Source organism: Parambassis ranga, chromosome 14 (genome assembly GCF_900634625.1).
Source record: "Parambassis ranga chromosome 14, fParRan2.1, whole genome shotgun sequence".
Classification (NCBI taxonomy): domain Eukaryota; kingdom Metazoa; phylum Chordata; class Actinopteri; family Ambassidae; genus Parambassis; species Parambassis ranga.
The window spans coordinates 7,121,032-7,193,120 of NC_041034.1; the positions used below are offsets into that span (position 1 = coordinate 7,121,032).

Here is a 72,089-nt window from a genome sequence, read left to right on the forward strand (position 1 = left end):
ATTGCAGTTAAAAAACGTGATAATGGATTCTAAAACTACATTTCCAGAAGGCTGGAATTTGTTTTTATTAAAAGGTCATTTGTTCACTTATATTTTATAGCAGCACCACATTTCCCTGAAAAGAGTGCATGTGGGTGTGTGCCCTTATTTGAGTCACAGCCTTGGGCAACCATTACATTACATTACATACACTATCACATCATCAAAATAAGAAATACATATACATACAGTGAATATACTGTACTTCCTTGTTCCCCTGCTGCTTCTCTAATGACTAATGTATATAGATAAAGTCAGAATGTATAGTGGTGCAGCCAGAGTAAATGGACTAAATGGCTCTTCCTCTTGTCTGGTGCTTTGGATGTCATTAAAACAGAGAAGGAGCTGATGGCTGATGTGATGGTGAAGTGATCCCTGGGGTCTGTCCATTTACTAACAACAAGTGTCTATCCTCTTTCCAACACATGCATCAGGCTGCATTAGAGCTTTTTTCTATTATCTGTAATCAAAGTGAATATGTTATATTATACCTATTATAATATACTGGTAAGAAAATATGGGTGTTCTGACTATGTTTGAAAATGATACATGGGAGATGAAAGAGTAAAGCCCTGGCATGACTTCACTACAAAATTAGCAAATGGAAACATGGAGGCCAACACCAGTGAAGGTGAAAACACCAGCAACACTTGAAATAATGCAGAGAACGTCTTTACTGGAAACACTGTGTTGTGCTTAAAGGCCACAGGCAGAAAGGCATCTGTTTTTTTCTACTATGAGGAGGTTTTATACCACAATAAAAGTCTGGCATGGCATTAGCATACTGCCAAGGGGGACAGCTAATCTTGATAGTGACTCTTGCGTAATAATAGAGAGATTTCCTTTTGATAGAAAAATGCATCACACTGTAAGTACATCCTAACGCAGATAAATATTTTGGCATCAGCACCCTGGTATATGTGTGTGGAGCATTTCTGTGTTGCAGCTTTCTCCACACAAAGTAGATTTATAGACACATTCCCATGGGTTTGACACAGAAATGTTGTGAAATAACTCCACATTTCAACTGTCCTTCTGTTTCCTTAGTGTTCTGCCATCAACTTGTGCCCCCCCTCGTGTATAAACTGTAGTATCTGCATCAGTGACATTGGGCTCAATTGTGGTTTGTGCTTGATAAAGCTGTGACCCTAAAGAGAACATAAAAGCCTCTGAAATAATACCAGAGCTGAAAGCAGAAACTCCCTGTGATCTACCTTTGGGATTGGAGATTATACCTGCTTAACGTCAAGCAGACCAAATACCATATAAAGAGGCTATAAAATCAGCCAGCTAAATTTCCACTCTAATCACAGTGGAGAGGTTAGATGCTGGCAGGCGCATCACAAACCACAGTTCGGGAGCTTGTGCAAGCCTCGCAGAAAGCTGATGACTGAGCTTGAATGTTAAACTGGCAAACTGATTTTGTAAATAATCCTCGTTCTTTGTTGAATCCGTCAACAATGGATGGTTTATAGAGTCAGAACAATTTAGACAGCAGCGGATAAGTTATGCGTTTGAACTTTTTTCACCTCCATGAAAAATGTTTGAAAGCCTAAAGAATACTGTTTGTATTTTGTTTTTACTTTCATCCATCCATCCATCCATCTTCTACCGCTTATCCGGGGCCGGGTCGCGGGGGCAGCAGTCTAAGCAGGGACACCCAAACTTCCCTCTCACCAGACACTTCCTCCAGCTCCTCTGGGGGAATCCCGAGGCGTTCCCAGGCCAGCCGAGAGACATAGTCTCTCCACCGCGTCCTGGGTCTTCCCCGGGGCCTCCTCCCAGTGGGACATGCCCGGAACACCTCCCCAGGGAGGCGTCCAGGAGGCATCCGAACCAGATGCCCGAGCCACCTCAGCTGGCTCCTCTCGATGTGGAGGAGCAGCGGCTCTACTCCGAGCTCCTCTCGGGTGACTGAGCTTCTCACCCTATCTCTAAGGGAGCGCCCAGCCACCCTTCGAAGGAAACTCATTTCGGCCGCCTGTATTCGCGATCTCATTCTTTCGGTCACTACCCAAAGCTCATGACCATAGGTGAGGGTAGGAACGTAGATTGACCGGTAAATCGAGAGCCTCGCCTTCCGGCTCAGCTCCTTCTTCACCACAACAGACCGGTACAGCGACCGCATTACTGCGGAAGCTGCACCGATCCGTCTGTCAATCTCCCGCTCCATTTTCCCCTCACTCGTGAACGAGACCCCGAGATACACAAACTCCTCCACTTGGGGCAGGAGCTCTCCTCCGACCCAGAGAGGACAGACTACCTTTTTCCGGTCGAGAACCATGGCCTCAGACTTGGAGGTGCTGATTCTCATCCCAGCCGCTTCACACTCGGCTGCAAACCGTCCCAGTGCACACTGGAGGTCCCGGCTCGATGAAGCCAACAGGACAACATCATCTGCAAAAAGCAGAGATGAAATCCTATGGTTCCCGAACCAGATCCCCTCCGGTCCCTCACTGCGCCTAGAAATTCTGTCCATAAAAATTATGAACAGAACCGGTGACAAAGGGCAGCCCTGCCGGAGTCCAACATGCACTGGGAACAGGTCTGACTTACTGCCGGCAATACGAACCAAACTCCTGCTCCGGCCATACAGGGACCTAACGGCCCTCAACAGAGGGCCACGGACCCCATACTCCCAGAGCACCTCCCACAAGATGCCGCGAGGGACACGGTCGAACGCCTTCTCCAAGTCCACAAAACACATGTGGACTGGTTGGGCGAACTCCCATGAACCCTCCAGCACCCTGCGGAGGGTATAGAGCTGGTCCAGTGTTCCGCGGCCAGGACGAAAACCACATTGCTCCTCCTTAATCCGAGGTTCGACTATAGGCCTAATTCTCCTCTCCAGTACCCTGGCGTAGACTTTCCCAGGGAGGCTGAGGAGTGTGATCCCCCTGTAGTTGGAGCACACCCTCCGGTCCCCCTTTTTAAAAAGAGGGACCACCACCCCGGTCTGCCAGTCCAGCGGCACTGCCCCCGATTGCCACGCGATGTTGCAGAGGCGTGTCAACCAAGACAGCCCCACAACATCCAGAGACTTAAGGTACCCTTTCAATGGTTTGATTTTTCATTTTTATGTCAACACCACTGGGTGAAAAGCAAACAAAAAAGTTCTATCACTACTTCAATTTTGATATCGTACTGCATTGGGAGCCAAATATTGGGCTTCTTTCTCATGATTGCTGCTCACAAATCATCCAGTTCTGTATTATGAGTAGTAGGTTTTCTCCATTGTGTATAATTATTCTGTTGTTTACCTGGAGTTAAACATGCAACATGGGGTGTATAATACCATTTTACAGTAGGACATGAGCTTAGAAGTCACCCTCTTGCCAGCCATCTGACTACACCACCTATTTCACTAGGTGACACCGGACCTCTGATATCAGAGGTAAAACAGATTACATCTGTCACTTGCTAAGGGCAATCTTATCATTAGCTATGGCTTTCTTGTAACAAAAGTAGACTTTTTTTTTCTATGTGATACATCTTTTTTCCCTTCAATTCTAATTTTGAGTATACAGTCTCTAGATTTCAGTTGCAGAATTTAAACAATGTGCTACTTTGAATTAACCATCCCGCCTAACTGCATATTAGTATAAATTATCTTTCAAGACCAGTACTTATTTAAGATTGACCCACTATCAAAAACAGAATCCACATCATTTACCACGTTAAACGCAAACAGCACGAGAGCAAAAGCTCACTTAGTCGTGCTCTCATACCTGAGTGGTGATTGATTTGTCGGTTTCCGACCCCTTGCGGGCTGACAGATCTGAGCGCCCACACCCTTCGCAGCTGTCTTATCACACTGCAAGGTTCTAGGACATCTGACGTCATTCAGCTGCAAACACTGAAAAACAAATGACATCAGATGCAGTAGGTTACTACTTGTTATTATATTTACACTATTATTGGCAGTGTCACATCTGATGACATCCAGTATAGAAAGGTAAATAATGTTTCTACTGATTAGAAAATCTGTTTCAGTGTGGTTGTTCCTGTATTGTGTTCACATGATGTATAAAGTATGGCAGAACCATTATCAGCATGAAAGGTAAAATCAAATCAAGAGATGCTACTCTTAATGGGGGTCCTCATTAAATCAGCAGAGTGCAGCAGATGACACAGTGTGACATGTTGTTAAATAAAGGAACAATGTCTAATTGAAGTTTAATAAAGGCACATTTTAAAGAAAAGTAGAGTGAAAAAAATAAAAGGCTGGCCTGAATATAAGTTTAAAGACATCACAGCCTTCCAGTGTTTCAGACGCTGAGTATAAATTTTACAAGTGTTAGACGACAGAGAGTGCTTTCTCATGTTCATGTCTGAAAAATCTCAGTAAGGACAGCTGTGTTTGCACATTAGCCAAGTTTAATAAAAAAAATGGCTACATTCCTTATTCTGGATGTGTTCTTTTCATTTTATTTATTTGTGTCATGGCTGCGGCAGAAACTTTTTAAAAACATTTTTGTGTATGTTCTGCTCTTACTGTTTTTAAAATGTTTTTGCTTCTGATGTTACATCACTTTGGTGTGAATGCCAGACTGTTTCTCATATCCAATAGTGCTTACAGTAGATCATTCTGCTCCCACAGCTTGATGCTAACTGTGTGGGGCTGTGACAGCATATGTGTGGGTTGTAAAACTGGAATGATAGTGGAACTGGGCATCTGTGCGTTCACTGTTGCCATTATAGATGACTATACCTCCCCCAGCTCTTATCTAAAGATGACACAACATATTATCACAGCCAGACTCACACATGTCACTCTGTCTGGAGAGACAATAGCTGCCATTAAAGATGATATCATTATTGAATATTTTTTTAAAGCACACATGTCACTAAACTAAACCACATGACACTGCTGTCACTGCCCATAATGTACCCTATCTATTCGACTACTGAACAGCAACACTTGCTTCTGATATTTGCTTTATATTGCACTGTCACAGAAAGTAAATATAAATCGTACTACTACAGTCAGTTTGTTTTTGTGCTTGTTTTTCGTCTAGGGCCCTTTGAGAATCATAAATCAGTGTCAGCAAAGGTAATGACCTGTGTGCATATTCATAGTGGCATAAACACAGATGGATAGGTTTCTGGAGGTAGGTCAAAGCAGGAGAGCTCAGGTGCACCCATGACAGGAGAATGTGCCAATTTGGCTCAAATTTCTACTGTGACTACTGAACCAAGTGGATCTAACCTGACATCCCTGTCTGTGTCAGAGAGAGTATGAAAAAGAGAAACTGTGATATTAAACTGGCAGTCATATTGACAAATGAAGGTTCAGCTGATGGAAAATAAACATATAACTGCGGCTAGTAAAACACTTTATCTACCCACCTGTGAGTTAATTAAACGCTAAATTTTAGTGGCCATTAAGTATATTAGCATTTAGCTAAATTACCTCTTCCATCTTAGCTGGATCAATACATCCTAGTCCTAACCGAAAACCTCTGACGTTTATGCTGCAAAGTCAACAGACTGTGACGGCTGACTTGACATAGCTACAGGGCAGGGAGACCATTACCTCTCCTTGTGTGTAACTGTGTTTAAGCCATTTGGTACATAAAAACTGTATATTTATATAGCACCAACTCAAAGATACTCAAAGATTTGACAGATTTTAACCATGACTGCATGTTGGGCAAACCTGCAACAGTCTGCACTAGTTGGTGACAGTCAGCATGGGGAGTGGGCACAAAAATCTGTTAGTGTGTGAGGGAGTAAGGACAAGACTCTGCAAGTGTGTGAGAGGAACAAACCTGACATGACCTCATTCGCAGTCATATCTATAGTGTCTTTGCCATGTTGTAGTGCTGTCCAAATGTGTAGTGAGAATTTTAAGACCCTATATAGCATCCTCAATGTATCGCACAATGCATCATGAAAACTAGTGTGTTACCAATGTAGCAATATATATCGTCATCCATTGTGGATGGGAGTATTGTGTGTCTTGCTGATATATGATATATAATCTGTTTAACTAATGTAACATGATGTGTTTGTTGTTTGTTGCTAAATATAAAGATATTAATTTAAAAATTATGCTATACTGACCAAAATAAAATTATGATCGTTTCATTTATCCAACAGCAGTGACGTAATTTACAATGTCATCATGTAGTTTGTGATACCTCATCAGGTGCAGTTGTTTAGTGTGTAATCCCCATTCTTTCAGTTGTTGTACAGAAATCTGCTGAAGCAAGTCCATTAGTGCGTCTTTTCAAAATCTATAAAGACTGTGAAGGTTGTGCAGTGTGCCTTCAGCTTTAGGTTTAAGTGTCTTGCCCAGGGACACAACGGCATGCAGTCAGGGCAGGGGTTCAAACCACCGACAATATGGACACAACCAATCCAAGAGATTTTGTCTCTACAATCTATTCAAGGCTTGTGCTGGTTTTTACTCTGCTTTGAGAAGTGCTGCATGGTTAATGAAGCATCTGTCAATTTCCTTAAGATGATTAACCTACGCGGTGCCTCACTTGCCACACATGATGCTGTTTTCTAATCAGACGCACCTCATCTTCCATGCATGCCACGCTTAGTTGGCATCAGCTGCAATCAGTACTGATTGCCACAGCCAAATTTTAATAACTAATGTTTAAAAACTGGAACCAGACAATGGATGGTTATCATACTGAGAAAATGAGTTCATAAGCAATAAACATGTCACACACAAAAAAATCCAGTATCACAGTTTAGCATGGCTATAGCCTCATGGGACTGTAAAAGTGATAGTGCAGCACGTTCATAGCCTGTACACCAGTGAAATAAATGTTCAGAGGGGACTTTGGACTAATGCAGCATGACAAGTGCAAGCACCTGCTTGTTTCAGCTGCACCTGCCACTCTCCTGGTGCTTAATTTGTTTTTCTGCTTTCATGCTAGAGGACTTTTTATTTTACATTTAATCAATTAAGAATAAGATAAAACTGTTTAAAAGTACTATAGAGGAACTGAAGAAAACATAATTTTGTCGTAGCAATATCATGTATCATGCATTCATCTTTTAATGAACACAATAACATACAGTACAGTAAGCAAACTGCAGTTTGGGTGAAGGACATCTAAATTATTTCACAAAAGAAAATAAGAAATTGGCATATGAAAGCGTTAAATCGAAGGCAAAACAACACTGTGATGAGAACACGTGACCTAGTTTGCTGACGTCATGTGCGTCACTGTGATTTATTTATTTGTATTCATGCTTCACTGAACATTAAAAACAATGAAATGTGTGTGTGTGTGTGTGTGTGTCTGTGTGTGGGAGAGAGATAGATAGTCTAACAGCATTATAAAACCTCATTCATGAGGGAGTTTGGGGCAGGCTCCAATTTCATATTTTGGATTATGAACACATATTTTTCCCCTCAAACTTCTTTTCAAGGACTCCTTGAAAAGAAGATACACCCCACAGAAGCAGAGCGATTACCATACTTACATAAGGAAATTGAAATAGACACAAAAGCACCTGACAAATGGCATTGAAAATAAACCTCGGGATACTTCCACAACTCAATGTGTCACAAAAAAAAAATCACATACATCAGCATAACTTTGTGTTGCATAAAAATACATATCCTCATCCTCAGTCTGCATTAATGCACGGATAATGTACCATGATACTAATGAAGTCATCTGATTTCTGGGATTTATTTTGATCATTGTTTACACTGTCAGCTAAATAAACAGGATCATAGGGAGCCAGTGTTCCTCTGGGTTAAACAGCAACAAGCTGCCTGGAGCTGTCCTTGGTGCTGATTGGTGGTTACAGTATTGATGAAACTAATGAAACTGTCCAAGGTGCTGAACCGTTAGCAGACACGTATGTCTCATGTAACAGTGGATTTGCAGACACGTACACACACCGACACCTATAATAATAATAATAATAATAATTAAACTGTCCAGCTATATGGAAATCTTTAAAGAAAAACAGAGGCTTGCTGCTTCCGTTTGGTGAAACCACGCATGTGTTGATCCGTGCTGCAGCAACGTGCATCAGTTCCTCTCTGACCCCAGAGTTAATCTGCGTTCAGACCGAGGCTCCGCTGCTTTCCTCGGCTGCTCGATATCGGAGCAGCTTATTAGGGCTTCGCGGTTTGTGGCAGTTTTTGTAGGCCCCTGCTAGGCTGTCGAATCGGCAGGAGACACGCATAGAGAGAAAAAAAAAACGAAAAAAAAAAACCGACGAGTGATACGAAACCCAGGCTTTCGGCTCGCATCGATTGCCTGATTTCAATCCACCGCGCGTCCGCCTCGGGTCTAGATTTGCTGAACCGCTACTGCTAACGTGCGTAATGTATCGTAGAGAGGAAACACAGTAAATAGACGGACACGTCCATCTGCAAGAAAGAGGAAACGAAGATGGTGATGATGGCTTCGCCAAAATCAGCCTTCAGTTGCTCGATAGCAATGGCGAAGCCTTCCCATCCTCTGAAGCTGTTATTCTGGGTGTTTATTGTCATAAATCTCTCCTCAAGGTAAGATATTAATGCGCATTTTCTGAAAAAAATATTGATTGTGTGTCGGCTCCTTTCAGCAGCATATTTCTGATTTTGATAACATATTATTGCGGTGCCTCCCATCTAAAAGCCTGCCAGCTATCAGAACGATCCGGCGCGGTTTGGAAGCTGTGAGGATGTAGTTTTATCTATTTAATTCATATATTTGCGGCTCGAGATGAAAGGGAGATCATTTTTAGACGTTAAATGGACGATTTCGTGTGTCAACATTATTTTCTATTTACATACAAACACATTTCTACACATAACTACTCTGTGAGCGTTAAATGATCAAATACGATGTATGTTTTGCACATAAACATTCATTCGCCGAGACGATTTGCCCAGTTTCTCTGTCCATCTGTCCCGTGTTAGAAATAGCATAGTGGCAGGCTAAGTTGAGTGAAGCTAAGGCTACATATAGTCTCTGCTAAGCTGTCTTCAAGGATCAAGACTGTTCTAAGCGTCAAAGCCTCATTAATGGACGCATGTGTTAGATATGAGGCCGAACAACAGACTATGAGAAAACAGGCGTTATAAAATAAAGATAACTTGAGTGTGAATGAGGGAACCTTTCATCTCAGTATTTGAAAATACAAAAAAAAGAAGGAAAAAAAGCCTTTCAAAATGGCAGACAATCACATAGAAAAATACAAGTAAAGGCACAATAAGGACACAGGCAGCACATATGAGCCCTCTTTGCTATCATGGAAACACACACAGACACACTCAGGTATATATTTCAGTGAGGTGCAGATTTGAGTAAGAAGCTGTTTGGTTGCTCCTGTGTGAGGACTTCATTCCCATATATAGAGAGATAAGAACAGTGGAGAGGAAGCGGATGGTTAGGCTCCTTCCTTTTGTGCTGCTGGAGGGTGAAAAATGGAGGCAGATAAATCAGCAGACGTTCAATCACCGTCATGCTGATCACAACCTCAGGGCTTCTTGCCCAGCCCTATGTTGTTAGGCCTGTGTATTTTTAATTGTATGCACAAGCGTTCACCGTATGCTTGAGTACACGCTACACCTTCGTCCCACAGAAAAGTTGTGCATGAGTGATGTAATCATAATAAACAAAGCACAGTTCATCTTCATATGGCCATAAACAGGGATATACAGGTTCAGTCTGTGGTATTTTATGATCATATGCAGCTGTTACACTGGAAGTCATTTATGATTTATGTCTGCAGATCTTTATCCAAGACATGTCTCAAGGTTTCTGCATGTTGTCAGTAATGCCTGCTGTTTTTCTGACTCACTGACATTTACTATGTGTTGATGTGTGATGCCAGGTTGGATTACATTACATTAACCCTGGTACACATTCTATTACTGTTACAGATCAAAGGTGCCACAACATCAACACCCTTAAGAACATTGGTGGAAAATACTCGAGCATTATGTGCAGTAATTAGGCCTGCTAAAGGATTTGAAGTCATGGATTATAGGAACAGGGCCCTGACAGGAGGAAGTGGTGTCAGTCAGTTCTTTGATGGATTGTAGTTGTTTGATGACCATATCACAGCATATATAATAATATCAAAAGTGGCTGACATGTCTTTGTGTAGCTAAATGAGTAAGTGCATGTATAATCTGCTGGTCTAATTATAATGGTAGCTAAGACAATGGCAGAAAACTTGTTTTAGGTAGAAGGGATTTGACTTGAAATGTTCGCCTAATGTCACAAAAGGGTCAATTTTACCCTAATTGTTATGGTTTCTTAACCAATCAAACAGCTGAAAACAGTATGATGAGACTGAATAATGTTGACACAGGACATCAGACTCCTTGTTAAATGTCTGGACCAATCACTCCACCTCCTATGTCTGGATTTTGTTAGTCTTAGACTAAGTCACAAAAAATGACCAGACATGGTCTTTGTCATGTATTTTGTTGTTTTATTTTGTTGTGCCAGAAACACTGAATTGTAAATACAATTTTAATGTTGCATGTTGATGAAGGTCATCAACTGTAGAGAAGATTGAAGCAAGAAAGCAAGAAAAAACAATTTTATTGTTGATTCTAAAAAGCTAATGCTAAGCTAGTGTTGTAGTAACAGAATTGACAAAATGCTGCATGTACCTGTGGCTACATTTGTTTGCTAAATGAGTAACAAACAAATACTGCACATGTTAGACTGTCCATTCCAGTATGTTGTCAGTGGTTTAAACTACTGGGGTTCCTTTTGAGGCTAAAAAAATCACATTACATTACATTGGGCTCAATCCAGCTGTCACTATCTGCACTATTTGTCAATTGGAAAGGGTTGGCTCTTCTGACAAACTGTCATGTATCCTGTAATGAGTATCATGTGTATTTGTAATTTAGAAGTCCTAAAATGCAATTGGTAGTGTGCAGATGTCAGCCTTCTTTTGCCTGTGGTGAAGACAGTTTGACAGGAGCCTAGAAGATGACAAAGCTCAAAGCTCCCTCTTGCTTACAAGTGAGAGATTCTGTCATATTCATCACCCAGGAGGTATTAAGACTAGAACAATTTGAATTAAGAACAGCAATGAGTATTTTCATTTCATCCACAAAGTAACTGTCATGATACACCTACAGTAATAAGGAATATAAGTACACAATGAGCCTTTTTATTTCTAGGCAGAGTGCTATATTATTTTATTATGACAATCCCTGCTGTCTAAGCCTTAGTAGTTCTGTCTGTATGTAAAGCTATGTTCAGACTGCTAAGCAGATGAGAAATGAATCAGATTTTTTTAAAATTTGTTTTTTAGGTCCCCATTGACACATAAATCTAAACATCAAACCTGATTTTTGAATCAGACATGAGTCACTGAAATCAGATCCAATTTGTGACCCTGTGATATGAATGTCAACTCTTAAAGTGAACATGTGAAGTCAGAACTGAACAATGTGGCTGGCAATGTTAACATAGCCTAAGAGATCCTGAACTGGTCTACACTATAATTAACCTGTTACATAGACTGGTTTTTATGCCCCTGTAGCCAACTAACAGACCCATGATAATTGCTGGTTGACACTCCTATATGTCAGTACCTATGTTGCATGTTTACTTCAGCATATGTCTAAGTGACTGATTAATCGCTTTCCTTCATACAATTATGTTTTGTTAAGTAGGAAAAAAAAGAAAAACAAAGGAGGAGAGGTCATGTGTCCCTTTAGGAAATGCAGAGACTACGAAAGGACTGCTCAAAGAAACTCAATACAGTGGACTCATGACTAATGTTTCCATAGCTTATTAGCTGCCATTAGACCTTCTTCTGAATATGTGAATCTGCAGCAGCCAGGGCACTTCTACATGCCGCGCAAAATGAGATTCTAATTGAGATCTGACTCCACTACTCTGATTATAATTATCACATGGACTTGTCTATAAACACAAACACGCAAATGCAGAGCACACGTGCACACACTTGCACACTTGCCTCTCCATGGACCTTCAGGTGCTGAATTAGTAGGCAAACCCTTAGATCTGCCTGCAGTGGAGAACACATGGTTTTTCCTTTGATCTGTTCATCTTTGGAACATTTCCATATACACAGAGATTCTCTGCAAGATGAATACAGATGATAAAACTGCAGCAACCTGAAAAAAAATGCAGATTTCAGTCTTTTATCTATCTATCTATCTGTATGTCTGCCTATAATGGCCAGTGAAGTATATCTGAAAGAGTTCACATGAAAATTAAGATTTAATGTTTTTTGCACTTGTATTAGAGTTAAGGTGGGGAGAGGATGGATCGCACTTAATGCAGTCTTAAGAAAGACTGCTGGTCACAACATTATTTGTCACACCCAGCTAGAGAACACGAGAAAGCTATCAGGGCTTCTATCCTTGTTATTTGCCATGGTAACAGTGTTTTTTTTTCTGACCATATCTGATTCTTTACTATTTCATTCAGAAGTCTTTCTTTGCTGCTATTCCAAGGTTGATCCTCTTTACTGTTAAATAGCTCCTTTGTTTTGATTCAGTGGTTTCGAGAAATGTACAAGTTGTCCGGAACTGAACACAACACAACTGAACACAACAGAAATGTTCACTCTCTCTCATTGTAGCCACCTTTTCACCTTCTTACCTTTTACTTTACTCTTTGGGGTCTGTGTTACTTCTCATGACTGAGTACCTACATACAGCCAAATTTTCATCTAAGGCAAAACATCCACATAATTAAAGTCATCTTGTTAATTTGCATGCATGTTTTTTTTTAACAAAGGTTTGTGCTTTTGCTTAAAAACAGGAGCATAATGTCAGAAAACTACCTTTTTTGTTAATATCTACCACTAAAATGCAGCAGGGAGTGAGCCTAACTTTAGAGCTGTCATAACATCAGATTACATAATATCTGAATGTTTTGGGGATATAACAATTTTAGCAGTCAACCTCAAGTTTGAGTTTGTCATTGTGAGGGTGACTAAAACACCATATATTCCCAGAACTGACATAAATATCCATCTTAAGAGCTTCAACTTGCAACAGTTGAGATTTATTGTTTTCTTTTGGACATTTATTGTCGATATATATCGTTTTCAAGTCCTTATTTGTAGATTTTTTTCTTCAACCTGTGGAAAAGCATCATTAAACTGCACTGGTGAAACTCTCCCCTTCATGCACCAAGCATGTCTGCAGGGCAGTCCTAGACACTGATTGCATAATGAACTGCTGCCTTACTAAATCACACACTAATTACATGCAGATTCTGCTAGCTCAATGAAAAGATGCAGCACAAATTTACACCTTGTTTTTTTATTTATGTAAATCTGGCCCACAGTCTCTTCCACAAGCACGCATACGTTACATTCTGCGTCTGTCAAACACCCCAGCACACGCCCTGCCCACCGGCAGTACAAACCTGATTTTGTATTACAGACAGCACTGTGTAGCGCTCCGTCTTTCGACAATACGGCATGTTGTCAGCAGATTAATTGGCCCTAATAGTGGATATCAAGTCTTTTATCTGCTACTCAGGTCCCAAACCTGAAAAAAAGATCTGTTATAACAATGACTAAGCAGCATTTTTAGACACATAACAATATCACAGATCTCTGTGAGGAAAAAAAAGCATTGTTGTGATATTTGTGGTCGGGGGCTCTTGAGACATCATTATGCCTTCTAGTTAAGAGGTGAGAAAGCAAACGCATCTTCTGCCACCTCAGAGAAACACAGTGCCCCTAAAACCCTATTGTTTTATTCTACAACTGTTTTTAATCACATTACCTCTCCAATAATGAATACCATTGCTTCTGTGTTATTCAGGAAAGAAACAAAATCTTGCTTCACTTTAGTACTTTGTTTTGATGATTTTAGTCTTGATGGATGGATGAATTCATGCCCACTTGTTATGAATCTGTCCAGGTGGCAGTTTAATGTTACAATTAATTTACAGCTGTCTTATCTCTGGTAATTATCTAACCACATTACCCCAAAACTTTAGCATCACCTTTTGATGAGTGTATACAAGACAAAGAAAGACAAAATGAATGATTAAAGTCATATGACAGCAGTGTGGAGAGGCTAGATAATTATATCTGCTTAGAAGATAACATAGTCCTTACATATCATAGACTAACATAGTGTGCATATATGTGTACTAAGTCATGTTTCAGTCTGGGGCAGATTGTGTGCTTTGCGTGCAAGTAGCACCAGCATGACTGAGAACCATCTCCTTGCAGGGGATGCCAAGATCTGAAGCAAATAAGTTCAGCTCTGCATCCCTTCACATCAAACATCAAACAGAACAGTGTTGTTTGTTCTCCATCTTATCTGATGTCATCAAGATGCATAATTGAAATACGGTGTGTTCTCCGTCAAAACATTGTGCCCCAAAATATCCCTAATGTGGATTAGGTTCAAAATACCTCAGAAGAAAATCAATTTTGGATCAAACCAAAACAGCATGACTGAAGAGATGCTCTTTTTTGACACTTGCAACATTGCACAGAATTTTCACGGAATATTTACCTCGGTTGGCTTCAGTTTTGTAACTCATATTAACAATGTTTAGTGATGCAACAACATTGCTTCAAGGGAAAAAGCAGACACAAAAGACAAAGGGAAGATTTAAGTGACCTTGGTTTGAAAGCTTAAAGACTTTTTCCCTTGCCATCTCTTCTGATATTTCTTTTTAAAAACCACATAACACACTGGCAACCAAACAGCTCACTCTGCTTTGAAAAAGAAGCTATTGATTGCATGCATTTTTTCTCTCTCTGCTCCCTGCAGTTCCCTCCAGACTGATGATGATGATGAGGTGTCTAACAAGACGTGGGTGCTAACTCCCAAAGTGTATGAGAGTGACGTCACACACATCCTAAACAGCCTACTAGATGGATACGACAACAAGCTGAGGCCTGATATTGGAGGTGGGCTCTTATTTTTCACAGATGATCTGTTTAGTCATGATTCACAAATAAAGAGAGAGGATTCAAAATAAACAGCATACAGTTCAATGTGACATCATGGTAAGCAAAAGGGTCTGACAGGCCGCCAGGCTTATTATAAAGTGAGCAGGCCTCTGTTTATGTACATGAATGTGTTATGGTCAGGGAAACTGTCTGTCACGGTTCTGTAACCCTGCAGACAGGTAGCTTACTCCCCTCACTTTGACAGACAGCTGGGCAGGACTCTGTTGTCTACTTGAGCGTATCATGTCCATCTGCAGGGGCCACAATAAGGGGATGTTCAAGTACCCTTGAATGCTTCATCGACTGGCTTAGGTCAGAATCTGTCACATGCTGTCAAACAATGATTATATATGCTGGCAATAGATTGCTAAAATGTATATTGTGATTTGTGTTTAAACTGCTAGTTCAAGGAATGTTATTGTGTTTTTTTCCAACTTTTGGAAATATGCTATATTTGTTTGACATAAAGAAGCCTTATCTAACTGAAAAGAAATGTTGTGAATAGCAATATATACACTACCGTTCAAAAGTTTGGGGTCACTTGGAAATGTCTTTATTTTTAAAAAATTTCATTTTTCAATGAAAATAACATAAAAGTAATCAGACATACAGTCTAGACATTGTTAATGTGGTAAATTGCTATTCTAGTTAGAAAAGGCAGATTTTTAATGGAATATATACAAAGGTATACAGAGGCACTTTTCCAGCAACCATCATTTCTATGTTCTAATGATACATTGTGTTAGCTAATCGTGTTAAAAAGGCTAATTGATGATTAGAAAACTCCTGTGAAATTATGTTAGCACAGCTGAACTGTTATACTGATCAGAAAAGCTATGGAACTGGCCTGGTGACCCCAAACTTTTGAACAGTAGTGTACATCTCCATAGAGGCTCATGTACTTTCTGCAAGGAATTATAATGAAAACCTATAGAGGGACAAGATGTACTACCTCATCAACCACTTCTTCTCACATCCCATTGAGATGGGAGCTCATACAATCATCCTAAGACTCAACCATTCACTGCCCTCTTTTCTGGGTCGTACAGTGCTGCCGCCACAATTTGGCCTAATCCAAAAGTTTTGAAGCACAACTAATAAACTGACTGAAATTATGCCACAAGATGAAAGTACTGAGTAACATTGATGCCTATAGTAAACTCTGTACAATCTATACACTGCTGCAAATAGCGAAACATCCCATGAAAGGCATCATTTTTATTCTTGAGACTTAATAAGTGGGTCTGTGCAATAAATTGAAGAGTAGCTCAGATGTGCTTTGAGGTGCAGCTTCAACCGAGAGAGCGGCTGCATAACTGGGCGGCTGACTGCCACCGCCTGAACCATCATCTTCAAATGTGCTATGATCTCTCTTTCGCTCTCACCCTCTCCCTCTCTCCGTGTCTCAGTGTTGGTCTTCCAGCTGCTACCAAGTTACACATCTACACAGGGGTTATAATTAGCTGGCTATACTGACATCTGAGCCAGCAACCAAGCAAGCATACCAAGTGAAAGTGAAGTTTCTCCTCCACTCCTCAGAGCAGTGGATTGTGGATTTAGATTAATCGCTGATTGTGCCATAGCTTCCCTTTGAAGTCCATTGTGATGCTCATTTCAATTTTTATGGCCCCGGAGTCTACTGCACATGTGCGAACTGAAGGAAAATGGACAGAGAAAAATGTATTCATTCTGCATACATCCCCATAGGAAATATGGTTTAATGAATTCAGGTGTAAATGATAAGTAATGCACGATGATGGTCAGAGTCTAATTCGATCAGCCTTCTACCATGATGCCTGTCGTGGGTGTATTGGCATAATGGAGCAAGTTTGAAATTTTAGCGGAGTCACTTTATGTTCACTGGCATCTTGGAATAATATTTTCTTGGCACCTCTTTTTGTATTTATGAAAGATATGCAGTTTCCAGCTGGCTGTATTAAATAAGAAAATTAAATTTGCTTTTGTATTTTAATATTACATTTTTTTGTCTTTGCCAAGCCCACACACAACAACTTAATGATCTATTCCAGGGTTATAAATTTGTCATTTTACACAAAACTAATTATTATATATATTTTTTTAAATGTATGAGACCCAGAGCATTGCTTGTGTGGGTATACATATCATATCATCATGCATATCATGATATCCATATTTGCCTGTGAGTGACACAGAGAAACTGATGCAAACCTGCACTCGGTCCCTCCTATAGTCGTCGATATAGCTCCTGTATCAAGCCTTGAGGCTGGATGAGCCCTCACCTAACTGTCCTGTCAGACCCAGTCATCCATAGATGTCATGATACACAGGCTGACACAGGCCAACTCTGAGGCTCAGGCAGGCTATAGATGTCCACATGACACCACACTGTCCAGTGGTCTACACTGTCCACTGTCTACACTGTCCTCAGCCGACTTGTCTCTCCCATCAGAAGAAGACATCAAAAAGTGTTAACGCACAGCGGTGGAGAGACGGTGCACATACAGGTGCACAAGCAGATATAAATCATTTGCATACTTGAAGGCATTTTAATGCAACTGTGTCTGCTTCTTATACAAACAGAGAATGTTTTGAGGCATATTTGTTTAGCGAACAAAATATATTGAAAGGCGCTCATAGGGTTTAACAATGGAAGAAGTACAAAGGGATAGATGGGATGTTGCCGACAGCACAAAGGTAATAAATGTCTGCTGGAAGTGGTTGTCAATACAGACTGAAAGTGTAGTTATCTGGTATTGGCAGGAAGCCTGTTTGACAAGGAAGTTGGCCCTGAAGGCTCTGGTGTAGTCTCTTCAGACAAGCAAGAATGCAAGCTTGGGTTACTGTTTCATTAGCACTTCCCTAGTAAAACCTGTCTCATTGGCATAATATGATTTATCTAACACCTGGTGGGACTGTTGAAGTTTGTCTTTGCTATTTATAAATCGTTAGTAACGCTTAATGAAAGACCAGGAACCTGTTTACCAGCGTGTATTGATTATTTACTACAAGCTAACTGTAAAGCAATATTTTCCCTATAAACAAATAATAATCACACCTGTCAGAAAGTTGTATGAAAGATCATTCCTTGTTTAAAATGTCTTTATGTGTGTGTTTCTTTGCAGTGAAGCCTACAGTGATCCACACAGACATGTTTATCAACAGTATTGGCCCAGTAAATGCCATCAATATGGTAAGTAATACTGACACATGATCTATTATATTTAATAATAGAACTAAAGTTAGCCTGGTTACAGATTATCCCAGAGAGTAGCTCAGGTTGCTCAGGAGCACTTCAGCACAGCTGATACAACACTGCTTGTTTCACATTTTCATCAAACTGCCCCACCCCCTACGATCAGTCTGATACTTAAGAACAAATGTAATGCATCTGACAGCAATTAAACACCTCATATCTTTGAATAAGGAGTACTAATTAACAGGTAACCATGCAGTGTTAACACACAGGGCAGATCTCAAAACAGCATATTTGCAATTGGCTGCAAGCTCTGGCAAATCCTAAGGTGTTCTCGTGTCGTACTTGCCAGGAACTGCGTCAGTGACAATCTGAGGTGTGACCTGTTCAAGCTTTTTGTGGTTTGCTCATATTTGTGATTTTTCTTCTGGTTTGAAAACAAGATGTTTGTTAGGCTTTTGATAATCTGCATGTGCTAAATTTATTTCCAAACACAATCTGCTTTCTTTTTTCTTGTAACTTTTTATCCTCCTAACCTCAGCTGTCTTTCAAGAGCAAACACTTTTGTCAATATATGTATAATTACTAATGCAATATACTACTGTTTGTATATTGTGTTTCGTACACTTATTATTATAACCTTATTGAACCACATTGGGTCTATCAAACATTGCTTACATCATTGCACGTTGTTTTAAATGATATATTTGAGTCACTGTTATTTGTATCAGCTTCAAAAAAGTCAAACTTCTAGAATTTTATCTGCTTCAGATAAAAAGACCAGATTCCATGTTGCCTTCTGATTACCACAAGTAAAAGTGGAATATATTACAGTGCAGAGAGAGAGCCTCTTGCAAATTTCACATTAGCATTGTTTTTGTGTGTCCTTGCATTTGCTCCACTGTTGTAATTCTGCAGAGCAGCCTGCTTTACATAGTGATGGCGTTCCATTTCACTTAGTCTCAGCTACAACACACTCACTTTCAATAACTGCAGTTGCGGTGATGCTGGAGGAGGAGCGCTGATGGGATCAGTTAGAAAATGTGTGTTTGCGCTCGCATTAGAGAGTCTATGTTCACGCATGGCTGTGTGTGTGACGAGGGAACTCAGCTGACATAAAAGGTTGACTGATTGCTGCACATTCATATGTAATATGTGTGGTCGGGCCAGTGCCTTCACACTATGACATGACAAATGTGGTGAGGTTTTTTTTTTTTTTTTTTTTTTTTTTCTTCCTCGGGAGCAGAGAATAGACTGATGGTGCGCGGGTGTGCATGAAAGCATGAAGACAATTTGGATTTCTTAATTATGCGTTAGGAATCTTTGAAATATGGCAAAGATACAACTTGTACGCTTGTGAGAGAAAGTGGGATGGGTTGGATGAAAGAAAAGATTCACACATAGATGCTTTGTAGCCACAGTAGCTGAACAGCTCTTCGTTAGCCTCAGTAGAGCGGTTTATCTTGCTCAGTAGGGCCAGGATGAACATCTTAAGGCATTCAGCCTTTCTCTTATCATTCAATCTGAAACTGTCTGTCAGCCCCTCGTGACTAAAGGATGCTGGGAATGTTGCCTGGTGAAAATGTTTTTCAAATCTCATTTAGAACTCTTTGGCATGGATTTAGACTTTATTGTTGGGCTAAGCTTTGTCAGGAAGTTAATGCCTCTATGCCCTCTTGCACACAAATCCCCAGATTTTTTTTTCTCTCCTGCTATACTTCACTTTGAACCTCAGGGCACAACCAATCCAAATAACAAACTATATAACAAAGACTGATAGCTCCCTGTCTTTCTCCCCTTTGCTCTTCAAATCTGCCTGTGCCAATACTATCTGTTGTCCTCCCTCATATTCTGTATGTTCAATCATATAAGGACTGTATAAGAAGGTCTTTATCAAAGCTCAGGACAAAGTGCTGCAGAGGAACCACATTATGAGGCTGGATAAAACTTCAGTCAAACAATAGGAGTTATTAAGTGCCCCGTCGAACATTTAATTTTCAGCTTGAGGGCGTCAAGATGGTGGATTTCAACACTGTACTTCAGTCAGGACAAAAGAACCTCTTGGCCTGAAAAGACATTGTCGCGTCTGAGGGGAAAGTACTTGAGAAGTGTTCAGGCATAAATCCTAACCCTGGCATAGAAAGGTTCCCGTTCAGACAGAACACACAGTGAGAAGCAGCACATTGTTGACAGCACTGGATGTAAACAATACTGTGACTTTTATCTGTGTGTTGCACAAAACACAATCAACTTTTGTACTGAAGTTAAACACAATAATTCAGGTAAAACTGTTTTTTTTGTTCCCTTCTTCATCAGGAATACACCATCGACATCTTTTTTGCTCAGACTTGGTACGACAGAAGGTTAAAATTCAATAGCACGATGAAGGTGCTGCGCCTCAACAGCAACATGGTTGGGAAGATCTGGATACCTGACACTTTCTTTCGTAACTCCAAGAAGGCCGACGCCCACTGGATCACAACACCCAATCGCATGCTAAGGATCTGGAACGATGGACGAATACTCTACACTCTCAGGTATAACCAGGTTACATATCAATATCAGATCATCTCACATGTATAATGTTATTATTATTGTCTCTTCCTCATTGCATCCTGCCTTAAAGTACTTCTAATTTAACATAATATATAATAACAAAATATAATGAAAAGTGGTAAAGCCAGTCGGCACTACAGCCACTCATCCAGAAGTAGTGTAAGAGTAATAGTAGTGTAATAGTCATGCATCTTTTTTACTAATGCCAACAGAGAAAAATAAAGTTACATACTTTAGATACACAAAGAGTGTGCAGCACTTTGTGCCATATTTAGGCGCAAAGTGGGTGGGTAATAGAACATGATTCACCAACAGTGGGTCATGGCTCAAATACCATTTTTGTAATGCACCTCATTTTAATGATAGTAAATTAAAAGACAATTATTATTATATTTTTAAATATTAACATACTTAGTAATGACCTAGGAAGCTGGAACTAGTTAGCCTAATCTATGATGCATGGGTTTTAAAAGGTTATTTCTATAGTTTACTGTCACTAACTTAAATATTTATATGTTCTGACTTTTAAAAAAATGACAAAGTACTGTAAAACTCCTGGAAAGAACACAGTTGAACAGACTGAAGGGAAACATTAATTGTGCTTATTATCATGTTTGCATGCCATCATAAATACGGCAGACATTCTACGCTGACACCTCAATATATCATCAGCGATAATAAGAGAGAAAGTGACGTCTTCTGGACTCAATCAAGCCGTGATGGATGTTCTGCTACGCAGAACACTACCCCTCCACTTCATTAATTTGTTAAGGAACTCAGAACTTAACCACTGGTTAATTAGGATGGCCGCTGTGATTCAGAGCACAATGATACATGACAATAGTGAGTGCATGGATGGTTAAAGTCATTTAAGGTCATTCTCTCATTAAGAGGAAGTTTAATGACTTTGCCTTCGAACTCCCTCAAGTGTGAAAAAAAAGAGACGATGAAAAACATCAATTTAGTTTTGTGGAATTTTAATTAATAAATCCTGGTGTCATTAATGATAAAGTTATTTTTTTTTTTAAAAAACATGCAATTGTTTTGTGACAGATTGTTTTGGTACACTACACACAATTAATTTTGTTTTTGTGTTATTGGATGAAAACTTTGTGTCTCTGCAGGTTGACCATCGATGCCGAGTGCCAGCTTAAACTGAACAACTTCCCAATGGATGAACACTCATGTCCCCTGGAGTTTTCAAGCTGTAAGTTTGGCCATATGCTGATACCCTACTGTTTTACTCGTTCCTGTCTTCTTCTGTTTCATCTCTCTCTCTTACACACACACACACGCACACACATTAATGTGCCATGGCCATAAACAGGCAACATAAAGATACCCTTCATGGAGTAATTATACAGCAGGCCAAATCAGGGAACTCAAGCTGCAAACAGTTTTTGGACTTCTTTCAGAGCGGTCTGATCACCCCAAAAAAGATGACTCATATGTGTATTTATGTACATATAAAAATAGGTACAATATGCTGTATCATAACACAAAGGAAGCCTAGCACTGGTATAGTGAAAAGCCTAAAAAGACAGCACTTGCTCTCTTGCAAAAATGCAGATTCAGTTCTCAGAGATTGGTATCCTAGATTTTCAAGTATTTGTATGACTGTCATATAATGTAAAGGAAACTGATCAGCCATTCATGTACTGTATGCGCTGGCATTCAGCAAAGGGTTTTAATAATAGATCTCTCATTACCAACTCAACCAAAGGCTCTACTGATTGATTTTTTTTCTGCATTTCGTCAATACATGACAAAATAGTGACACAAATCCAAATGAGTCAGTCCCTCCAAGTGAAGAGTGGATGGAGGGGGTAAGCTATGCTAATGAGGCCGCTATGGATCTACAGAGAGATGCACCATGGGATATTCTCCTGAGAGAATGCTTCCTAAATAGCTCCAGAGCACAAGAAAGAGAAACTGAGGGGGTAGCAGGCCTAAAAATGGAACAGAAGCATTCATTTAAATTTGATGAAAGCCATGGATGTTTTTTAGAAGTTTGAAAATCGCTTGATGTACAGTACATGCTCTCAATCTCAGAAGTAGCAGGCGGAGCAGTGTGTGGCAAGTTATCACGAGGCATATTTTTCTCAACACGTGCCACTAAGCAACAAAGCGTGGTGCATTTTTTTTCAGCGCAGTGGTTTTCTCTGTAATCAGACCGCACTATTTGGCTGAAGAATTATCAGACTGTTTATATTTGCATTGTAGTATTTTAATTACAGCAGCCTTTCTTTTTGACAACAACACAACTAGTTCCAGTTTATGACATTGAGCTCCTGGGGTATTGTTGTTGTTCTTGCTTCCCAAAAGGATACTGAATCAATAATGTGTTATGGATGCATTACCAGTGGAAGAGCAGACTGTCTGCCTGCCGTACGGACTATATTGTGTCAAATGGGCAGCACCTTTCATCCCCTGCTGCTTTAAGATCCAAGATTACCGAATGTCTGAGAGCACTTTAGTCATAAAATCATTTAAAGTTTGCACTGAGGAGAGTTCGTGTGCATTATTCAAGCCACTCCTTCATCACTAGACTGAAGATTGCACTAGACTGAATACTGAAGGGGATTTGCTGAAGATCATTACTTTAACACCAGCAAATGTTCTTCCTTTTAGTTTAAAAGATTTTTTTTTAACTTGACAGAAATCTAATATTCACAAACATGATTGGATTATGATAATGCACCTGAGTGACTCACACATGTAAGATTATTGTTACTGATCCTCACAACCATTGAGCAAGCACCAGACATAATAAAATGACTGAAATCCCACTCGTTTGCAGCCACTCCTCAAACATTTCTTCTTCTAAATAAACCGAGTGCTTCTGAGAGAAAAGAAGTTTTGTCCTCACAGATGGATGGGATATTTTGTCAACATGTTGCGCAGGAGTCTGTTATATAATGGTTTTTTCCTTACAGTTTATTTGCAAGCTAGCTGACTTTGGGTATGGATTACTCCAAAATAAAACAGACTGTGCTCTGTGTTTTTCTTCTATATCGAACAGTGTTGCACTGCTTTGTGTTTTTGTAACACAGAGCATATATAAGCAGTAAAGTCTTAAGATGCTTCCTAAAAGGGATGAATGTTTTAGTCTTTTGAAAAACATGCCATGTTTGCACTAAGCTTCTCTGCTGTCTTCTCAGAGTTTCAGCTAAGCTATGTGTCATTCTGACTGCTCTGTGTTCCTCAGATGGCTACCCCAAGGAGGAGATTGTGTACAAATGGAAGAGGAGCTCAGTGGAAGTTGGGGATATTCGCTCCTGGAGGCTCTACCAGTTCTCCTTTGTGGGCCTGAGGAACACTTCAGAGGTTGTCAGGACTGTCTCAGGTAGGAAAACGTTTTTTTGTCTTCATGAGTGGAATCAGTTCTTTGACAGGGACACCCTGAATGTGACATTGGTATTATCAAGCTTAACCTTGCTTATCTACACAATATCACAATATATTGCTCTCTCTGATTCTCTCAAAACTGCCACACCTCTTCCACGTTTAATCAATAACTAATCACTACTTACCTCTAGACAGTTCTGATCTGTATCTGCTGCTGCAGGTTACAACACAAACTTGAGATATGATCCATAATGTTTTTTTGTTTTTTTTTTACTTCCACCGCCTCAAGTAAAATCCATAAGGGTTCACTTCCCCTCCAGGACAGACAGACAGATTTTCAATATCAGTATTTTGCTGGCAGAGAGGGATGGGACATTTTAAGGAGCTATTGACGTACTGTAGGAAGTGGATAACAGAGTTCCAGGATGGCATCCCATTCATGCCAACGAATATTGCTTGCTCGAGTCTTTCAGGCCTCTGCATTTTGACAGTCTTGCCTGCATACAATAATCATACACTATAATATTCTTGGAGCTTTGAGCATGATGTATAATACTATTGCAAGTTATATATAGTGATAATAAATAACAATAAACATACCACATTTCTTTCCACTTCTTGGCTATGAGTATGCATTTCACCAGAGTTAACTGCCCTCATTTGCATTTTACAACTAACAAGGCTGCATAAATGTTAAGAATGCAGTGCTTATAGAATAACACTGAGGAAAGAATGGCTGGAATCCATTCAAAAATGACACAATAGAATGAATGTTTGCTAAAGGGACACTATTTCTTCTGGACAACACTGATCTTTTAGGGAAAGAGCAAAAGCTTATTCGCTTAAGAGCTATATTCATAATATGTATGTAATGACCTGCATGGGAATGTATGCATTCTTTACACTTCTCAGTCACGTGAATCACTGACACGCATGCCAGAGGGATTTTTATGCTCTGTATTACCCAGAGGGACTAAAAATGAATGTGTCTGTTATGTATTTGCCCTATTGTTAAATTTAGCACTTCTGCCACTTATTTAACCTTTAAAAAGCTGGAAGTGTCTTCTGTTTTAGCACACTACTTCCATTTCAATATAAAGCCTACACTAGATGTGAAAAGCAGGAAAGCATTTTTAGGGCCTTTAAAACTATATATATTGCAGATTTGTTCTCATGTGTATGAGGCTGCAGGTGCGCTGTATACTGTGAGGATGTGTATGAATGCAGAGCTAAATTTAGAATGTTTTAATGCCAGATGGTGGAGGTGGAACACCGTCCTTCAGTTACATACCATAAATATATTAACCTATTTCAACTCGTGCTGTTTGAATGTTACAAACACATCACAGATAAACAGAATCACATTCCCTGCGAAATACACAGAAACAGGCTTGTATGCACTCCTACACAAGGTAGCCATGGGTGTATGAGAATTCACCAAGCCGTTCTGTAATTTGCGTCTGCAGTATCACTGCAGAGTGATGCACATACACACGCACACGATATACACACACAAAGACACAGAGAGAGTATTCTGTATGGTGTAGAGCATGTGAGTCGATCAAACTGCAGTGCTGCAAGTTGATTAAAAAAGTAAAAAACTGCTTGTAATTTTTTTATGTTTTCCAAGTGACTACATGAAAAGGCAATCTGTGTAAGAGGATGAGCTATGGTGGAGAATTTGCAGAGTTCTCTGGCTCTCTCTCTCTCTTTGATCTGGTTTGTTATTTCCACAAACCACCATCTGCTCTCTTGTCAGAGCAGAGAACCTTGACTGTGGCTGAGAGACCTCTTGTCTCATTTTGCAGTCAGTTTGGGTATCTGACCTGCTTCAAGATTCGTGAACACAACATCTGTTTCAAAAAGCAGTCAGTTAGGGCATTATAATTACCCAGTCATCAACTTTCCATGCGGTGGATACTGCTCCTAAAAATGTAGCTCCATTATCCATTATTTGTTTCATTGTCATCATCTTTTATGCATTTTAAATATGACAAGCACAATAATCATTGCTAAAATGAGTGCCTCGTGTCTCTTAGTGACAATATAACTCTCCTGATAACAGTTGATTTCACTAAAGATTTTAGTGTTTCTTGGAATAAACTTAATATGAAACATACAGGTCTAAATGAATGATCAATAGCACCAGTAGGATCCATACTTAACATATTTTTACACCGAGATGTATTTACTGCACATTAGCATGAATTGTACCATATGTTTTTTTTCTACTTTTGTTTTTATAAACATTACTTGATTTACAAGTAATGTTTGTTACACACAAAAATGTTACACACTTGTTTTTGTTATTGTTGTCTAGACACTTGCATTTTTTAATGTGGGCTGAGGGAAGTGAACCTTGCCAAGGTGCAGCGAGCAAGGTGACTGTCCTTCAGGTGGCTTCCTGTGAGCTAACAGGTTATATGTCCTTGCCCTGCCTGGTAGGCTGTGGTTAGTTACAGTTATTCTTTGAAAAAACACATTTTTTTTTAATTTCACCTCAAGCGCTATGCTGAATCGGGTAAACTGAATTGAAAGAGGTCAGATGAGGCAACAGAGGGACTCATAATATTAAGCTAAGCAGACAGGCAGGCAGGTGAACTGACCTGATCCAGACAAGGATGACCGTAGCAAATAGCCAGAGGAAGAGACTGCCTCTCATTTTGTGAGACAAGCCAGTCTCTCCCAGGCTCAAGTTGCCACAGTACTCCTCTATCACACCCATGTATATGTGCTTGTACTCTCAGACTGCCTTATTTTAAATGAAAAAATCATGATAATCAGTTGTGAACAGATGATTGAGTGCAAGAGGGGACATGCCATCTGCTGCTCTGATGCAGTTGTGTTGTAGCTTTTTATAAAGGCTATGTCTGTTTTTGTTTAGTTTATCTTCCCTCCCTCAGCCAGTGTCCAAAGGCTTGGTCTCTCAACATGTCACTTCACATCAGGGCAGCCTGCACTGCCTGGAAGCCCATACCTGCATTTACAAACAGACACACACATACATTTGCATATACACACACAAGGAAAAAAACAGTCTGCTCATGACAAGCAAGGACACATGAAAGGACACCAGCGAAGAGACTAGAGAGAAAAAAGAGATACAGAGGATGTGAATGTCTGACAGTAAGAGAGTCATGGTAAAAGGAACCAGCCAGGAGGGAATAAGGTTCCAAGGCAAAGGAAGCAACCATCGTAGCTACGCTACATCCTGTGGTCATGTGCTTCTCTGCCAATAAAATGGCAGCGAAGCTTGTAGCAGATGTGTTAAATATTGCAAAAGGGCAAGACAGTGAATAAAAACCAAGTGAAGTAGCCATATCTGTTTTGCAGCATAAGGATAGCATAGGAATGAAGGCTTGTAAAGGGATAGTTGGCATTTTAAAATCATTTACAAATTTCAAGTTAATAGCATTGTAAGGTAATTTGAAGACTATATGGGTGTTTGAAGCTCTGTATTATTGGTAGGTTTTTGTAAGCAAATCTTAAGAAAATGTAAAATCTGCTAGCTTTGTTATCTTTGACTCAGCACTAAGGTTAGTGTTTGAGACGCAGTGTGAAGTCAAGTGTTATATGCACTTGACACATTCTCAGGGCCTGATAAAAATAAATGTGTTATTTCTTTATAGTCATGACACATCAATGATGACCAATTTGCATCCAACAGGAGTGAGGCAACTGCATCAAATACATAACAAATAAATGCAAGTGTTAGAACATGGGTAAGCAAGAGTGATTATAATTATTTTTTTTTTTGCAATTTGACTGAGTAATGTTGCCAATGTAGTGCACTTAGATCCACTTCCAAATGCTATCACATAGCTCTGCCTATAGCCATTAACCACCCTCCCATCCTCCACATTAGTGGGATAAATGAGCATAAAAAAGCATCATTTATCTTTCAAGTATAACCAGAATTATTGCTATTTGCTGTCCTTTGCATTTTTCTGTGCAATAAGCCTCACTTTCCTCTGGAGTGAATCATGATGGTTTGAGCACAGACATGAGGTGGTTAATTTGCTGTTCATTTAGCTGAACACAAACGTACTCTGTATTAGCCGGCACTACATATCAGTGGATGTGTGGAAAGTGCTTTGGACATATGTGCCTGTGCCCATGAATTATTGCATGTTTTTTAATGTCCATTTGCCCACATGCACGTTTCAGTGTGTGCTTTCCACTGGATATGAGCCGTTTTTTATGTATTGGAAGCTATTTTTATAGTGACCTTCCAAAAGCCATGCCGTGCAGCCCTGTTGTCTGTGTGCGGCCGCCTGTGTGATTCAGTTTGAGTGGAGAAAGCCCAGGGACACATCAGTGGCCTTCTTCCGATTACGACGCTCCGCAGTGTCCAGATGATTCTTTGATGGGCCAATCTGGAGGCATTGTAGTTCAAAGGAAATGGCTCACAGTATACACAATATATACGTTATACATACTATATATAGTGTGTGCGTCTATGTGTGTTAAAAATCATTGTCACAAACATTAGCTTTGTATCAGTAATCAGATGTTATCATGGCTATATTTGGTTGTGTTGCACTAACAAACAGAAAAGCTGTAAGAAACACAAACAGGACAAGAATCTTGGCGCCAAGATGTGTGTGAAATCTCCCAATTTGTAGTGTGGTAATGGTTCTACCACATACAGGTTTAACAGGAAAAAATTCTGCCAAATTAAAAGGGGAATGCGATCAGATTCTTCTAAGATACAAAAACAAACATGCCAGACAGATGAGAATACCTGTCACTGCCTGCCTGGTTTAATCAAGAAAAGATGGAAGATGACAAAAAGCAATAAAACCAAAATACCAACAGGTTGTTTATTGTTTCTGAGACATGGAATCCACCATCAAATAAAACACCTGCACAGAGCCACAGGGTATTGCGCAAAATTATTCCACTTGCATGCATTGCCCTGATGAGAAGCACAAGTAGAGACAACTGGAGATTAAAGATGTTAAAAGTGCATAGGGTCACGATTATGACTATAGGATTCCTGTGGCAAAATTCCATGTATTCCCAGTTCACCCTGTTGCTCAAAATACATTGTGTATTGTAACTTTAACTGTCTAGTCCCAGAGTGTCAACAACTGCTGAAGCAAATCCCTTGTATGTGCTACATACTGGACCAATAAAGCGTATTCTGATATAAATAGCATTTTAAAAAATATATTTAAATAATATCACTGACATGACAAATCTGACGTATGTTTCTTTAATCCAGGTCTCTATTAAAACCAACAAAGAGAAAGAAAAGTTATTTTCTTCAACAGTAAATGCCTCATTGCTGCCAACTTAAAAGGTGCACAAAAGGTCATCCTTAACTGTAGGCTGTAAATGAAAACAGTCATTTAATCACAGTAATAATATGTCACAGGCTTTCATCAGATGACAATCACTCCATCGTAGAGGTTCAGCACTTCTTAAAGGTTAAGAAGCACTGAAACAATCCATTAGCCATGGTGTGACTGTGTCTACACTAACTGCTTTCTCTAATCCCCCTCCCCCTATCCCTGTGTGAGTTCTCCCTCTTGCTTCTGGGTGATAGTTGTGATGGGCAGGAGTGGGAGTAAAAATGCTATGACTCAGCCAGAATCCTCCTTTTGTGAAGTTAAATACCAATTTACACCCTTTCCAATCTTCCTGTGCTCCATACACACTACCTAACCCACCCCATACACAAACAATATTCACATTTAGTGTCTGCTCTGTGTTAACTCCCTACCCCTTCTCCCCTGTACACTCCTACAGGGAGAGGATTTTCACTTTGTGCCCAGTGTATTCCTGGGTCCTAATGTAACCTCCCCTCCTCTTGGTTTCTCTCCCTCTCTTTCTCTCTTTCTGCCCTTTCTTTTGACAGTCTAATAAGCCAGTAATTAACACCTGAAAACAGGGAATAGTGATAGGCCATTGGAGAAGAGATTGCTTTTAGAAAATAAGGCTCTTGTTTTCCTCCCCATCGATCACCACCTGCATTTAAAAGAGTGCCCGTGGTGCACAGCACAGAAGCGTAGATTTAGAGAGAGTGAGTCCTCTCACTGTTCTGTGCAGGTGTTTATTACTTTATGTTGAACAGACCAGGAAGCACACCAATATTGATTGAAGACAGCAAGTGAAGGTTGAGTAATATTATCAAAGACAGCCCATTGCTCCATTCTTCAATATGTGAACGCTAACAGGATTTGCAGTGGTAAGTTTCAGTGCAGTAAACTAGGCCACAGCAACAGAAAATTTAAGCAATCTAATTTGCATGAGAGGCAAAGCGAGTGTAAATAAGTGACGTTGTTGGTTTCTGTTTTTCGGTTGAGAGGCTGCAAAGCAAGATGGAGGTCATGAGGCGGAGAGAGATGCATAGAGGATAAAAGAGGATGAAAAAAGTGAGGGGGGAAAAAGAAAAGGATGTTCAGCCAATGCCAAAACAGGTCAAACCTGTTTTTTGAAGGTTTATGTCCTTGACTTCTAAATATCATTCAGAAAGACAAATTAATTCTCTTTGAAGAGTGGATGTTGAAATCTGGAAAAGCAGCCCTCAGACAGTACAGGTTTTAAATAATATAATTGCTTCTGCCACTGTAGTGGATTGTACTACTTCTTATATTAGTACTATGATATTTATATTATACCACACTACAGGTACATTTAGTATTGTGTCATTTGTGGCACAGTATCGCTTCTTGCTAGTCTTTACCTATAACAATGTTCTGTTTCTGTCGTTTTATAAGATAATTACACCCAAAACAAACCTGAAATAAGCCACAGAGTAAATAGACTCATGAGCTCCGCTCCAATGGCAAAACAAAATGTGTAAGCAAGCACACAAAGCTCACAACATTAAGCTGAGCACAGCCCAGCAGGGCCGTGGGAGGGGGTGGCAATCACACTCAGGCACAATACAAGGCAAGCACAGAGTAGGTACCACCTTAAGGTACCGGGTTGTATTCCAAAAATATATAAAAAAGGAGACACATAAATCAAGCAATCATAACATTATTCAACCTGGGTAGTAAGTGCCGCTCTGAGAAATCACTGTAAAATTTCTCAATCTACAACCAGATGGGTTCTTGTATAAAATGGAGTTTGTACCCTCATACTAATTGAACAATCTTGCAATCCTGTTGAGATGAGCAGACCTAGTACAGAGGCTAAAAGCAGTACAGAGTTGATGCTACTCTGTGGAACAATTGTTCCTTGGCCAAGCTCTAAATGCTCAATAAAATGTTATAAAGTTTCATGCCAGGGTTATTCTTCTCCGTCAGCTTATTAGGTACAGCTAATAGTTAGCAGCCCATGGGTTTCAAAGCAATTAGCCATAAGAATGGAGTTTCTGTGGAATAATCTGTGTCTGGTTAATATGTGGTATAAGAGGATAAATCTCAGACTTGCCATAAAACAGATTGAACAGTCCCTCATGAATAATATTTGTAGATAGATGACAATGTGCACGAAATGGCCTGATTTTCTAGGAAGGAACTTCTAAAAAAAATAACATTTTTTCAGAGCTCTTCACTATGGATATTGTTACACTATGCTTGTAGTCAAAGAGGATGAATGCCAAGCCAATGTGTTACCCTGACTGAAACTGTCAATAGATCCATAGGTGGGCATTGATCATATGACATTTGGAATCATGTGGACCTGAGCATTGATAATAGCAGTTTCTTTTATTGTTAGGGTTTTTAATGTTTAACCTGCATGAAATCACTGCTGTGGTTTTGTTCTGTAACACTATTAAATATAAATGATGCTTTAAAGGTTAGAACCTTCAATAAATTTGTGCTATTACCACTCTGCAGGATGAACTGCAATTTTTAACACTTCCACAAGGGCTTCATGTCTGAGCCACTTGGTCTCAGTGTTTGTTTTAGCTTATCCATCCAATTTTATTTCAGATTACATAATTTGATATTAAATTACCTTGTGCTGACATATACTGACTACTATACTTCATATACTGAAGATATACTGTAACTGTACTGTATGTTATAAAGACCAAGATGAGTGCGAGAAAATGTGCAATTTGAAATAGAAATAGAAAATATATGTACTAAACAAAAAAGTGTTCAATTAGAAAAGTTAAACCTTGTGCAAGATCTGTCAAACGAAATCATGTGATATTATGAATGTTGAGTAATTTGTGGCATAAACCTCAATTTTGTCAATGGGGGGTCTTAATATGGATAAATCACACATTATTAAGCTGTCCTGTGTTTCCCAAACATAACTGAGGCCTCTGGAAAGCATTTTGTTTTATGTGTTTATCACTCCCATTGTGTCACACTCTCTCGTCCTGTCCCCTATTTTTTCCTACGTTGTGTTTATTTCGGACTGTCCTTTTTTAAGAAGCACAAATGGGACAAATAAAAAGTCCTGCTATGAGTGTCTTGACTGTTGAGTGCAGGACAGTCCTATCACCCAGCCACAATGATTTGAACAGAATATAAGACCGCAGGGGGAAAAAAAAGATGTGATATACTCAATACATGAAGAAAGGAAGCGTGAGAGCTGAATTTCAGAACTTGAAGCTTATGTAATGAGTGTGAATCGCATATCTCCTCAGCGTGTGAATAAGAAATAATGAAGCCGTTTTTAGACTAGGTAAGCTGGAAGCACAGACTAAATGAAGACAGACTGGCTCGTGAATGTCTTCACCTTGTTTTTAATTACACTGGGAAGACGGAAATAAACTTAGTAACAGAGTTTTGTGGGAAGGTTTCTGGTGTTGCCAGTGGATATATAAATAACTGATACTGCAACAAATACCTGGCCCTTATCTGCCTATTAGGTGTGCTGGTCATTGTTTTACTGTTTGTGGTTTGAAATGGCTTTTAAAAACTACACCTGATGAATGGCTTGTGTTTACCTGCAACAAAAGCCTACTTAAATGGACACATGACAGTGTATACAATGCATTGTCCCTGCAGACTCTGTATATTCACATGCAGATATCCGTTTGTAGAGATCTGTAGGTATCAAATAAACACAGATGCCCACACCAGGCCAGCAGAACCATTAAGTGTCCCACAGTCTTTGGGTTAATTACTGTGTTGGTATTTGATTAAATAATATGTTTGGTAATACCAATGCACAATTAAATTTAGACCATACTGTATCTACTGCACTGGGGCCCTTGAGTCGCTTGCTTTTACAACATCTGTTTACCCGGATTATTACAAACTAATTATTCCAATAAAAGTGGGTTGAGTATTTCAGCATAGAAATAGGTAGCATTAAAAAAATCCTTCTAACTTTTTACACTTTCCACTAAATTCTTTAAATAATAGTAGGGGCATCAGTTATGGCAGGTTCTTACAGCCTGTCATAAATCCTATAAACAGCCTTGCTCTCAATAATTTGAGAGCTATTAGTGTGTCTGAGAGAGCGATAATCATCTGTCCCTGTCACTGTAAACACAATGTTAACAACAAGGCAATCAAACCCTGTAGACTCCTGTCTGCTGTTTAATCATGCTGCTGTGCTGCCGCAGTTACTCACCATGGCAATGCTGTGCCTTTAGTTTTTCTTTCGCTGTGACATCATCTTGCCACCCATCGTCAGAGCAGGATTAGCTGCAGCACCCTGTGGAAGCAAAACACAAAGCCATGGTTACTGGGTAATCACTCAAATATAGCCCATAGCCATGTCACAGAAAGTGGTGAGTTAACATTCTGTGTAAGTATTGTTGACCCAGTCAGCCAGTCATGGGACAACAAGGGTCATTAGCAAAGCCTCTTTCTTTCTCAGAACATACACACACACACGCACAATAGCATCCACTGTCACCTCTGATATACATGACCCTTGTCAGGAGAGAAGCTCAGTAAGACAAGCCTGTCAGCAGCTTTGCAATGTGTCTGGCTTGTCTCCCTTCATTGGATGGCCAGCATGTGCCTCAGGTCCCCCCTGCCCATCTATATCCACACCAATTTACAGCCTGGCTGAGAGCACAATGATACGCTCATGTGACAGCTTTTTTCTACTGGTCAGCAGTCCTGAATTACCATGTTTTACTCTTATGAAGTCCCCTGCGGCCAGTCTGCAATGATGTATAGCCTCATCAGTCTTTTTACGGGTTCAAGGCTCTGATCAAATCCAGCATGTTACAGCAATTACTGTGTTGGAATAGTAATAACACCTATATTAGTGTTTCCATCCTGGTAGAAGCCTCACACTGCTGTGTGTGTGTGTATTACTCTCCGTGTTGTCTCTGTGGCTTTTAACAATAAAGCAACACTGTTTTCTGATGAATGATCACACTCGCCAAGTTTTTATTGCTTTCTGCAGATTACATCAGCTTGTAGTAAATTGTTTTTGCCAAGAAAATGTGCGATCCTAATAAAAATACTTCAAACCATATCTTAATACAAACAAGAGTTTTGAGCTGTTTTCTGCATAGTAATTGTTTCCCCACACAGCTTTCATTAGCATTCTTTATTTATGCATTTGAAACCAAAAAATAGGAATTATAATTTTTTAATCACGGAGGCAAATAAAAAAGCAACGGATGAATGAATTCTGTCTACAGTAATTTATGTGCTCTTGTTATGGGAGAAATTAGCACATGAGGTTGATTATAAAGGAGCAAAAACTGATGGTCACACCTGAAAGACTGCAAGATTATATATAGCAGCATTATTGAGTGACAGATGATAAATTCTATCTCTGTGTCAAATTCAAGAGAGGACTTAAATTTGAAACAAACAATTTTGTACCAGGCTGTGAATATATTTATTTGTGATGGTGAGAATTTATAGGCACCGAGTCGCTTTTAGAGTCAAGAAGTTGATGGATGAACTGCTTATTTTGGTACTTCTGTGTTGGCTTCGTTTTTCAGGCTGCTGATTGGGTGGGTGGCAGGTTATTTGTGTTTGCATGACTCGCCATTGCCAATGCATGCGTCACTAGTTTTAAGTCAAGGGCAACACAGTTTCCTTTAATAGCAGATGAAGTGATGTAATTTGAGTCAAACGTGCTGACACTGGGGCAGCTTTGTAACCTGCTCCGGGGTAGAGTAATATTAATTTTTAAAGCCTTCCCTGTATGGGACTTAGAGTAATAGTAGTAAACACAGCTATACACATGTTTTACCATGTGAGTTCAATGTAATTTTACAGCCAGTAAAATCACATACATGAAGTATCAACTTCATGTAAAGCCCATCTGTGTATTGTAATGTGTTTGCACAACCTAATTGCGTTGGGGCTGTTTATCTGAAGCACTAAACTATTTGCTCCCCAAATGGTTGTGTTGTGAAATCCCTGCCAAACACTTAAGCCAGTGAGGGAAGTGGAAACCATTTTGCGTTGAGTGGAATCAGGAAGTCATTAACAAACTGATGCATTACTACAGAGCTATAACGGCAGGCGTTCTGATACTGATACTTCATCCTGCCAGAGTGGAGGGCATCGGTCGATAACACCTCCTCAAAGTGTCTTCTTGGCAAGTGCTGTGGTCCGTAATGAAGAAGAGAAATGGGAGGGCCTTACACCAACCCAACCTCGCCCCTGTGGTGGAAAGTCCATTATTGTTAAGAGTCTGGGAAAATGTGAAGGAGGCTTTGTGGTGCTGACCAAGCTACAATGAGTGTATTAACCGACAGTTTCTCAGCTGTCAGGGGTCTCGGTTTTCAGCCCCTGCTAATGTAATGTTAATAAACACAAAATAGTGGGCTGAAGGACCCCTGAGTGCAGCCGTCATGTGTCTTCCACACTCCCACATACCCAGGCATTGCACTGTAATATCCCGTGCACCTGCCTGCATCAGCAGAAAGCACACATGGTGATATGAACAGTTATGGTTGTGCTGCTGGGGATATTGCACTTGGTTTTATTTAATGATGCTATCAATGGCCGGGTGAATGAAAGAGGTGCATGCTGGGATGAATCACAAAGACTTGGTCTGTGTCCAGACAGTGTAAGCTTTCCCTTACAAAGAGTGCACATGTTCACAAACATGATAAACGCTGACAGTCTCCTCTCTTTCCCTCTCTGTCTCTTATTAACACATAAATACACAGATGTTGGCTGTTTTTCAGTAAGCTGCAGTTTGTGTTGTGCGCCCTTTCTCATGAGGAAAATTATTAGCCAGCTGTTCGTTCCCCAGCTGCAAAGACTACTTCATGTACCATGGGAATTTAAACACACACACACACAGAAATATGTATTTACACACACACTGATACATGTTTGAGTGCCCTGCAGCTTACGTGCCATATAGAAAGAGGCCAGGAGAGATTTCCAACACCGTTAATTGTTTGATGTAAATCAATTAGCAGACAACTGACTGAGCTGGAGGCCAGCGGTGAACTGTCATTAGACTCTCAGAAACAGACAGGTACAGGTAGACAGCTAAAGAGGACAGCAACTATTGGCAAGCACTGCTGCGTTGTCAAGCTGGCAGGGATTCCAATGGAAAGGGCTGTATGATTTGTTTCCTTTATAAATGTCTGCTTGTCAGTTTGGTCCTGGTTCAAAGCACTCACATTTCAACAGTGTTAGAACTTTTGCAGAAAAGAACATTTGTAAGCCACCTGTGTTATTAGCATTTTAAACAGGCAAGCCAGATCATCCCTATTGTCAGGGTCGGGTCTATGGGGACTAAGCCAACCTCAACCTTTTTAACACCAAACATCTGCTTGAGTCGGCCAGCCGGCCAGCCCAGAGATGGCTCATCATCAGCTGGATGCTGGTGTACATGGTCCAGCAAACTACTGGCCAGAGACAAGGGTTTTGTTTGTGCATCCAAGCAAGTCCTGCCCCATCTCTCAGATTCACTCACTTTCATTTTAGATCTAAGGTTGCCTTAGGCAAACAAGCAGTGTTGATTTTGGTTACACAACATTATCTATTGAAGACTAAACAGTTTGTCCAAGCTATGCTTGGTGTTTCTGTGTTGACAGCCTTTGTTAAAACATAGTATATGTGCAATGATATAATAATCTTTATATAATGTAAATTAAGTATCTAGACCTGCACTTGTTACTTATATACAGACATACTACAGAGATATACAATATTTTGCAATGCCCTGATTCTATCCTTTTCCTCCCTTTTCCTTTATCTTTGTCTAGGAGACTATGTGGTGTTGACCGTCTTCTTTGACCTGAGCAGGAGAATGGGCTATTTTACCATCCAGACCTACATCCCATGCACACTGATTGTTGTACTTTCCTGGGTGTCTTTTTGGATCAACAAGGACGCAGTACCTGCCAGGACATCATTAGGTAATACATGCACATAAGCATGATCATCATGGGATGGATAAGCTGTTTATTAAGTTTTTTTTTGTTGTTGTTATTCTGTTACTGCTCATCAAGTCTTTGGTTTTGGTTATGTTTGTAACAACACAGATATGACGCAGTTATGATACATCCCTACCCTAATTACTTCCTGCTGTGAAACAGATCAAGCACCCTGTGGTGGTCACATACCAGCTCATATTCTAAAGCTGTCTGCATAAGCATTCTTTTCTTTCTTTTGTCTTCTCCTTCGACATATTTTCTCCTCCCTCTTCTCCCCACTGAGTCAGGGCAGCTGCTTAGGAATCTAGTGCATCTTGATTAGAGGAGCCTATCCTGGCACATATGTTTGCGTGCATGCCTTAATGAGGCATTAATTATGCAATACAACCGGGAAGATGCAGAGATGCAGCCTCAGCACAAGAAATATGCAGGTGGCCTCATCACAGAGTGCAAAAAAAGAGACAAGGAATGAAAGAGGGCAAAAATGAGAATCTCAAGGAAATTTGTCAGCTTTTGAACTTAGCCCTCGGCATCCATTGGACATCCTCAGAATTTCTCTTGTGGTGTAGTTATGTATATACTTCTTAGTCAGCTTTCCCTTTGCCCCTTTAAGGCTCTGAAGCTTGACCTCAAGCCCATGTGATGTGAGTATTAGCGAGCCTAACTGAATATAAAACGATCCCTGCAGGCTGAAACCCTCATTCTACCTTTACTATCGTCATTACGTTGTCTGCCATTAATCTCTCTAAACATAGATTGTTTTCTGCTTTTTCAGCTCCAGACATGAATTGCAGTCCAACTAATAACACCATTAATTCCCTGCTTAAAATTGTACCAAGAGTCAAATGTCTTAATTTCCTCTTTAAAGAATGATGCAGGAGGTACACGCAGCCGAGTGGTTCGGAGAAGGATTAATGCAGATGACATAATTCTTAATCCTTCAATGCCAGCCAGAAATATATCAATTCACTCACAACACAACAATGTTAATCTTGACGCCAGCTGATGTCATTCAATCCACATTAAATTTAGACATAAATCATCTTCTCCACACAAAGCAAGCCCTCTCACATGTAGTTCTATTTAAAGGAAGGAGGGCAGTCTTGCTAGTTGCTTGTTTGCTGCTGTTTGGGGGGGGGGGGTGATGCTGCTGTTGGTAATGAGTGGATTTATAAAACTCCTCACCATCACCCCCACATCCTCATTAGAGACAGACAGAAAGGGTTACCAGATGGTGGATGTAGGAATTCAGTATGTCAGCCAGCGTGGTGGTCAATGGCAGCTGTATGTAAACCAGAAGGATGTGGATCAAGGGGACAGTAAAACAGCTGCTCACTGTTTCCTCAGGGCCATGTGACTGTTAAGAGCTTGCAGTTAAACCGTTAAGTATCAGTCACACAAATGAGTGTTTCTACACATCGCTGTTCACTACAAAATCAGCTCTGTCCTATTCATAAATATGTAATCTTTCATATTCTTCACCACATACAGTCTCACATGCACATTCACAATGCATTGCAAAATGTATTTTACCCTAACCTTTATAATAACAAGATGTTTCAAGAGATGTAAAGTTAAGAAAAGGAAAATAATACATACACCAAGATTCATGCAAAAACAGTAACCAAACGTTTGTCATCATTTTGAACACATCTAATTTTCTCCTATTTTCTTTACCAGGCATCACCACTGTGCTGACCATGACCACGCTGAGTACCATTGCGAGGAAATCTCTTCCAAAGGTTTCCTATGTTACTGCCATGGACCTATTCGTGTCGGTCTGCTTCATCTTCGTATTTGCTGCACTCATAGAATATGGTACCCTGCACTACTTTGTCAGCAACAGGAAGCCGAGCGCCAAAAAAGACAAGAAGAAGAAAAACCCTGTGAGTGTCCTTCCAAAATACTTTTCATATTTGTTATATTACTATTTTACAAAAGGGAGCTTGTCTATTAAATGACCATCAAGTAGCATTATTTTATTAAGAAATGTAGTATATCAGGATGTGTAATGTAGGTGAAAGGTCAGGTTCTTTCTACACACCCTTTGATCCTCCCCCGACATGTTACATTACTGGGATAAGCTGTAGGAAAAAAAGCTATACACTACTTAGCAAGGGAGCATCTTCCCAGGGGCCATCAGCTCAAAATTACTCAATGAGTGAGGCGTGCAGCTCGAACCTTTTTATAATCCACCTCACATCTGTTACAGTTGTAATTTAGACCTGGGTCACATGACTGCGGAGTCATATGAGCTGTAAATCCCTCAAGGGATCATAGCTACTCAGTTTAGAGGCCAAATATCAGAGCACTTAGAGCTAAGAACCGTCCACTGCAAGGCTAGTATCTCATGCTAATCAGCTGGCTTGTAAAATTTTGAAAATTAGTTCAAATCTGTAACTATGTTTTTTTTTTTTTAGTGGAAACAGTATTTATGCATTACTCTGGGATAAATAAACCAAGCTGCAGCACTTTTAAAAAAGTTGTACTGCAGGTGACAGAAATCCTTAAAGTCCTTTTTTGGGGGCCATGAATGATATTAAATCTTAAACTTCTAAGTATACTGCGCTCAGTGTGACGAGAAGTATTGAACTGGAACTTTTGGGTAAAGTGGGGCGATCTAGTTTTAGCCTCTGTAACTAAGGTTCTCGTCTTGTGGACGAATGAATGAATAATGAGGTGGAAGGTGTAATGCCAGTTTGCCATCTCGGAGGGGCTTTTCTAGGTTTTCTGCATGACTTGCCAAGATATGGGGATGAGGGAAGTAGGCAAGGAAAAGAGGTCTTTGACTGGAATTATTCCATTGTTCATGAATAGTTAAAAAAATATGGAAATAAAAAAGGAAACTCCAGGAAAGTGAAATTGTAAAAATTATTTCAGATTGATAGATCATGTATTCTTCTAGTTTTGCAGTCCGATGTTTCCTGGCATAAGAAGCATGTGAGATACATACTGTATATCCCACCATGCATCTCCCTGTGTGTCTATTCGTAACATGTTTGTCTCTCTACAGTATTTCCTCTCTTGTCATTTTAAGTTAAACTGTAAAGTTCTTCTAAATGTTCACACATTATCTTTGTCTTTTTGATTTTTTTGTTCATCATTTGTTTTGTTACTCTCTTTCAAATCCACATTTTTTTTTCTCCTGTCTGGACAAAAGCTCCTCCGGCTCTTTTCCTCAAAGGTATATTGCCTGTGTCTGACTGCATGTGTCTGCTGCATTTTGGCTCTTTGAGCCCCTCAGCACCTCACTGCTTTTCTGTTGTTCTACAGCAGATACGCCTCTCTCTCTCTCTCGCTCTCTCTTCCCTCTTTATGTACCTGCATTCTTATTGTACTCCTCCTCAGTTACTAAATAGGTATCAAAGATTATGTTAAAAAGAGGCGCTCTGCAGTGCACAGTGCGGAGGCAGCCAGCCAGACATACTTGTGTAGTGTTTTTATTTTTTTAAAATTCAAATAAGCATCCCACACATCTCGTGTCCAGAAGAATGTAATTGTCCAGGCCCGGTGTAGACTCATTCTGGCTCCCTCTGTCCTGTTTCACTCTTTGTTGTTGTTACCACAGTGAACCCAGTCGCTACAATAGCTTCCTCTTCTTTACCGTTCTCTTGCCAGTTAATCTATACTTGTGTGTTTGTTGGGCTTCTCAACCTGACGCTTCCTACAGAGTCAGCAGAGCCTTAACAGACTGAAACAGACAACCTGTGAACTGTGTAAAGTCTAATTAGAATCGGAGGGTCTATTAGAAGATTAACATGCACTAATTTATGGGCACACAAGAAGACGTCAGAGTGGGTGAAGGATAGCAAAGATCTGAATTTACGCCAACACATAAGACAAAGTAAATATTTTAGATATGTTACATTTTAAGACAAGAATCAAAATGCCCTGTTGAAAAATCCACCTGCACTCTGGAAACACTACTGCATCAAATATTCAGCTTAAGTCAAATAACCAATGGATTTCTCCTGAGTGTTTATATATTTTGTCTTCTCAGAGCGGTTGTCTACTTTCAGCCAGTTAAAGCTGCCAATGCCACTGTGTTGGTTCTTTGTTTTTATTGATTTCTTTTATTTTATTTGCTAACACCGACTCAGCATAGCCCAGCTTGACCAGGTCATGCGGCGGGATGCTATTAATGCTCCTTCTGCTTGAGCTTCCTCTGCGCTTCCTTCAGTGCAACCAATCCCCTTTGACAACCGAGCCATAACCTTCCCTGCTTTAATCCTCCCCATTACCTTAACACATGGTCCATTAATATGGACAAAAACAAACAAACAAAAAAGGTGCTGACACTAACCCGTATGTTGTTTTGTTTGTTGTGGTTATGTATCGTTTTCAAAGGGACGACGGCAGGTTTGTGCACTAGTGCTGGCAAGATGAGAACTTGTAGGGAATGAGCATTATTTTGAACAATGGTTTTAAGCTTGTTTGAGGATGCATGCTTAAAGCAGATAATGACATGTTTTAAACAACTGCAATGACCCAATTCTTTGCAGCAAGCATGCCTTTTGTAGCTATATTTTAAAATAAGTAAAAATATTTATAAGGCACAGGAAGATATGAATTGTTTTTGTTTGTTACAAAAAAAATAAAGATTTTCTTATATTCTCACAATGAGAGTAAACGAGAGTATAAATACATGTTTATGTAAAAGCAAAGCATAAAGAACCACTTAAATGATAACTGCTGGCCAAGCCAAGATTTGGAGTCAGTTCAAGTCTCTGTCTTTTTTGACACAATAGATTATGAGCAAGGTCAGGGCATCTTCCATTTCTGCCAAAGGAAGGGAAGGTGGTGCTTCAGCCTCACAAAGAGATACAATTCCAATTTGTACAAAGGTAGCATGGCATTTCAAGAAAAAAAATTATGAAAATCGTCTATTTGAATGCTAATTGTCTCCATATAGGCTAACATAGTCACTAAAGTCATTGTCCTATTTTAGGTTTTTTCACAAATGAAAGGCATGTGCCCTCCAGTGGTGAGAACAGACTGAAAAAAAGAGGTTTATTTTAACCCATTTAGTGACAGAAAGGGTGAGAAATATTCAGCAGCGTGCAGCACATCTGCCAACACACGCTCCTCCCTAAGCTTATAGCTTTATGATGTATCATAATCCAGTTACAGTACATCTCATTGTAAAGGTGTTTCAGGAAAAAAAATCTTCAATGTTGTCAATTTTGGACCAAATAAAGGCATCTTGTTGGCTCACAAGGCATTAAAAATACATTGTTAAAAATGATGCATCTCTTTTAGATTCATTTTCAATGCGTCAAGAGAGTGACAATTAAAAAAAAAGGGAGCGGCACATCCTAGCACTAGCTTTATATAGCTGTTAAAAAAAAAAAACAATACGGACTACTGTACTAAAAATAATGACTGCCTCTGCTACCAGCCATACACCAGCCCAAAGGTGTAATTTGCATCATGGGTTCCACAGGGATCGACCCTTTGTCACTATAAGCCTCACTAATTACAACCACAGGTGGTAGTTATGGGCCTATTTGTATTTCTTGACATTAAAAGGGTCCATTGGCAAGTTGGAGGTGCAAATTACATTTTGCTGACTAATGACTGAAAATGAAGTAGAAGACAGTAAAATGGTAGCTCAAATTAGGTCCCCTGTTATGCCAGCAAAGCCTTGATTATGGCACTCTGGAGGCTCTGGAGGCTAACTGTGTCATTTCGTCCTGTTAAAAGCAGACACCCACGGTGGACATCCGTCCACGTTCGGCCACAGCCATTCAGATGAACAACGCCACTCACATGCAGGAGCGAGACGAGGAGTACGGCTACGAGTGTCTGGACGGAAAGGACTGCACCAGCTTCTTCTGCTGTTTCGAAGACTGCCGCTCTGGAGCCTGGCGGCATGGCAGGTTGCACATCCGCATCGCCAAGATAGACTCATATGCACGCATCTTCTTCCCCACTGCATTTGGTCTCTTCAACCTCGTGTACTGGGTCTCCTATCTCTATCTCTAGGCGCGGGTGTGTATCCAGCCTTATCACGCAGTCCATTACATTCTACATATGCTCTGCGCCAGCAAGTGACATTTTTTAAAGGAGGGGACCCACTGAAATATCCAGAGATTTGATTTAGAACCTTTTCATTGTTTTTGATCCCTTTAAATTTGAATTATTTTATCAGATGACTTTGACAGACATTGCAAATGTTGTAGCATTACATTTAACTGGTGTAAAGAGATTTATAGATGTGTTGTGAAGAAGTTGTGTGAGACCAACAAAATTATTTATTGTTTATGATTTTATTTTGGGATTTTGACATGGATTTTGACATCATCCGTTCTTAGACAAAAGCATAATCAACTACAATTATCAGAAAAATAAAACGTCACATCAGTTAGATACGGAACACATTAAAGATTAAAGACTGAGGAAGTTCTTATGAGGAAAATAATATTTAACTGATGATTACAGTAATAAACAAATTAAATTAACAGCACTAGAGAGAACAAAGAAATAAAATATGTGACCAATCATGGCTTCGTAATGACTATTAAATCTACAGTACATCAATAAGCCTAAAGTGCATGTCTTTTTCATTTACCTTATTTTTACATTGAGTTCTTCACTAACAGAATCTGAAGCACTTTAATGGAGCTTTGTTAAACAGTGAAAGTGGAATTATTTAAGACATAGCTCATTTATTTTCAATTTATTAACACTAACTAAACTTTTTTCTTTTCTTTTCATGTGTGGTCAGTGAGTGCAATGATGTTTATGGACAATGCTCAACCTGTACAGGCACTGTATATATTTTACTATTGCATAGTGGTTTACATTTATTGCATGCACCTTTCAGGCCAAAAAGCAACATATTTTATGGTCTTCTACTGTTGACTATGGAAACTTAAAAAAAAAACAAAAAATTAATCAAGCACCGTTGATTATCATTGCGGATTTAATTATACGTTTGTTTTCTAGGAAAATTGTAAAATTAAATCATAAAAAAATGGGTTTATCCTTTTCAGTTGTGAAATCATCTTTGCATACAGGTGGGAGGATCAGCCCAGTGTTTTAGGCCAGGTTTAATCACTTTCCTCACAACCATTACCGCACAGCATAGACAACACTGACCCTTTATCCCCTCCCTCTCCATTTGCTGTTAGCAGCAGCACATTTACATAATGACACACTGCTATTGTATTTAGGTTATGTGAGCGGTTACATGGGGAAAATGTATTAAAACAAGTTAGGTGTTCTTATGAAAAGAAATAATTTTTTATTTGCCCTTTATGTTATCAGAGTGACAACTGCAGCTGCATAACCAGAGGTTGAGTTTCACCTTCAAAAAGAGGAATCTACATTTCAGTGCAAATGTCAGCACAGATGGCTGCAGGATATTTTGAAATCTCTGCAGCTGAACAGAGTTCATTCTAGGTGTCATTCCTCAAAGATGACAACAAAAAGGGAAAAAAAGCATATCTTTTTTTTGTCAAGAACAGATGTGTAAGCCTTATTGTTACCAAGCATCTCACTCACTGCATTACACCTTGTGGGAAAATGGATTTGCAGGGCTTTGCAGAAGTCCATTAATTTTGTCCATTTTCATTTGTTTTTCATTATACAGTTCATTTGAATGTGTGAAGAGAACATAGCAAGAAAAAAAATGAATTGTAAATGTTGTGTATGATAACAAATAATGAATTAGGATGCCGCACAGATTTGAGATTTGAGTATGCAACCAGTGGAGACGATACTGATTTGTAATCTTATGAGGAATGGGTGTAAATCACATAGTTTATGTATATAAAGTATAAAATGGCAGAAAACACTTGTCAAGCCCTTGGGATTTTAAAAAACAAGATATATTTTGTAATTTCAGCCTTGTTACAGTATATCATCATACAGTATATTATACTCATTGTATTATGCTGGACTCACCATGTAGAAATATTTCGGGGGGTAAAGGGGGGTATTTATTTATTTATCTATTTATTGATGGTATTTATTTATTTATTTGTTTATTTTTCCCGATAAAGAGATGCATTTTATGCTCGTATATAACCCCCTTCAAAAGAAACACGGAATACTGTCACTTATATCAAAGATACATTTCTGTTCAGTGTGTCGATGGAGCTTGAACTTATTTATCTTGTGTTTTTCTATGTTGTGGTCAATGTACACTACTCTCACAAAGAATTGTCGAACTGTTTGTTGACTTAGTGACTTGCAACATTACCTGTTGTGCAGCTTCTGAGTAGTTGATTTTTTTTAAAAAAACAAATCATTTAAAAACAAAAAACATAAAATGGTTCCCAAGCCACCAGAAGAAGAACTTTTTGCTATTGATAATTTCCCACAGTCACCACCACTGTTTGCTTTGGCATCAGTGATGAACCCAAACATCTGCATTTTACCTTAATATCTTACATCTCCTATACAAGTTACGTCCCTTTTTTGTATTTAACGGTGGTTCTGTTTTGTTCCGAAGCTGCCATTTAGTTAGTCTGAAAGTGTCTTCAGTGTATGCATATACGCTATTTCTCACACCTTTAGGGACATAAGCGTGTCAGTAGCAACATAGACTGGTCGTCAGTGTTCAGTAGTTGGAAGAAATGTACAAACAGAGTGATTACATCTTTAAAAAAGTGCCAAACTGACACACATGCAATAGAGAATATCAAACAATACAAAGTCTGAATACATTTACACTCTTGAATTATGATGTCTTAGCAAAGCTCTACAGCACACAGATCTGCAGACTTGCTTTTCTAAATGTTTTTGCAGGTGCTCTGGAATTGCATTTAAGTTGTCATTGTTTTTTTTTCTTTGTTTTACTTCAGTTTTTAATAAGGTACACAGCCTGCAACGCATCAGAGCAATTAGGATAACTGCTGAAATTATTTACTGTGGTGAACTGGGAGTTTCAGACTTTATTTATTAATCCATCGTACGGATGATGATGGAAGCATGTTTTTTTTTCTTTCTTTCTTTTGTAGAAACATATTATTTGTGCACTCAACTGTAAATGCAGATACATATCTGTAGGTGTAGGGAGGAGGGGAAGCGGAAGTTTTCACTCAAACAGGGATGTTTTGGAGAATCGGGACTCATCCATCTGGTCTTAATCCTTTGCCTGCAGTGACATGGACCTTTATTCTACTGTATATTTTTATTTTTGACAGTGTTATGACAATGTTCCATTGATTTTTTGGGGACCCACAAATGAGACATGTTTATGTGAGCATCACATGTAGATATTTTCTATCGTTATGTATTTTGTCAAACTGCAGAAAACATAAAAAGAAGAAGCACTGAAAAAAGTATCCAACAACAAAATAAAATCCATGATTCTCATACATTCAGTATGTTAGTTGTTTGCCATTTATATATATTTGATTGTATAAAAAGGGGCACTGATCAATTCTGTTAGGGTCTGCATATTATATTATACATGTCATGAAAAATCCTTTTCATAAGGGAATTGCACATAGCTGTGGAATTTTACAATAAAATGGTTGCATTTGTCAGTGTGTTTAGGATCATTATTATTATCATTATTAGTATCAGCAGCACTGGTAGTCATGAAAGTTTCTGGAGCCTCTGACTTTATGTAAAGATCTGCATTCATGTTATACTTAACACTTGGTTCTGCTGTTTAATGAGCTCTACATAACTGCCACTTCCCACATATTAAGCCATGAACTTGAGTTGATCAAATCACCCTGATGAGAGACTAGTGCATCTGCATGTTAATTCTATCCACACTACATCCTACTGCAGACATTTAGATTAAGATGAGAAAATCGACACCTACACTAACTACATGGCCACTTACAAAGTTTTTTTTACTTATTCTGACACAAGATGATTCGAAACCTTATAACTAAGGTAAACAACATCAATCCTTTTCATTTAGATTCCTTGTCTTTTAAGCAACTGATCAAATGTCAAGGAGTCATTTTAATTACACGTTGTAAATTATACCTGAGATGTGAGACGTTTTAATAGCTACCATTGCAATCACAGTTATTCAGCCCCATAACCTGCAAGTTTTAATAATTTAGATAACATTTAAAGAGCAGCCAATTAAAGATTTATGTTGTGTATTATTGAGAAGATAAATATCAACAAAGAAGAAAGTTTTTATTTAATAAGATTATATTTTAACCTTCATGAACTTAAATAGGCATCTCTGTTTGTCATTTTAGCCTCGTCTCTTTGTCCATTGTGTTTTATGAAAATGTTGTGTACTCAGAAAATCGGAACTCAGCAAGGTACCTTTGAGTTCAACTTTATGTTCACAAATTGTCCTTAAATTGTATTTGCTCCCCCTTGTGGACAGAAATGTATAATATATATTTATTTATAGACGAAATAACATTTGTTTAGCCCTGCCCTCATCTGCATCAGCTGTCCAAAATATCCACTTCAGCAAAAGCTTCTCATCCTAAAAAGTTGGCAACAAGCATTCAGCACCCCCACAGCTGCCACAAATTTTGCAGAAGCAGATGGATGTCATATTTGCAAAAGATACACAATTAAACAACAACTATTTGAGGACTAACCTGCTTATAGGGACACAGCATAGGACATTAGTTTAGATATTATGTAACTTTAGCAGGGGCATAGTTTTATTTAACAGGGACATTTAAAAAAAAAAAAAAAAAGGAACAGCACAGTCTGGTTTTATCCACTGACGCTTTTCCTTCCAGGAAAGTATGCTTGAAAAAGAGCAGCAGTTGGCTGATGGACCCCTGTGCTGGCACCTCTCCCTCCACTGGGCAAGGTGGCAGCTGCGATGGACGGTTAGTGAATTCCTGTGATTATTACACAACCGTCTGCAATGTACCACAGCACTGTGCCGTCATAGCTAGCCCTTTCATCAGCTGAGGTACAAGCTCTTCAGTGAGTGCAGAGCTTGGAGTGCTGGGAGTACGGCATGAATAATGCAGGCTGCACATGGCTCAGTTTTAAGAGTCTTCACCTTCATGCTCTCATCATGGCAAGATATCCAGAAAATGATAAAACTAACACGATACTGTTATTTCTTTAATAAAGTAATAGTGTAGCACTGAAATAGATTGTTAACCTGTCTGAGGCTGAGATAGGCTTCAGCCCTCCCACCCCCATCAGCATATTGCTATTGCAGACCAAAAGCTATAACACGCCCCATGCATCAATCTGACATGTATCATCCTGCTGCCACAAGTCCTCACTGGTGCATAAAAAAGTGTTTGAAGTAAATTAGATACTCTTACAATTCCAATGGGGTCTGATAACCAGCATATAGTTGTTACATAAATTAATAACTGACAAACTTGAATTTCTATCTTGTTGCTACACACAGTTCAAACCCAGCAACACTGTCTAATTAGTTTGTTCTTAAAAGTTATTTCCTACAGTGTTAATACAATAAGGTTCTGACACACAGGTCGAACCTAAAGCGATCAAGCGGAAAATGACACAAGCACAGGCAGGAAAATGAAACAGACACACAAGACATATGGCAAATTAAAAAGGAAGCTAAGTAAAAGGACAAATATAGTTCATGATGAGCTGCCAGTTAATATTATAAGGTCAAGCTGTGTGATCTGCTGCTAAAAATCTCTCCCCCACTGATCCCTTCACACCTATCAAATAAAACACAGCAATCACATCTCTGTAATCCCTGTGATAGTGAAGCAGTGTTGAAAAAAGATACCATCCTGTTATATCAATAGATTACAGACTTCATTAGAGATGACATTTAATGACTTTTGAACTATTCAACCAATGGTACATGTTGGGATGTAAAATGTCAGCCAGAATATAATTTGACCTTTCACATGAATTGCTGTGTGAGTGACCACCAACGTCCATGCAGGATTTTTTTCTAATGTTTCCCCATGTGTTTAAATCATGTATGCATGTTTGTGCTTGGTTTTCTGTAGCCCTCATTAACAGCTCAAATGTAATCTGTTTGGGCTCAGTAACACTGTGAGCAGAGGGATGGTTGCATAACTTCTTCCTTTAGCCAAGACACTCAGTGTAAACTGGGATTAATTACGGAGGCTGACTGTCAAGATACTCCAATCCACAATCACCACAGGCAGATGATGAATAGCATCCTGCACACAAACACACACACAACAAACACAAGCATCCACCAAGCATCATGTATGACACGAATGAAAGATTTGTAACAGATTTCAATTGTTTACTTCTGTGAACCGAAGAGCTGTAAAAATCACTTCCCCACAGTAAAGTCACCATCATCACCATAATGATGTTTAATATCTCCAACTTCAAAAGGCCAAACTGGGAGATTGAGGGTAAGAAGAAGATAAATAAAAAGAGATCTGAATTTTTCCACTCCAGTAATTAGCAGAGACTTTAATGCCCCTGGAGACCTCTGACATTCATGCTTAAAAAAAAAAAAAATCCCACACAGCTTTACTTCTTAAAGCTCTGCACTCCTCCACAATACCACATATTCAGCTGGGATGTTTGACAGTGTTTACACACCCAAAAGGTATCCATGTTTATCATATTCTTCCTCTGTAATGAAATGGCATGGTACTGCATTAGTTTATTTATGGCATCTCACAACCAACACCATACCTTCCTTAATCAGGTCATAGTAAGCAAGGCAGTGAATAATGATTTCTAATATTAATTAGATAATACTTTTGCTATTGTTGTTACTGCTGCAGTATGGCAGTGAAGTTAGATTAAAGTTCATGTGTATGTCTGCCATTTTATAAAACAGCTCCTAACCTATTAGAACGGCATCAGCAAACTTCCAAAGTTCAAACAATAAGACAGCGAAAGGATGACAAACATAACTTCTGAAGCCTTTGACTTGTTTACTCCTCACTGTGATTTTTACCAGCCAGTGATCATAAATCCAAGTCTGGTATAATAGGGGTGCAGGGAGAGCTTGTGTAGAATTGCTAACAGTGGCTGACTGCTATGGCTGAGTGTGACAGGTTCAAAAAAACAAAAACGCTCTCAGTTTAGTAATAACACCCCAAAAACATACTCATGTAGGTGTTCCAAGTTCAAAGAGAATCCCTGTTGTATTTTTGGATTTGAAAAGGCCTTTTTTAGCAGCTAATTGAGCCTCTAGTGACTCAGACTAAAGAAAAACAAGCCATACTGGAAGCACTTGTACCTTTAAAATGCCACTGAAATCATCTAAAGTGTACAGCAGGTGATGCTGTGTCAGAAGCGCATTACAAATGTAAAGCAACCAAGTGTTGAGAAATATAGTACTTGATTTTGTATTTCTCCATTTACTGGGCACAAATCTGACCTGCATAAAAAAACATTTAAGGGCTAAGATCTCACACTGCATCTCAACCTTGCATGCTGTCTTTTTGCAGATATGGTACATTTACTGAAAGCACTATAAAGCACATACTTTATAGTCAAATTAAGTTCAACTACCCTTGATGCTTGCTTGGAGCAGCACACACCAGGCCTCCAGTAATCCTTTAAAGTTATCCTTTGCTCATAGTCTGACCTTCCCTAAGCTTTAGGGATGTTTTGAAGTTTGAAGCAGAAGTTCATGGTATATCAAATAAAGGAAAAAGGCTATAATAAAAGGGTATCTTTACATTCTACTCCGACCATGAAATTCATCTTTCAGCCTCTATTAAAAATATACAGATAAACCAGAACAAGAACAAGCTAAGACAGACACAACCAAAAACATCAAGGCTTCTTTAATGCATGTGCAGTTAATAAGCAAAGTCTTGTTGCACTGCTTCTGGTAGACTGATATTTTTGTCACAAGCAGAATATGAACTGCATCTGCTATACAGACAGACATCATTAACAGCTTTTTTGTTATTGTGTATTATTATTTGTGCATTGATGAGAATCCAGAATGGAGAAAAAAAACAATAGAATTATCTGTAGCAGTTCTTGGAGAACAAGAACAAGGACTGCCCTGCTTCCTGAGCAGATATCTACACAGCTCCAGCTTCTAAGGTAATCACCTTCGCCTCTCAAATGTGCATCTCACACTTATAGCAGACTGCACTGCCTGTCCCAAACTGTGGTAACCTAGTTAGAAAGTGAATGTACAGTACAGCCAAACTATTTTGTATGACATCTTTGTCTGGCACACAGTGTGATAGGTACATTTTTGTACATAGACTACAAATACTGTTCTCCAAACTTTTTTTGGAAGTGAGATCAAACAAGCCTTCCCTATAGGCTAGCATCTATTTATCCCTTCTTGCAGCATCCCCCTGTTCTATTCTATTTTTCTCTTCTGTATCCGGATGCTGCATGCTGAGGCAGGTGAGCTAGTTTTCCCTCAGGAATCATTAAAGATTCATCATATCTGAAGTATGAGGTGTAGGTGAGATAGTTTTCTGTGCTGAAGTCTTAACAAGTCTTCAATGACTAATGACATACATGACATGATACATTTAATTTAAAAAAATAAATGTATGGTGTCATCTAGAGTAAAACAGCCGATAAGATGTACAAAATGTATCATATGAATAATTGAATATCTCGAAAGTCCAACACAAACCTCAGCCTCCTTCAAGTTTAGTGCAAGCACATGAACTTCATGTTTTTATGCTATTTATGTATAATATCAGGGTTTGTTGAAAACCTTAGAACCAGCTGCAGTTGCGAGTCATTAAAAAGACATCCACCGTTAAAAAGTTATAAAGCGGTATTGACCTACAACAATCCTGTCAGAAGTCATTTATGCCTTCACAGTTCCCATCACTTCTAAAAGACTAGCAGCCATGTGCAGAAAGTAAAAGTCATTCATCTCCCTTTGTGGTGAATTATCCCACTTTCCTGATAACACTCAGAACTTTGTAGACCATGTGCTTTTACTCTTTGCTTATTAGCATGCAGGCCTGCAGGGAGCGAAAGCTGCAGGTGTAGACACATTTAAATCTCTAATCTCTAACACTGACTGACTTCACTGTGACTAAATCTGTGAAATTAGAACACTCTGTTGCTTTGGGTAACTCTGTAGATAAGAGTACATTCTGGCTGATGTTGATTAAAACAGCCTGGAAAAGTTTACAGACATTCCTTATTTAGAAACTACTTTGCATTCCTTTTAAAGTGTGTGTGTTTGTGTGTTCGTTCTGGGGTTTCTTTTCATCCACACTAAGGTCTCACAGAGATCCTCTGATTTTATTTTTTTTCCAGTGATAATTTTTCATTGGTTTCTATGATCAATAGAATGACTGAGGAAACACAAAGCTCATTCACTCACTTAAAGCCAATGCCAAAATACTGTTGCAATTTAGCAAGGTTAAGAGAGCATGAATACAGGAAGGACACAAATTTGTAAACACACAGACACAACCTGTAACACCAGTTGTTTTATCAATTCACCTTATACAATCATATCACCTTATACTATCAAAAACTGTTGGAGATTGTCAAACATCCTGTGACAATGAGACATAATGTTTTTTATAATACAGAATACACCACATTCACATCTTCACAAAAATGCCACAGTTTATGCAAATATAAAATATGATCCTATTGACAAATGTCTTCTGATCATGGAATTGATACAGTTGCAAAAGAATACAAAGGAGGTAGGAGGTACATGAACATGGGTGACTTCAGGAGTCTGAAGTTCGAGTCCCCCTGACACTGTAAGCTGTTTTGTTTTCACATGTAAGTACTGTTTTTTTGTAGCAGCAGAATTCAGTATTTAAAAACAACAACAACAAAAAAGACTATTTCCTGCTATGCAGTTGCCATTTTTAAAGAGTTCATATAAGTCCCTGCCCCATAAAGGCTGGAAAAATACACACTAGTTCCAGTTTCAAGGACTGAAACTTCATGGTACATGATTCTAATAAGAATGGCCTGTGACATATGTCCTTTAAGATTACTGACTTTAAAGCCAGTTTTATAGAGAGCAGAGAAAAAAATTCATTCATCATTTAATCCTATGAGTTTCCACCCATCTTGACAATAGGTTCATTTTTATCCTAAAACCGCCATTGGCAAATCTATCCTAATATAGGATACAGATTTATATTGCACATATTCATACCATCTGCAGATAACTGACAAATGCAAAACAAGCCTATGAGCATATGTGAATGCAAACACTGGCATGTTGTGAGGATGTTCTGTGACAGGAGGGGCATGACAGATATGTTTATACCAACCGCATACACATTGAACAAACACACAGACGTGCATGCACACACTGTTTCTCTTACAGTACCTTCAGCCACTGACTTTTCTTATCTATCATCTGTGCGGATGAGCTAATCTGTCATATCTAGGTATGGTTCAGGGGATGGTCATACAAAGGGCTGTCGGGTAATTGTGACATGCTAGAGCTTGAATTAAATTTGCTAATCATAACTGTACAGTCATGTCGAGCTGTCTATATCCAAAAAAAATGTGCATGCTGCTTTAAATGGCTGATCAAACCCACTTCTTTACCACCCTGTCCTTGACACTGCTTTTCCCCAGGTGACTGGACCTGTCTGGGTTCCCTGAGGTGACGTCAGTGTCAGACCTGTCTAGTTGAGAAAACTGGACCTCTCTCTTTCCCCTTCTATTTTAACAGGGCTGAAGGGCCATGGTTGCATGTCGTGAATATCTCCTCCACTGGCAGTCTACACCCCTCAGGTCCCAATGACTTAACCGAGCGGACAAGCGAGTCACACACATAAAGAGACACATGCATAAACTTACTTTAGCATAATATATTGAGTAAGGTGGAGATACGTATGGATTAGATCAAATACATTCATGGTAACTTGTAGGGGACATGGTGGCAACAGGGTGTCCTCACAAGACTTTTCCTCAGGCAGTCCCAGAGCAACCATCCAGTTGGACATGTCTATAGACAGTATATAACTACGAGTAGAGTGTCAGTGACATCACCCATTCATTTCTGAAGAGCCGTTTTGAGTCCCTGTAGGAAGCTCCGCCACAGTCAGCCAAAACGCCAAAGCCACAGAAGTAGAACCTTTTCTTCAATTCTCTGTTATTAGACTACCAACTGGCAACTTATGGAGCTGAGACGTGGCAGAATATAGGAGTGCAGTTGAATGGACGCTTAAATTGTCATAGACTGCCAATTGTCTGCCCAGACAATCGCCCCTTTACCTCAGTTCCAATTCATTCTTGTTTTGGTCAGGGAGTGAGATTAGACAACTTCAAACAGTGGTCAGATTATCATCATATGATAATCTCATCCTGCAATTTGTCCTGGCAAGGCCAATGTAATATGGGTTTGTTATTGAAGTTAGCTCACTCAAGAGATTTCTATTGTGTGTGTTTGCAAAAATTCTTTTTATCTATAGAAAGTATGGTACAGCACATATGAGCTATTGTTAAGAACAGCATGACCCTTTAGGGAAGAACTATAAATCAATGCAGTCCCCCTAGACGTGATCCAGCAATATGCATTGTTTTTAGCTACATGGATGCCTATTGTGTCTGTCTAGACAACAGAAAATCTGACTAGTCATACAACAGCATCACCAAGGTCAAAAGGTCACTTGCGACTCCCCCCCTCTCTCATTCTAACAGCATTATCTTGAAGCTGTTGTCACTGCCATGAGTAAAAAAATGATGTTTGCTGTCTGATGTAATCACTCAAAACTATAAATGTCAAAGCAGATGTCGGGATGAGCACAGCCATTGAATTCAAATAACTGTGTCAAGTCAAATGATAAACCATAGGCACTGACAAAAGGTCAGGGGTTTAAGGAGCCTTTTATTTAATTATTTACTCTCGGCCTAAAAATAAATCCACAGAGTCCTTGGGCACTGAATGGCCTTTAGGAGCAAGCGGCATTGATTGATGAGATTCCTCTAGATGCTAATGTGAGTTTAATCAGATTTGCGTCGATTCACTTTTTCTTTCCTTTCTTGTTATAGGATGCGTTTGGCACTCAGTGTCAAAAGGCATGACCTTCTGTTGGATGTTTAGAAGAATCAAAAAGGCAAAAATAATACCAAAATTTACACTGATGCCAAATTCAATCTCTGGGTGTATGGTGCAATTAAAAAGGTAGACGTAAGCTGTCTTGCACCTGATAAGCCTTTTAAAGTGAGTCTGTATCTAAACAGTGAAACGTCACAGCCATTAAAGGACTATTAAAAACAATCAGCTATGACACAGACATGACTTGACAGACATGAGTTCAATGTTAGTGCTCAACAGTGTCCACATATGCTATTTGCTGTGGACTAAAGTGCAAATTCATAGTGGCATAAAAAATGGTTTGGGATATGTGAACTTTAAACCTCTGGAAACAGCTGTTTATTGTCATACTAGGCTACAATGACTTTGTATTCCATGGGGGTTAATTAACTAGTATTTAACCCATTTTTATCAGCTATGTCCTCTTCCTCCTGCAGTCAGCTGGGATAACAGAAAACATCTGAGTAATGACAGAAATATAGCCTGAAAGTAAGAGTAAAAGAGGAGACAACTAGTTTGATGAAAATTGAATGAGCCAGCTGTTAAAGCATGTTTTGTCATGCACAACCAACCAGAGTTAAACTTCACCTCACATTTGGATTGGTTGAAACAACTGAAATGGATATTATACCCCAAGAGAGGACAACCGTTGTTCTGCTAAAAGTCAAGGAAGGTTGACTGTGCATACTTACTCTTCTGCCAGCACTGTTTACATTCATCTAAGTCCACAGTCACACCTGGAAGCTGCCAGCACAACCATAGTTTTTGACTGCTGTACTGCTGTGAGCACCTGCCTCAGCTTGAGCACCAGAGATTTTTTTTTTGCTGACTTGCAAACAAACAGCAAGTGTTTAATTTTACTGTCTAAACTTTTTTCCGATAGTAAATTTAAAATTCAGGCTCACCATTAGCCTTTAATTAAACTCTGCAGTCCATCTGGTTGCTGTAGCTCAGGCTCAGCTGCATTCAGAGTGGAACAGCAGAGATGCATTCTACCGACTTCACTGCAGGCAGAATGAAACGGATAGTATTCACAGCATGTGACAACAGAATTGTACATTTGCGAAGTTTAGTAGGCTTAAATACTGTATATTAGGTTTAAAAGGTGGAAAAACATGTAAATAAATCGGTAAATAAAACTCTCTAACCTAATTAATCTGCATCAGTGTCTCACAGTAAAAAACTCTGGATCTGTTTTTGGTACACTTTCATAAGCAACAGTGCAGTGTTCACACTACATTCTTGCATAGCATGTGGATTTCAACATGGTGGTGGTCGCTTCAAACTGAGTAAAACAAGTTAGGTTCTCATTGGAAATTACAATGGCAACATTTCACTAGCTAGAAAAACACACCATTTTGTAGCACTGAATTGTTGCTGTGAAATAATACCATAAATATAGTGATCCTATGGTAATCACTGAAACTGAGAATTGTTCCTAATGACATTTCATCAACAGGACTGGAGTAAAACACATTAAACTAATAAGCATTATGTTATGAAGTTTCTTATGAAATCAAAAACCAGTTGTTGCAAAAGTCTCACACTAAAACTAAGTTTACTGCCTTCCCTAGAGCAAGGGAAATGATGTAAAACCCACTGATATGTTACACTACTTTTTCCTTTTATCTATCTACCTCCCCTATTCTTCCCAGAGAGACACTGAGGTAATGACAGTCTCTGACCATTCAGTGTTGGCTTTTGGCCTTGTCCCTTATATGCACAGAGACTTCTCTGGATTCTCTGAAGTTTTAATAGTATGATGTACTGTAGATGATGAAATTCCCAACTCTTGCAATGTTGTGTTATGAGCGGACTACTGAGAGATTGTCTGGAACACTGACATCTGCCAAACAAAAGAAATTACATAGGACTGATCATTACATTATTCCACTGAATGATTTTGCAATTAGGCCACTAACATATCAGGCCAATTGGACAGTGCATACTCGTAGTAATCATATATATTTCACACCTTCACATAAGAGTACACAGGTGTGAAAGTGGCAGCTGCAGCTGACATGTTGTACAAAAGCAACAGTATGCTGCTTAACTGCAAAGAACATCATTTAGGTTTCACATGCTGCTACTAAATTACATAAACATCTTTAACATTGCTGCTCATGGTCCAGATGGCTGTCAAGCTCCACTTTACTTCGCAGTCTCTGTCTACCTGATTCATCTCTAATGTTGAGGAGGAGGACAGTCAAATGGGGAAATGAACGTGATGGACATTTATTTCAAACAAACATTCGGCTCACTCTCCAGATGGAGAGTGTGATTGATGTATTTTCAGTGATTAAATACTATTGCACCCTTGTGTCCTTACTTTACCCACATCCTTCTGTGATCTTATAAACAAACATCATATCCATGCTGTAAAGGAGTTTGCTGATATTACTGGTGGGTCCTTTAGTCTGTGTTTTGTTGCTGCTGTGAACCACACAAATAGATGTTTATCCTCTTTCCAGCAGTCCCTCAGGCTAGAATCTATACATGTATATAATCACCGCTTATCATAACTGCTTAAAAGAAAAATCAAGCTGAACAATTTGTTGTATCCAATGTTTTCTCTGTGTTACATTGCTTCTATACATTTGGCTAGATGTCATTTTAAATGTCATTCATTTTTCTGTGTAATTATTTAGTGAATTTGATTTTCTCAAGGCCTCTTGAGGTTTCCTTCCAAACTACAAGTAATCAACAGTAATACTGCAGCCCTCATCCCCATAAGTATAGGACTACTCTGAATGCCCTAGACAGACAACAACCCTACGTTATTACGGTTTCTTGCCTTTGGCAGGAGCTAAGGTTGGAGATGTGGATTTGCCTCCAGCACTCACAGCCACCCCTCTGGGACCAACATTCAGCACATCCAGAAGGCAGGCAATGGCTCATGACTGAATACCAATGCACATCTTAGACCCCTGTTGTTAACCTGGCTCTTAGGCCACCTTTGCTGCAGCTGCTGGTAGGTAGATTACTTCATGTGCTATTGCCAGAGGGAAAGGCATTTAGAGACATGACAATAAGCACAAATCAGCAGTTGTCTTCATGTTGTCTTTACACTGTCCTGGTCTGACGACATTGAGAAAATTGAATAATCAATTGGTGTTAAACCTTGTTAACTCCAACTGAATGTGTGGGGAATTACAATGCAAAATGTGCAGAAGGAGGGAAAATAACTGTGACTATGTCACAGGGGGATGGCACTCAATACATGCATTAAGATACTTCACAAACTCTTTTGTATTTGTACTTGCAATCACTAAATAAATATAATGAAGTCTGAAGTATACTTCCTCTGTGTATGGAAGTGTTTAAGAGTTAAAGCAATTAACCAATATTTGCTTTGTGCTGAACATATTGTGAAAGCAGATGAAGATGAGATGTCAGAAAAGAGCAAACCTTAATATATAGACACACACATTCAAAAACCAGCTGTCTTGCCCTAAAGCTGGAGCCAATGAGCACGCAGGGATAATGCTTGTTCAGTGAAGCTGTCGGCTGTGCTCCACCCTGCAGATGTGAAGGTGAGCATGTGCGGGTGAGGAAGCTGCAGGGGGCCAGCGTGTAGGAACTGGGGTGCTGTAAGTTCAATGCTTTCACAGAGATCAAAGTCAGGCTCCTGGCCCTAACAACCTGGCGTGAGCAGCTGGCTGGTTGCCACTGCTGCCACTGACCTGCTAAAAGTTTCCATTTGGACTAAGATAGATGGCCTTATTTGCCCATTCTCTCTTTGGAGGCAGGCATGCTACCAAACATGGACATCAATGAATTGGCTAACAGAGTAGTAAGCTGTGGCCTCTCAGGCGAATGAGTCCCACTACCAGAGCAAGGAACATAAAATAGCCCAGATTAATATTTCTCCAAATGACACTACTCAGTCTTTTTAAACACTATGTTAGATCCATAAGTCTTATTATTGGTATTTGCTTTCTATAAATAACTCACCCTACCCACAGCGACATTTCCATGTATTTAGTTGGACGACCACAGTTATGCAGAAAAAGTGTGAAATACCCTCTCAGGATCGGAGATGAGTTACTACCTCAAGAAAGAAGAGTTTTAAGTATCTCTGAGTCTTGTTCACAAGTAAGTGAAAAGGGAGCAGAAGATTGACAGGCGGATTGGGGCTGTGCCTGCAGTAATGAAGGCCCTGCTCAGGTCTGTCGTGGTGAAGAAAGAGCTGAGCCAAACGGCAAGGCTCTCAATTTATCGGTCGATCCATGTTCCTACTCTCTTTTGAGTAGTGACAGAACGACAAAAGGGTGGCCGTTTTCTCCCTTAGAGTGCCACTGCTCCTTCGAATTGAAAGGAGCCAGATGCGGTGGTTCAGGCATCTAGTTAGGATGCCCCCTGGATGCCTCCCTGGTAAGGTTTTCCAAGCATCTCCAACTGGGAGGAGACCCCACGGTGGCTAGAGAGAGGGAGGTCTGAATTTCCCTGCTTAGGCTGCTATCCCCGCGACTTGACCCCATATAAGTGATAGAAAAGGAATAGATAGATGGACCAAAGTTATACAAACACCAGCAGCCACACTTTTCTAGAGTCACACTAGAAACCTTTAATCAAATGCTGATTTATTCAGAAAAGGTTTGGGCCATGGCATTTCAGTGTATTGGATTCATCTCAGATTTCGTGTCCTACAATTGTTTTGTTTTAAACATAAAACACTTTCTTAGTGGAAAATGTTGTTTTTCCAGAAATAACCACTGTGTAAGCACAAAGTGATACCTGCAACCACCAGCAAGATAAATGGATTTCTTTCCCCCACTAACTATCTATTCTGCCAGACTCCACTTAAGAGAACAGCTTTTCCTCCCTTCCTGCTCTTCTTTTGTGCTGACACACAAACACAGGAAGCGATCCTGTCTCCGTCATAAGTGTTTGATATAACCCAATTCTGTATTTTCTGTGGCGGTGGGACATCCGCCGGATATCTCCTCTCTCATTGTGGGACAGGCTTTTGTAAGTATGACAAAGCGACCTGTGACTACCAGAGAACAGGGATCCGTCCTAATGGAGCTTCCCTGGATTTACAGAGGCTTCTCATTTCTGAGAATACACTGCTCAATTCCACAGGCATTACAGCTGGTCTTGCTAAGGGACTGCCACAGTAACAACATTAAATCTTTCTGTGTTTTGTGGCATGACACAAGTATTGCAGGTAGTCAGCAAATGCCACATATCACAAATCACTTGATAGCATCTGTACTGTTTACATGCTGAAAGACCACAGGGCAATCTAAATGGCCCTTATGTGTCACTATTGGGCGGTGGCCTTTACTTGTGTGAAGATAGACCCTTGAACACTATGTCAAGCATCATCATAACATCTGCATCACAAGACTACTAACCAGATAGACACAAAAATACGCTTAAATATATTGATATACAGTAGAGAGGCCAATGGGAAGTTGACACAAACATTGTCTCTGTACTACACAATAATCTCTTGAGCCCTATAGTCAGGTAGGGGTTAGAAATTAGTGTTGAAAACAATAACACAGAGAAAGTGTTTAATCCCTTAAGCCAGGCCACTCTTTTTCTTCCTACCAAAACCTCAACACAAAATTATTCATAAGAAACACATGGGGACTAAAAGCAAAGTGTGTGATTGCAAGAGGCACACAGTGCAAATAAAGATTGGAGTGACCTTCTGGTTCATTTAGCGCTACAGTAATTCACAATTCAAATGCACTCATAAAATCCCAAAGGACACTCACAGGGTTCTTAAAGAGGCATTAATGATTTCCCAGAGCTGTTTTCAAAACAAAATTCTAAACTATGGCTATAATCACTGCATTTTTGTTTGTTTTAATTTAGACTTTTTCCACAAATGCATTTTTGATCCTTTTATATTTGCAGCATCTAAAAAAAGTAATTACTACTAAAACTTGCAATTTTTTCTTGTAACTTGTACCAGTGTTAATCTAAATCTGACAAATTCAGCTGGTAATGTTTTGTCTGGGTAACAAAACACATAACATATGTACTACTGGCAACTTGTTTAACATTCCTGCAGTTGTTGCGCTGTACCTACACAGAAGGCACAGCACGAGCTGCATGTTAGCAGAGCAGTAGCAGCAGCTTCTGCATCTGTGTCTACACGGGATGTATCCAAGAACATAGCTTTGCCAACACTCAGAGCCCAATACAAAAAACACTGCAAGAGTTAATTTCTGGAAAATACTACTCAAGCATAAAGTACACTTACAGTTACAGTAAAATGTGAGCCGTTATGCCACCAGCATAGATTGACTGAAATAATTTATCTGTTTTATTGAACTTCATGTAATGAGTGACTGAAAAATGCTTTTAGTGTAGAAATGGCTTTTTCTTCTCCCTCTCTTGTGATTCATGTCCTTTTTATGTCTTCTCTCAAAAACCGGTTTCATTGCAGATAAAGAATTCATGCGAACACAAGAGGCATGATGTACAGTATGACTTGCATGTTCTTATTGCAAGTGCACAGACTTCACTCACTCATTTCTCTGGGGGTCCCAAGGATGACATCTTTTTGAGATGAAAACTGAGAGTTTCCAAAAATTGATGAAGTCCATAAGGCAGTGTGCCATTTGCCGGGGAGGGCAACAAGTTTTCATGTCTAAAATAAGACGTGTGACATGATTCAAATTAAAAAGTCCTAGAACCTGGTACAGTTGTGCATATGTAGCTCTATGTAACCATCAACTCTAGCCTAATTAATCTGCATCAGCGTCTCACAGTAAATTTTAACTGGAGTTCAAATGGCATGCAAAATAGCCTATATTCGTATATCATATATTTGAAACATAGTTTATGATCTCAAAACAGTGCTTATAAGTGCTTTGTATAAGCACAATTTTATAACCCTGCTGTCTTCCTGAGTCTCAAAGAGATAGAAGTGGGATTGTGAGAGAGAAACACGAAATACCTGTGGCTAAAAGAGAGAAGGAAGACTGCACGGATTAGTGAAATAGTAATATGTTTTTAGCTACCATTTAAAATTCTAGTTTAACAAATTAGCTAAACAAACCTACAGAACTTGCCCCTACATAGGCAGCCAGTCACAGTAAAACATATAGTAACATTACAAAGGTTTAATGTGGAAATAATTTCAACTGATTGCATGTTTTAATAGTCTGAGGTTCCTTCACATCCTTTTACACAATGATGTATACTGATCAGATTCATTCATCTTTGATCCTCCACTGCAAAACATGGAGAGCAGCTGATTAAAGGAAAACCGATAGAGCAAGGACATCAGTTCATCTGTGTGAAAACCAAACATGAGAGACTGCAATGTTTATTTCATGGGCTTGATGACAGTAAACTTCAGCTGCCTGCTGTTTTTTCTTCCATCACTTTATCCTTTATTTCCAATAATTATTGGGCTACTGAAAACCACAGCACCTTTCAATTACTTTACATGTTCCTACTTTGCATTGTTGTGCAAAAAGGGTGGGCGTGTGTGGTGCTTTGTTGACAGGATATCTAGCATGTTAACCAGATAGCCGTGGGCTGTACTCTTGCATAATGTGACTTCTCACTAAATGAGCCAGTTGGCCAATGTAGCATCTTGACTGCCATCCATCAAGCACAAGAGGGACAAATATTGAGTCATATGTTTTAGTGTATTGCTGCAAGCTACAGTATCTCTGCAGAACCAAAAGCCCAAAGCGATTTAAGTAAAAGCTGGGGGGTGGGGGTGGGGGCAACCATTTTTCATCCTAATTCCTTGCCGTCACCAAATGACATTAAAAATGATGTCCACCTTCTTGTCTTCCTGTCATCAGCCAAGATCACTGTTAAATTGCACTACCTATAGTATACACAATGCCATATACCATAGTTGTATTTCCTTAATAACAGAAAAACCATTTGATAGCTGGTTTACATAAATCTCACTGTTTTTCTCATTTCAAATACCTGCCAACACCACCACACAGGAACAGTTATTTTCAGCTAGTTTATAAAACTATTTCTGACAGATTTTTTTCATCAACGATCCAACATATAAATACATTTTACCGAGTTAGAATGTGTGTGACTGCTCCACAATATACAGGGAACAGGATGTGTGGAGAAGGTGCTGCTGCTATTTTCAACACCTACAAAGTTTTCAGAAGTTCTTCACTGGCAGCCAAGTCAAAAAAAAAAGAGACGCGGTGTACCGTCTTCCTTTTTTTCCCCCCACATCGATGTCTGGAGAATGACAGAATGAAATCCTGAAAGACAGATCAGGAGGCCTTCATTTTGAGTGGCTGCTGGTAATGGCACTGAGAGACAGAGTAGAAGGAGAGAGAGCAGAGAGAAGTATCAAACTTTTAAATGCTACCAAGAAAAGAGACAAGTAAGGAAGCAGCTCTCCTGTGTAAGCTTGATAGGGCCTGGGAAAACATGGCATCTGAGAGTGGTGTCAGGGGAGGTGAGCTTCTCAAGCTCTACACGCCAATTATGGGAACCCTTGCCTAAGCAGGCAACGAATGGAGCCAGGCTCCCTAATGCTAATGAAAGTCCTAATTATTTCAGACAAAGCATCCGGGATTGACACTGCAGGTTTCTGAGGGGATTGACTCCTTGTGCCTTCATGCCAAACGTCGACAGTAGCTTGAGGAGAAATCGTTGAACTGATAGGTTCCCAAAGGGTAGCTAGGGATGGGGTGGTTATGGACACATGGACAGATAGATGGAGAAGGAATGAGAGAGGGAAAATGCGAAGGAGACAAGGTGTGGGCTGGAGGAGGGCCAGAAAAGGCCGCCTGTCACCAGAAAAGAAATGCAATAGGAGGTAATCTGTAGTCACAAAGAGCTCTCTGCTGAGTTGCACTGATGGTCTCCGGGGAGCTGTCGTGCCTTAACCGTTGCTGTTGCTTTCTAAGAGCTTTATGCTGAGGACAAGTCCGTGTGAACAAAAGAATTGGGTGTATAGGTTGGCCTGTATGATACCCCTGTTCAGTATATTTTAACACACAAACAATTAATAAGCCAGTTCACAATAATAAAAGTTAACAGTTAAACACTTCTACCTATAGACATATACAGCATCAGTATGTCTGCAGCCACATGAAGTAAAATATTACATTATTTTTCTAATTTCACAGAGCCTATTAATCAACATTGATGAGAACAATGTTGTTTGTTATAGCATTAGGATGTAGCCTGCAGCAATACAAATGTCAAATCTAAGTGTGTTTTTGTCCCCACCAGACTGCTAAATGGAGTCGAGGATGGAAACACCAAGATAAAAACCACCAACACTGCACTATAAGCCGACCACTACAAGAAAAACTTGGTAAGTGGACTGGCTTGTTGTCATTTAATGATGCAGCAGTGTCCAAAAACTGCAGTTCCTTGAACTGATCTCTAAGTTAAAATGGCAAACTTTAAAGCAGAACACAAAAGTAAAAAATATTGGTATAGATAATTTCTCCATATATGACAATTATACAATTTATACTCTTTAAATGTTACTATAACTTAAGGTTACTGTGTAGCTACACTAATAAAGCTTCTAAAAAATAAAACCTATGCATTAGTCATGGAGTGGGAGAATTAGATTTTTCTGGAATCTGTGTCAATTAGCTCACTAACAATACATTTTTATGTCCCAAACAGGAGCACATATAGTTACAGAAAATCAAAACACACACAGTGTCATTGTTAGCTCTGTGCACCTCACTGGAGCTTATTTCTCACATTAGATGATTGCTCACTTTCCCATGTGCAAAGTCTACCTCAGTGGTTCCCAGATTTCTCCAGATAGCATTTCCCTCTGGAACACTTAACGGCTGACCTGGCCAGTACTTAGCACTTGTTATGTGTGCATTGAGTATGTTGGTGATTAATTAAAGCAATCTATCTCAAGCTCCAGAGGGGAATCAAGATGCTGTTGGAAAGATTAGTGGCTATAGAAGACGTAGGAAGCCAATAGCACTGTAGCCCCTCAGGGTAAGCACTGTTCTACCAGGACATATTACTATATTATAAAACACTACTCTCCAACATTGATTTAAAAGAAAGAAAAGAAAAGAAAACCATGTTGTGACAAAATATTACAGCTTTTAGTCCTGTTGAGGTTAGAAATATGAATATAATATGCACACAATTCCTCTCTTTCTATTTTTCTCTTCAGTCTGGGACTGCAGCAGCCCCATTTTAGAGTTAATTCTGTTCTTGTGTCCTTTCATCCATAATTAAAATAACAAGCAACTAATTACTTTTGAATAATGTCAGGCCAGTCAGCCGGGTTGCACAATCCCTCTTCATAATTAAAGTGCACCCAACAGTTTTGGCAGACATTCCCCTCATAGCCACATCACTTTGCATTGTTTCAGTGAACTCGGCGTACAGGCCAACCCTTTGGAAAACTGTCGAGATACTCCGAGGTCTGAACTTCAGCTAGCTTTCAAATGCTCTGGGCTTGGGTTATTTGAGGTTTGAAAATATAACACGCCCCACCACCACCCCGCCCCTACTGAAACACCCAAAGGGTAGAACATTGTATTGGGAAGTTGGGAATTAAACAACCTGGGTATTCTCTATGACTGTGTGCACAAAAAAGGCTGATTGATAGTTGTACACTTTTTGAAGCAATACTGCATGGGAATCCACATGAGATGGTGTCTTAAGAAAAACAGTACAATAAAATAAATAGGTTTCCCTTTCTGAATGTCTATCTAGGAAAAACACATTCTCTTTTCACTTGGTTTAAATTTACTTGCTGGATCTGTCCAGGAAAATATTAAAAAACTCTTTGGTCTCCATATAAAATGTGGAAAAATACAAACTATGAGGTCATATATATACACAGTATGTTGGTCACATAATCAAGTATTTTGTTTTAATGTCTAAATATCATTTAACACCTCTTGCCACACGATTTAAGCCTATCATCGCTTTTCCATTCTTATAACAAATCACCTCACTTTTACAACCTTCCAGCATTGGTGAAGCTCTCAAACATTGCTCCCAAAGACCATGGGGAACACCCTGGTGTATAATCGTGCCAGGAAAGGCAATTTATCAGACAATATTGCCTCTGTGTAGAGTGGGGGTCCCTGAGCTCCTCCCTATCGAGGACTATTGGGTTTGGACCAGCGGCAAAAAGTGGGGGAGGTCTCCTAACTGATCTGTGGTCTGCCACAATCAATCTTCCAGAGATCCCAGTGCTTTAGTGGACACGGCTACACAGGGTCTAATGAAGGCCTCATGTGGCGCACTGTCTGCTGCAACACAACATGTTTATCTCTGTCAGTGTGCTGGGTTAAGGATTACAGGGTGGATAGATAACTTATATTATGGTAGGCATGTTTTCATCTACTGTTTGCCTCACAATGTTTACAACATACTAGATGATCTTTTATTTATGCTTACAGTGTGTCTGTTTGTATGTTCACTGTCTTGTTTCTGAGTGCCAAGCAGGGAATTTGTGCCACTCCACGCACAGGAGCTCATGATGTACTGTTGTTTGACAATTAACTTTTTTCACACCCGTTAATGACTAATTACACACACAAACACACACACACACACACAATTCAAAATATGTGTTGCATAATTGATGCAGCATCTACCCAGGATGTCCACCTCCATCATTTTGCTGTCATTGTGTTCCTCTATCTGCTGTTTAACAACACATATTTAGAGGAAAGTTTAATATTGCTTATGTGCATCAATAAAAAAAAAAAAAAATGTTTTTTTTTTATTCTGACAGGAACACTGATTTGTTGCTTAATGTGTGTTCATCTTATTCAATTTTTATCCCAGAACAAAAGCAGTATGATGATCCATCCATATATAGAAGAATATGATATAAAAACAGATGGTGAAGTTTTTTTTATCTTTCTCTTCTGTGGGTAGGCAATTGTTCTCACTTTAAACTGTAACTCAATGTTAATGAAGCCATAATGACATTTACTCTAGTTTGATTCTGCAAAAATCTGTTGGGATTACACCTGCTTTTGATGAATGTTGGTCCCCCCTATTTGAACAGGGCTTGTGCTGAACATACTATCAAATGGAATAAATTGACATCATGCTAGGGTATTTGCTAGGCTGGTGAGGGGATATGTTTAATTTGCGGTTTCAGTTGTTTCACTACCAAGCTAGAAGCTATAATTTAAAAAGTAGATCAAGCCATAAATTATAATTGCTTACAATGTTTTTAAAGCATTTTTAAAGCCATGTGGTTGTGTATATTCAAAGCATGTAAGACTTATTGTCATGTTATCCAAGAAAATAGCACACCCATTACAGTTTGTGTTAAGGTTGTTATTTTCTTTGATGCAACAACTATTGTGCGAATCATTGGGTATCATGCAATTCTGTCATTTCTGCATAAAGATGTATCACACACCCATGGTGAAAGGTTGGATTTTGATGAAGAAAATGATGAAAAACAGACCGTGCAAAGTCAAACACACCCTGAAGCATACATTTGAGGGCTGAATTACAATAAATGAAAAATCAACCTCACAGATAAGGATGACAGCTTTGTCAAAGCAGATAGGCAGAGATCTATTTGTGAGTTTGAGATGTGTAAAAGTTTAGGAAGACTCCACTGTGTAACAATATCAGTTTAAAAAAAGAATCCCATGGGATCAGTTCTAAGTGAAAACTTTCAGATGACATCCCCTCTGTGTGAGTATAAACAGCTGTGGGAGAAGTGTCAAAGTGTTTCGCTGTAAGATGTCAGCTTTGTTCAAGGAAAGTAGGTTGACTTGTAGATGATGATGGCACAGTGATGGGCAGACAGCTGTAGAGCTTCAGGAGCAGGATTCAGAAAACAATGTGCAGAGCCAGGCTTACTTACTTAAAATAACAATGATAATAATGTAAATATTTAGATATGTTTACATACACACTGGCTATTTACAGGTAAACATCTGATGGCATAGATATGCTATGAAAAAGCATTGCACCGGGATAAATAAATATTACACTTATTAAGTGCTTCATTCATGGCTTAATTTACAGTTATTTGAAAAAAAATTGTCCTCAATGTAGAAAATAGAAATAGTAATTAGGAAAAAAAATCTAAGTGACATCTCCTTTGTGGGTCTGTGAAAAGCTTTGGGAGATTGCTCACTTGCTTTGTGTTAATGTCTGCCTGGTTTCTGTCACCTTTTAATTGGTTTATACTGCTGATGGCTGCTAGTTATATCGAATTCCTCGCTAATGTTCGGCTGTCAGTGGTTGTTAAAAATGAACGCTAAATCCCAGCAGTGCGATGTCAGGATTTACCCTGACTGAGTATGAGTTACTACACAAAGCTCTCCAAGGTATACTCTTTCTTTTCCTTTGCATTCTGTAATTTATCCATAATTATTTAAATGTATTTAGTATAATTAAATTACTGTGTTTATTTTCTCTGTCTCTGGCCCAACAGCATAAAATACCCCAATTCTAAGTTTCACGGAATAAGGGAGCATACCAGCCATGTTGAATTTTTCAGTTTTTTTGGCAAAACTCTGAGACTTGATCTGACCCCTTTGGCTGTACAGCTCAAAGAGGTTGAAGTGGTTTTACTTTTAAAGTGCTTCTATCCTGTCCGCAGTCAGGCACCACCTATAATGGCCAAATATACAGAGGGCTGAAGTAAGAACATCTTTAAACCCTTCAGATCTTCGCTTGTAGTGTCCGAGCCTATTAGATCACTGTGACATGAGGAAATGAGGTCATGTATTCTCTCTGGGGCAATCCTTATCTATATTTCTGGGATGTCTCCTCAGAGAGAGTGGGAGACAGAGAAAGAGTGAAGGAGAGAGAGAGAGAGGAATGGGGGAATAAGTCCCAGAGAGGATCATTAAAATGTGAAAAACCCTGACCAACTGCTCTTTTCAGGCCTTTGCATCATGACAAATGTTCTGAATATATACTTCTGAGAGAAGCACGTTGTTCCTTTCAAAAAGATGATAAATCTCAAATTTTGTTCAGCACTTATGACTTCATTGTGCTGCAAATAGCCTCTGAGCGTGATGCATTATATTAAAATTTGAATGAATAAAACAATAATTAGCTTAAGAAAGGCCATGAAACCGGAACTGCTTTCACCTCTAACTTTGACGCTTCAGGCTATTTTGGTCAGGCTACTGCAGGAGGAGAACTGCAGCTATGTGCCCTGAGCACAGGCGCCAACTACACTGCACTACGACTTTAATGAACTACAGAAAGTGTTATACCAGAAGATTATTATACTGACAGCTTTAAGAATAATTGTAGCTCAAAGTTTTAATGGACAGTGTTTGCCTCCCCTTTTAGGCAGTGAGTGTAATCACACAAACATGATGTTGATGTATGGCAGAATATGCTAAGCTAACCTTGGACATGGCTTCTTAAACATCTTGCCATTGGAGGATTTTCTACTTGTATCAAAACTTGAAATCTGGAAAAAATAAAAGCCACCCATCACTGCAAAGGAGGCCACATTTTTATGACGCATTAGAAGACCTCAAAAAGGGACAGACTTATCATGCCTCTGTGACACAATTAATGTTCAAATGCTGCTTTCAACAGATGCATACAGCCACTGTAACTACATAACTGATTAATGCATTCAGAAGCCTGATCTTTATAAATAGGGCTGAGTTGACACTCTCTAAACTAAACTGTTCAGCGTCAAATGAACACATGACTCGACATGGCTGGACAATTATGAAATATGAGCACGTCTCAGCTGAAACACCATGACTGATGTGTCATTCTGTTGGTGGATATGTGGCATGTTTGATCATAAAGTGCATCTATAAAAGATCTGTGACATCTCTCACTCGATGACATGCTCAGGAGTTGCGCTGTACGTGTTTTGCTTCTTGATGTTCTCCATAATGATCATTTATTCATGACCTGGAGGCACAGATGTGTTTAGTTTGAGAAGAGCCAACCATACAGTAATTGTATATAGAATTTTCAATACTGCCTTAAAAATCCATCCAGTCAGTTAAAAACAGTGTAACACCAATAACTCAGGTGGTTAAACCTGCATTAAAACTGTCTGTTTTATTTAAAGGCACCAGGTCTGACATATATTCAGCTAATTACTTGACACTTTTAGCATGTCTCCTATAACCGCAACTGTTTTCTTCTCTGGAGCTACTGCAGGACAGTAAGTGCTTTGAGGCTACGTCGGGTTTAATACTCAATACAAACAACTTTTTATTGCCAGTTTTATGTCTTAAAGTCATGATCTAGTGGACGTGCTTCAAAACTGATTGAAATGGCTGTAAATGTTGAGATGAAATGTCTACACCTTGTTAAATTCACAAAAAACATTTGGCCATTTACTCTTTAATTAAAAGGCGAACCCAAAGAGGCTTGCCCTTCTACTTGCATTGAAAGCTTTTTATTATGCAGCCAGTCATGTTTAATTCACGGCATATTTCAGTGTCAAAAGATACATTGCAGAGTCATGAAATATTGAGAAGGCCCCTAGAGGGAAAGATCTCAAGCTTGCTCTCTCAAAAAGATCAAAAAAATGAGATAACACACCAGCGCACATCCAGGGCAGCGGTGTGTCTTCTTGATCCTCTTATCTCATGCTGCAACAACATATTCTATCGACAGAGCATGACCAGCATAATTGTGTAAGGAAGTAATGCTCACAACATAATAGTAATATAGGCACCTGCACTAACAAACGCATGTGCACTCCTGGGGGGTTAACAGCCAGATACACAAACAGCAGCGACTTTGTGTTTCTACAACTGCTGTTTTAGTTGTTTTAATCACATAAATATGTCAGCTAATCCTGAGACAATGTGTTTGAATTTCAACATATATTTCTATGTCAAGTGAAATAATGCATATTTAATTGATTTTAAAGCTTAATATAATCTCCTGATTGAACTCACCTTCATGAATGTCGAAAGACATGTTTGTCTGGTGTGTTTTGGTGGAACAAAAGGACTTTCTTGTTACTGCTAACTAATTTTACCAATGCCACTTTGTCCATTCTACCCACATGTAATCCACAGAGTTGATTAATTCAAAAGATAGCTCCCTGGCTAGAGCCAATCTCCAACCAACTACATGCTCTGCTCTTTTCACAGAAGCAAACTGATCTAAAAGCTTACCTCCCAGAAATCTCTTCTGAAACCATGTGTGAAATTGTTTTCAATCTAGTCTGTGTAAATTGACCGTTAGTGAGGATGTTTTTTTTTTTTTGTTTTTTTTTTTGAGGGCTTTCAGCTGAGATTATATCCGTCTTAACCTTTAACATGACTGAGATGCTAATGTATGAGGAGATGAACAGAACAGAACAGACACTAAGACAAAAGTAATATCTGATTACCTTCGTCATGTCTCCTGCTTTAGCCCGACCCGGTTCTGAACTGCCTGCAGTTTTGAGAAAAGGGCACCAGTTCACTGTGGCAGGAAAAAGAAGGCTTTTGAAAGATTGCTGTAAAGGTCAGGAGAGCTTTTCATGCAACCTCTGTATTTTAGTAATTCCCTCTGAGCTGAATGAAGCAGGAATATTTATTGTCTAAGCCTTCATAAACATAATAGAATATTTATGAAAGCTATTTCCACCTGCTTGAATAGAAATGAATCTGACCTCACGGTAATCTGTCTATAGGGGCAGCAGGACCTCCTATCATATGTATACTGCCTATGTGTGTGCGCAATGGAGGTGAATAAAGCTCAGATGCATATCTGTGTATACCTTAGATTTTGTTGAGCCCTTTTTACAGACAGGGTTCGAAGTTATTATAGGTATAATATGTGTCTTTTTGACGCTTAAAAAGAACACCTTGATGTAAAAGTAATCAGAAATGTCATTAAAAAAGTTGGTTCCTCAATCCAATACAAGGGAGAGATAATTCAGAATAGAATGCTCACAAACTCATGCAAGTCAAATTAACACTAGCTTTCTTCAAAATTCCAAATTCCTACTCCTTGAATCAAAAAGAACTTTGCATGCCCCCATTTATCAACATTTTATTTTA

General features: G+C 39.3%; 1 protein-coding gene across 3 annotated transcripts; it reads left to right on the forward strand.

The window, feature by feature from the left end:
- Positions 1-8,101: 8,101 nt before the first annotated feature.
- gabrg2 (gamma-aminobutyric acid type A receptor subunit gamma2) lies at positions 8,102-46,632 on the forward strand. Of its 3 annotated transcripts, none has more exons than XM_028421878.1 (10): positions 8,102-8,530; positions 14,756-14,895; positions 18,042-18,109; positions 20,429-20,649; positions 21,793-21,875; positions 23,877-24,014; positions 37,086-37,238; positions 38,937-39,142; positions 40,417-40,440; positions 42,960-46,632. In XM_028421878.1, exons 1-10 carry the CDS (start codon positions 8,415-8,417, stop codon positions 43,239-43,241), a joined length of 1,431 nt encoding a protein of 476 aa, XP_028277679.1. In that variant the 5' UTR covers positions 8,102-8,414; the 3' UTR covers positions 43,242-46,632. The 3 variants fall into 3 exon arrangements, with proteins under 3 accessions (XP_028277679.1, XP_028277680.1, XP_028277681.1); XM_028421879.1 differs by having other exon boundaries at positions 42,963-46,632; XM_028421880.1 differs by lacking the exon at positions 40,417-40,440.
- The last annotated feature ends 25,457 nt before the right edge of the window (positions 46,633-72,089 follow it).

Excerpts from the sequence above, each read along its gene's own strand:
- gabrg2 (XM_028421878.1), top strand. The coding sequence starts at position 8,415 with ATGGTGATGATGGCTTCGCCAAAATCAGCCTTCAGTTGCTCGATAGCA. Across the intron at positions 8,531-14,755 it reads GTCATAAATCTCTCCTCAAG|TTCCCTCCAGACTGATGATG; the intron begins GTAAGATATTAA and ends TGCTCCCTGCAG. Across the intron at positions 20,650-21,792 it reads CGAATACTCTACACTCTCAG|GTTGACCATCGATGCCGAGT; the intron begins GTATAACCAGGT and ends GTGTCTCTGCAG.